At 32.5% G+C, this 72089-nt stretch overlaps 5 protein-coding genes and 1 pseudogene across 6 annotated transcripts; 5 read left to right on the top strand and 1 right to left on the bottom strand.

Moving 5' to 3' along the window:
* Positions 1-165: 165 nt before the first annotated feature.
* On the top strand, positions 166-3112 carry LOC101258194 (WRKY transcription factor 22). The gene is made up of 3 exons (XM_004248015.5): positions 166-1420; positions 1772-1882; positions 2393-3112. Exons 1-3 carry the CDS (start codon positions 1053-1055, stop codon positions 2847-2849), a joined length of 936 nt encoding a protein of 311 aa, XP_004248063.1. The 5' UTR covers positions 166-1052; the 3' UTR covers positions 2850-3112.
* Positions 3113-5194: 2082 nt separating this feature from the next.
* On the top strand, positions 5195-6922 carry LOC101258493 (desiccation protectant protein Lea14 homolog). Its single transcript, XM_004248016.5, has 2 exons — positions 5195-5508; positions 6352-6922. Exons 1-2 carry the CDS (start codon positions 5303-5305, stop codon positions 6701-6703), a joined length of 558 nt encoding a protein of 185 aa, XP_004248064.2. The 5' UTR covers positions 5195-5302; the 3' UTR covers positions 6704-6922.
* Positions 6923-41320: 34398 nt separating this feature from the next.
* On the top strand, positions 41321-42195 carry LOC101258788 (RING-H2 finger protein ATL67). The gene has a single exon (XM_004248017.5). It carries the CDS (start codon positions 41414-41416, stop codon positions 42029-42031), a length of 618 nt encoding a protein of 205 aa, XP_004248065.1. The 5' UTR covers positions 41321-41413; the 3' UTR covers positions 42032-42195.
* A 4093-nt stretch (positions 42196-46288) lies between these two features.
* On the top strand, positions 46289-48715 carry LOC101259083 (reticulon-like protein B1). The gene is made up of 5 exons (XM_004248018.5): positions 46289-46621; positions 47425-47605; positions 47692-47833; positions 48154-48223; positions 48309-48715. Exons 1-5 carry the CDS (start codon positions 46393-46395, stop codon positions 48476-48478), a joined length of 792 nt encoding a protein of 263 aa, XP_004248066.1. The 5' UTR covers positions 46289-46392; the 3' UTR covers positions 48479-48715.
* Positions 48716-52995: 4280 nt separating this feature from the next.
* Positions 52996-56591, top strand: LOC104649449 (uncharacterized). Of its 2 annotated transcripts, none has more exons than XM_026027892.2 (5): positions 52996-53276; positions 53358-53390; positions 53475-53585; positions 53984-54074; positions 56457-56591. In XM_026027892.2, exons 1-5 carry the CDS (start codon positions 53124-53126, stop codon positions 56459-56461), a joined length of 393 nt encoding a protein of 130 aa, XP_025883677.1. In that variant the 5' UTR covers positions 52996-53123; the 3' UTR covers positions 56462-56591. The 2 variants fall into 2 exon arrangements, with proteins under 2 accessions (XP_025883677.1, XP_025883676.1); XM_026027891.2 differs by lacking the exon at positions 56457-56591 and adding an exon at positions 54161-54574.
* LOC109121235 (phosphopantothenate--cysteine ligase 2-like) lies at positions 56462-58556 on the bottom strand (annotated as a pseudogene).
* Positions 58557-72089: the final 13533 nt, after the last annotated feature.

The raw sequence follows: 72089 nt of genomic DNA, 5'->3' as shown, positions 1-72089 counted from the left end.
AGAAACGGAATAGTAACCTCACGAGTGCCGATGTAAGCAGATGCCTCGTGGTAGCACCGTATGACACACACACCAACCCCACGCATTTGACAATTGTCTTTAGTCAAACCCTACCCCCACCCTCTTGTAAAAGCCAATGTTGTCTAATTGGAATTTAGTAGTTTAGTTGGATTCAACTTTTTAAAATTTGTAAAAAGTGATAAAGGTGGGAAATGACAATTTGTATTTGTTAAGCCATTTGATTTTTTTTAAAAAAAATTATTATTATGAGTTTTAACTTTTCCATACAAATAATATTAGAGGAGACAACAAGTATTGACAAGGATAGAGGAGATGTACATATGTCTTAGTGAGAAAGTAGAAGATGTTGGCTATGACAAGTATGAGAAGATATAGAGTAGGCGGAAGACATATTAGAGAAAAGGGTATAATACTTTTATAGCTTTTTGAGGACACGGTGTTGTTGGAATCAAAATAAGCAGGTGTAATGTGGAAGCTAGCAAAACAAATTTCGAAAGATTATGAGTAAAAAGATAAAAGAGAAACACACCAACGGACACAAAGATTTAGCGAGGTTTGGTCAATCGACATACGTCCACAAAGGAGATGAACAATTCACTATAAATATGAAAGTACCAAAAGAAACAATCTCAATCAATTCACTCAGAATACATGGAAGGTTCACACAAGCGATAATGTATCAAGCTTGTGACCCGCAAATTCTCCCCCAAACCAAAACTCTCAAAGCCTATAAGACTACATTGTGAATGCTGATTAAGTTAGAAGAAACATGTCTCTATTTATATAGTCCTAAATTATTTTTTAGGATATTTTATTTTTAACATTCTTTAAAAATTAGTCATCAAAAACCAGCTAAAAATACACGCATACAACACTCTCTTTCTCTCTCTCTATATGATCCCATCCCACCCATTTTACATCCCCTCACTCTTTACCTCAAAAAAGTCAGCGCCTTCTTTTGTCTTCTTCTTCTCTCTAAAAAAAGAAAAGAAAAAGTCAAGGATAAAGCAGAGCAAAAACAGAGAGAGACTATGGAAGAAGATTGGGATCTAAACGCCGTCGTCAGAAGCTGCACCGCCACCACAACCGCCGGCGACATCAGTTTTACCAACTTCCAACCAAGAACAACAGATGATGATAATAACAGTAACAATAACTCTGTATTTTGCTTTGAAGATCTGGTTCTCAAACAGAGCCTAGTATTGAATAGAAATAAAATTAGTGATGATTTCGAAGAATTGCATCAACTTTGCAAGCCATTTATTAATCAACCATCCGAAAAATTAACGGTCATTTCATCACAATCACCGTCGCAACAGCTTACTGATACGAAATCAATTCAACCCAACAGAACTTTATCATGTAATTTACATGCTCAAAGTCAAACAATCAAAAGAAGGTAAATTATAATCACTATTACTTTTTACACAACAGATCTACAATTTATGGATATTCATTTGAATTAATATCGTAAAAACAATATTATTTATGTGTTTATATTTACTACTGTAAACATATAAATTTATGATCTGTACATAAACCTTATGAAATCAAGCTACGTTCACTTTTTATTATATGGTGAAAATTCTTATATAGTGAGAAAATTTGATGTTTTTTTTTTGTTGGATGATTTTAATTTGTTTGGGTTGAGGATAAAAGATGCAACAATTTTTTTAAAATTTTCAATTTTTACACCTCAATGTTATTTTTTTTTAATTTACTTGATGGATTTTATTTTTATTATTTACAGGAAGAACCATTTAAAGAAAGTATGTCAAGTAGCTGCTGATGGTTTATCTTCTGATATGTGGTCTTGGAGAAAATATGGACAAAAACCTATTAAAGGTTCCCCATACCCAAGGTATTATTATTGGTTTCTTTTACAACTATTTCCCTCTAATTTTAACTGACATATTTTTAATTTTTTAAAGTCAAATTATAAAAAAATTAACTAATATTTTATTATATATATTTTTATTTTATTTAAAGTATCAAATTAATATAAATTTTCAAAAGTAATTAAATTAACTTTTGAAAACTAACTAATAAAGTGAAGGAAATTAAATGAGTACATATTTGGTTGTTTCCAACAAATTTTTTCATTGTTTAAAAAAAAAAAAGAACAAGAATAAACTCAACTCAATATATTGAAAATTTTCTTGTTCACTAGAAAAATTTGACTCTTACTATATATAATTCGGAGGATATAATCGAAATAAAAGAATCTATTATACATTATCTTAATTGTATTTTGTGAAATTTCGATGGATATTTATGAAATCAAAATAAAAGAATCTATTATACACTATCTTAGTTGTATTTTGTGAAATTTCGATGGATATTTATGGACATTTATTTTGATTATAAACAGGGGATATTACAAATGTAGCACTTCAAAAGGTTGTTTGGCCCGAAAACAAGTGGAGCGGAATAGATCCGACCCGAATATGTTTATTGTCACTTATACAGCTGAGCACAACCATCCAATGCCTACTCACAGAAATTCCTTAGCCGGAATCAGCCGCCAAAAAACGGTGAAACCCACCGGATCGTCGCCGGTATCTTCGCCGGTGACAAATTCACCGGCACCGGAAAATCAAGAAAGCAGCAGAGACGAAAAAGAAGATACTTTTGAAGATGACGATGATGAATTTGGTGTTTCCGATGTTGGGTTGGATAAAATGGAACCGGAAGATGATTTCTTCGACGGTTTGGATGAATTGGAAATCCCGGCCACCGGAGATATCTCGCCGGAGAATTTTCCGGCGAATTTTCAGTTCCCTTGGCTGGCGAATAACGCAGCAACTACGGCGGCAGGCGGTCGTTGATTGCTCTACTACTGATAAAGGACACGTGGCAGATTTTTTTTTTTTTTAAAATGATGCTTTTTTTTATTCTTTTTAGTTTTGTAGTATTTTTCATTATTTTTTTTGTACGTTAGAGATTGGAAGATAGAAAAGAAAAAAGAGAATGTTGAAGTGAGAAACTTTATTGAATTTGTAGATGTAAAGTATAATTCCATTCCCTTATATTATTATAGAGAAAGAGATCATAGGCATATAGAGAAAAGGTAACAAAGTGTTTTGATTGATTCATTCTTTCTTTTTTTAAAGTTTTCTTTTTAGAATTATATGGATATATAAATTCTAGAGAATATTGAAAAACAATCTGAAATTTGACGTGAATTATTGATAACTGAATTAAAAATACATGTTAGATCTATCATATGACATAATAAGTAGTTTTAAACTTTTGTAATAGCGTCAAACTCTTAATAAAAAGCCAGAAAGAGAAGTGTTGATATTTAGCGGTCGGTGTATTTCATTCATATGACAAGATCAGGGATGTATTTTAGTTTAGTTAGACAAGTAGAGAGATATCTTTAAGTTTGTTAATAGTTTGAAGATGAAACTAATAATTCGCGTAAAATTTAAAAGTGTTTTCAATATATTTCTCTGTTTCATTAATTTTTAGATAAAATTTAACTTGAATGTGGTTTAATATGATTGATTGACTGACGGGAACTATGTGCTACTTATATTACATTCTCCTTTTAAGCTGATTTTTAAAATGTGACTCAGATCGAAGAAATAATTTGGTATGATATTTAAGTTATACCTCATTTAATATAAATTTTTAACTTTTTATGTCTCACATAATTACAAGGTAGAAATACTTCATGTATGTGTACGCACTAGATTAAGAAATGTTTAAATTTGTAATTGAAATGAATCCCACAAAGCAAAATTTTTTGGGGAGATTTCTAGTTAGCCAAAAGGAATATTGCAAAATTTACTTTAACAAATTACTTGAAGCGTCAATTTTATTCTTCCAAGTGAATGAGATACCATGTAACAATAACAATTTATAGCAAATTTTATAATTTTAGAAATGTCTCTTCAATTTAGAAATGGATTTAAGATATTAATTTGATAAATTTCATATTTATAATTTTAATCACTAACTTAGCATTTATTTCTCATTTTTTGTATTTATACTTTGCATAAAAAAATGAGTATCAAATATAATTGAATTAATTTGAACCACATTTAACCTGCCTCCATATAAGGTAAAACCAAGTGAGTGGCATATATCTATTCTTAAAAAAGAATGATTCCAAGAGAGAATATCTTGAGCACAACAAATATTTCAAACTTTTAAAACTGTCTAACCATGGAAGAATAAACATATTCATGATCAACAAATGAGCAGTAGAATACTGTTGTAATACAATAAAGTGATAAATATTTTTTTAAAAGATATAAAATGAGTTTGATATTTTTCATACTTCAATTTATATAACACATTTTTTTAATCAATTCAAACAAACACATTTCTTAATACTTGTCATCTTACTAAAAATAGATGATGCATAATACTCCATCCGTCCCATAAACCAAACATCATAACAATTTTCAATTCTATTGTATACAACACGTTAAATTCATTGGATTATTTGTTTTATTGATTAAGCCAAGGGATATTATCCTTTTTTTTTTTTCATTTAATCATTGATAATTGAAATATTTCGTAAAGCATATTCAATCGGAAATTAAATTAAAATATGCGTTTTGCTCCTTTTACCTAAGGGCAAAGGACAGAAATCACACACTTTTAAGACAAAATTACAATTTGTCCTTTATAAGTATATAATTACAAAAATCCCTCAAATGATGCAATAATATAACTTTTGATACATTAATCTGACGTGCGAGATACATTAATCGTTAAGTACGATACATTACATTTTATATCTAATACACTAATCTGATGTACATTTTATACAAAATACATTAATCTGATGCGTGATATACATTAATTGATGCGCGATATATATTAATTTAATGCGCGAGATACATTAATTTGATGTGCTGATACGTTAATTTGATGTGTGAAAATGATGGATTTTGGAAATTTATAAAACTAATATGGGATAATAGTAATAAGAGAACTTAAATGTGAGATTTCTGTCATTTATCGATATAATATATCTCTATAATTTTTTTTAGAAATATATATATTTATCATCCAACATATAACGTAATAATACAAATTAATACAACGCATGAGTAATTAAAGCATAAATGGATAGCCGGCCGTGGATTTAGTTAATCCATCTTGTCATAACAAGAAATCCAATCTAATTTTTTTCACATCATATAACTAGCTGAATATATCGATTGACAGAAATTCAAGTCTATCTTATCTTATATATCGACAATCTCATTGTTTCCTTCAAAAGTAAATCGAAACTCAAATCTAAAATATTTATTTGAGAAGGATGGATTACGTAGACAAGGCAAAGAATTACGTATCAGAGAAGGTGGCGGAGATGGAGAAGCCAGAAGCAACGGTTATGGAGGTGGATGTGAAGAATATTAACTTTGATAGCATTTCATATCATGCTAAAGTTTCTGTTACAAATCCTTACAATGTTCCAATTCCTATCATGGAGATTGCTTATGTTGTCAAATGTGGGGGCAGCAGGTACAAAAACTAAAATTACTATATGGTATAATACGATACGTTAAATGATAGGTCCATTATGAACATCGATCTTTAGGTCTTGTGCTATTAATTGTAAGGGATGTTTATGATTCGATTTGAGTTCGTAAGGGAAACTAAAATCATCTAAATTTATTTTGAAACAAATTACTTGAGTTGTTCTTTTTGAGTTATATATGTGCAATTATGATTTAAATTAGGTATTTACATAGTTAAGTTGGTTCGATTTTTTCAATATTATTTTTGTTTGATATCATATCTAAGCTAAATTTTGTTCGATTTTTCAAATTCAAAATAAAAACAAACTAAACAATAAAAAAATATGTGGTCTTGATCGATTTTTCGGTTTTTGGTGAATAGGGCCCTTATTTAGTGAGTCTACGCCCAAACTTAAGGAACTATTTTAGGTTTTTTCTCTCACAAATTGATGGCTTCAAAGAAATTATTAAGACGTTAAAATCTCGTGGAAGCCTTCTAATAACAATAATAACAATACATAATTATAACTATTACGATATACCTAGTGTAAAAGTAGAACATATAAAAATCATAATTGAACTTTTGTGGGGGATAAAAAGTCAAATCTGGCTCAACTACATATTTCTAAGTAACATAATAGAAAAACAATATAGAAAAGATAGGTTTGTAAAGTTCATTTGGCTTTTAGGGTAAATTTCACTACTATCAACCAATAACTTTGATTCTGCCGCACAAAATTCACTTTTCTATATTAACTTATTTTACATAAAAGTCACCCAAATTATAAAGTTCATCACACAAAATTCATTTTTCTTATTGACTGCTCTACTTTAAATTGAATTCCAGGATAGTAGCTACAGGTACAATTCCAGACCCTGGCTCATTGAAGGCGAAAACCACAACCCTAGTAGACGTGCCAGCAAAGGTTCCACACAGCGCGATCTTGAGCTTAGTGAGGGATATTGCAACAGATTGGGACATAGATTATACACTTGAATTGAGTTTTATTATTGATCTTCCTGTATTTGGTAATTTCACCATTCCCCTTACTTATAGTGGCGAATACAAACTTCCTACATTGTCTGATTTTTGGCGAGGTGACGGGGAAGAAGAGAAAGAAGAGAAAGAAAAGAAAGAAGAAAAAGAAGAAAAAGAAGAGAAAGAAAAGAAAGAGAAGAAAGAAGAGAAAGAAAAGTAACAAACTTATTGTATTGTGACTTTGAACATTATTTTAAGAAAAATTAGCTATGAAATTCGTCGGTTAAAATGTTTGTAACTAGTATAAGTTTTTGATAATTCGTTGCTAAATAGGAATAGTGATGAATTTTTCTATGTAGCTATAAAAAACTTATTATCGCTAATTCCTGTTTTTTTTTTAGTAATGATAAGTCTTGAAAGACAATTAATTAGATTTGTATATTTGATATTTTCCTTCTACTTTATATTTGGCAAGAATATTATCTTGAAAATTCTTACGAAAAATACTTCAATATAAACATTTGTATTGAAGTCACCAAAACATGTATTTTACCACTAACTCTTGTAAAAAATTCTCATAGTTTGAGGCGTGTCGAAAGACATTGTCCTTTAGGATATTTCACCTGATATAGATGTATCTCCCATGATTCAACAAACAAGCACTTCTAGTATAAAATTGGGAGCCAGAGACTAACAAAGATTCAATAAAAAAAAAACTCAATATAAGAATATATGAAAAGAAAAATTGTTATCTTGTCTTCACTCTTACTCACCATCAGTAAGAAATAGATTTATATAGGAAATTAGTAACCTCTCTAATATGTTAATGGTTGAAATAGTTTAAGGTGATAAAAGACATTAAACACAATTAATGAATTGAAGGCAATTTGTTTCATCAAAGAGACGTTTTGTAACAACCATATTTTGACAGAAAATAATGACTTATTAAAGGATAATAATAATGATAACATAATATTATTTATGGAGAGAAAATACTTAGGACATAAAATAATACTTACTCCGTTTCATAAAGAATGAGTTGATTTGACTTGGCACGGAGTTTAAGAGTATAAAAAAGACTTTTATATCTCGTCCTAAATTAAAGTTAGGTTAAGAGTCTGTTTGGCTCAGCTTAAAAGCTGGTTTTTGACTTATTTAGCTGTTTTGCAATACTCAAAGTAACTTATTTTAAGTTTAAAAAAACTTATTTTAAGCCAAAAGTTAAAAGCTGGGGTAGGGGTGCTTTTTTTCCCCAACTTATAAGTTGTTTTAAGTTGACCACATTTTTATCTTTTTACCCTTAATATTTTTATACAATCTCCAAATTACCCACATAACCTAACATCTCTTTCTTCTATTTTCCCCTTTTCACGTGTGGATGATAGACAATTACTATTACTAATGAATGAAAATAAAATAAATCTTAAATCTTTCAAGTGATCTATTCAAATTATATATTATTAAAATGTAAAATAAGTTGCACATATAACTTAAATAAAAATTTATATTCCTCTTATAAATGATTTGTGATAATAAAGAAATATGTGAATGATAGACAATTATTATTACCTATGGATGAAACTAAAATAAAATCTTAAATCGTTCTTTAATCTATTCAAATTATATATCTTAAAATCTATAATAAGTTTATATTCCTCTTATAAATAATTTGTGATGAGAAAGAAATATGTGAATGATAGCAAAATATAATTATTTATGGCTGTAAAATATAAATTAATTAATTTTTATTATGTTAACAACTTTTAAGGGTATTTCAGACATTTTAATTTAAAAAGCTGTTTATCAGCACTTATTTGCCAAACACATCAACAGCTTTTTTTTTAACTTCAGCACTTTTATCGAAACGCATAATTGCTTATTTTAAAAACAAGTTTCAGCACTTTCAAAATTACTTCTTAAAAGCTGCTTTTATTAAGCCCATCCAAACGGACCCTAAATGTACAAAATTACTCTTTGATCTTGTGGCCTTAAATATGTCAGGTCAAAAGCTAATTTTAAAATGTTTCCATAAAAAAGAAGTCATTCTTTTTCAAATATGATAGAAAATAAAATAATTCCTTTTCAAATACTAGAATTTTCCAACATGTTAGTATAGCACAAGTAGAGAGGGATTGATCTTTCTTCTTTATCATGAGAACATCAAATTATATTATAATATTTGAAGGATCATATAATATTAGCTAGGTTCTTGAAATTTCTCTAACATGTTTGGAGGGAAAATGTATTTCACAAGTTTCAATTTTGTACTTTGTTATTTTCATCATTTGGGATCCATAGGATGATCCACGAGAAAGGTAAAAAAATTTGAATTTATGACTGATCTTCTCCTGATTTAATTTAAAGTAGGTTGAGTGGTCGGGATAGCACCCATTGTCATGTCTCATGTATTTGAAATAAATATGCAGGAGCGTCTATAGTAAATTGGTGGTCTAAAGCTGAATTCAAATGAAGTCCTTAAATTTGAATATATATATATATTTTATAAAGTTTATTATAGTCAATAATTTAATTTTTCTTGAGACATAGTATTCATAATTTGTCAAACTTCTATTACTTCTTCAATATTTTATAAAAAGAATTTTCTACAATATTTTTTTTTAAAAGACTTATAGCGTATTTTCTTTTCTTTTTTTTTAAAAAATGAGGCCCCTCGAATTTGGAGGGTTAAGGCGATAACTTTTTTTGCAAAGTTGTAGAGCCACCCCTGTAAATATGTTGCATTACCAATGCCTACCATTTGAAAAAAATCATGAAAATCTCTATTTTTTCTATTCTCGAATACATAACTTTATACGATATATCACGACGTACTCGATGTATCAAGATGTTAAGTGATATATTCGAATCAGGATGTTGTAACAACCTGTTTAGTTATTTTGAGCAGTAGAGTTTATTTTCTGGTAATAACTGTCTGAGTCAACGGATTTCACGACGGACCGTCATGGGCACGACGGACCGTCGAGGATGTCTCGTTCCAAAACACTTAGATTCAGAAAAATTGGGTACTGAGAACAACTCTCTGAACTTTGCGACGACATGGCAGGACGGACCATCGTGGGCACGACGGACCGTCACAGACCATTAGTGAAATTTAGTCTCTGAACTTTGTGACGAAAGCAGCAGGACGGACCGTCGCAAGTACGACGGGCCGTCACAGGCATGACAGGCCGTCACAGGCTGCGTAACCCTGACTGGGTCGGATTTCTGTTAAATGTTTTAAGGGGCGTTTTGGACTATTCCTGCTTATAATTATAAAGTTAGTGGTTGAATGTTAATAATTCAATTACTTGGGGGTTAAAGGAGATAACCTTGAATTAATTAGTGGGTTACTTTTGTCATCTTTTATACTTAATTATATGGTAATTAGGGTAAAAGAAAAAGAGTTTGAATAAGAAAAAAGAAGGAAAGAGACAGAAAGAGAGGGAGAACGATTGAGAGAAGAGAGAAACGAAGAGGAAAGCAAAGGTTTTGGGGGGATAGCTTGCTTGATCGCGAATTCTTCGGTGGAGGTAGGTTATAATTTATGCTATTCCGTAGTAAACTCTTAATAGCGATTGATATGTATTGGTAATTTCGTAAAGTCTTCTATATGCTTAATTGTGTGTTTGCATGATGTGATTATATAATTGTAATAAAATAAGCATGATGAGGATGTTGAATCTTAAACCTTGAAACCTCTTTGTTAATGATGATGCCTTGGTATAAAAGAGGGCTTGATGAACTAAAAGAATGAGGTTAGTGGATCGGGTGTCACGTTCCGGCACCAGGATAGTAATAGTGGATCGGGTGTCACGTTCCGGCACCAGGATAGTATTAATGGATCGGGTGTCACGTTCCGGCACCAGGATAGTAATAGTGGATCGGGTGCACGTTCCGGCACAAGGATAGTATTAATGGATCGGGTGTCACGTTCCGGCACCAGGATAGTATTAATGGATCGGGTGTCACGTTCCAACACCAGGATAGTATTGATGGATCGGGTGTCACGTTCCGACACCAGGATAGTATTAATGGATCGGGTGTCACGTTCCGGCACCAGGATAGTAGTAGTGGATCGGGTGTCACGTTCCGACACCAGGATAGTATGAGGAGGATCGGAGTGTCATGTTCCGACACCAGGATAGTAAAAAGAATGAATCTTGAATTATGTTAATATACTCAATTTAATGAATCTATTTCCCAAATGAGTATGGTATGGAGGCTTGAGTCCTCATGGGTGTACTTGGCGTTATTTATCAATGATTCTTGTACTTGTTGTTGCTACCTGTTGAGTATTGTAGTTGATTTTATGATATTATATGATATATATTGCTTTCTATTTTGAGTTGGCTGATGATATCTACTTAGTACTTGTGTTTTGTACTGACCCATACTTGTATGTTTTCTCTTTGTTATTTGTGGAGTGCAGCAAACGTACCGTCGTCTTCAACTCAACCGCAACTCTAGCCAGTCTTCATCACGTCAGATTTCAGGGTGAGCTATTGTTTCTAGCTTGGACTGGATCTTCTTCTTCACGTCTTGATGCCTTGAAGTTCTGGCATGGACTAGCTGTTTAGTTATTTTAGCTTCTTAGATACTCTTAGACTTAGTAATTTGAGGATAGATGTTCTTGTGATGACGACTTCAAGATTTTAGGGATAGTAATTGATAAATTTTAGAAGTTATTTATTGGTTATATTAATGAGTTTTAAGTCTTCCGCATTATTTTCTGTTTATTATGGTTGGAATGTTGGGGTTCAGATTGGTTGGTTCGCTCACATAGTAGGATAAGTGTGGGTGCCACCCACGGCTCGTTTTGGGTCGTGACAAACTTGGTATCAGAGCATTAGGTTCGTTAGTCTCATCACACAAGAACGAGTCTAGTAGAGTCTTGAGGAACGGTAGGGGGACGCCTTTACTTTTCCTTGAGAGGCTATAAGACTTTAGGAAAATTCCTTTCTTTCTTTCTTTCGTGCTATTACTTGGATCCAATTGGTATCTAGGTGATACAAATTGGTATCTGGCCATCTTCACTCTATTTCGCAGATGGTTAGAACTAGAGCAACAACTGCGCCAACACCAACACCGACAAGACAAGATGCGTCTGAGCCAGCCACTGGGGCTGTAGCTCGAAGAGGAGCAGTGGCAAGAGGCCGTGGTAGAGGTCGCAGGAGGACGTCCTCTAAAGAAAGAGGACAAGCACCTGGCCCATCTAGTATTAGGGCGGTGACTCCTCCATCAACTGAGGAGGTAGTAAGAGAGGGTGAGGGAGGGGAGAATGAGCAGGTGGAGAATGAGGAATTACCACCCCAACCTACCCCAGAGATGATTAATCAGGTTCTTGCTTATCTTAGCGGGTTATCTGATCAGGGCCAGACACCTCCAGTGTTTTCTGCACCAGCACCTCAGGTTCCGGGAATACAGCATGCAGCTGCTGTGGCTCCCCGCATGGATGCCTCATTGGAAATAGGCACGTTTCCTCAGTTGACTACAGGGCATATAATGACAAATGATCAACATGAACTTTTCAGTAAGTTCTTGAAATTGAAACCTCCAGTCTTCAAGGGTGCTGAATCTGAGGATGCCTATGACTTTCTAGTTGATTGTCATGAGCTACTACACAAGATGGGTATAGTAGAACGATTTGGCGTCGAGTTTGTGACCTATCAATTTCAAGGGAACGCCAAAATGTGGTGGCGATCGTATGTTGAGTGTCAACCAGCGCAAGCACCACCTATGACTTGGGCATCATTCTCTAGCTTGTTTATGGAGAAGTATATACACCAGACTTTGAGGGATAGGAGGAGAGATAAGTTCCTGAGCCTAGAGCAAGGCAGGATGTCGGTTACTGCATATGAGGCTAAGTTTCGTGCATTATCTAGGTATGCCACCCAGCTTTGCTTCAGTCCACAAGAGCGGATTCGCCGTTTTGTGAAGGGATTGAGGTCAGATTTGCAGATTCCAGCCTTACAGGTATCTACTGCGGCAAAATCCTTTCAAGAAGTGGTAGACTTTGTGATAGAGGTGGAGGGAGTGAAGCCAGATGACTTCACCATGGCATCAACAACTAAGAAGTTTCGTAAGGGAGGTAAGTTTAATGGTTCTTACTCCAGAGGACAGGGTGCAGGAGGTTACCCAGCCCGACCTATTCAGTCTTCACTGCAGGCTGTAGCTGGGGGTCCACCGCAGACCGGTCAACATTTCTCTGAGTTTGGAGGTTATTCTCAGACTCCGTCGTTCTCACAGAGACCTATGCTTGACTCCAGAGAGTGTTATGGATGTGGGGAGACTGGACATATTAAGAGGTATTGTCCAAAACAGAGTTACAGACCCCGAATAGTCAGAGGTAGAGGTGGTCATGGAAGAGGCCACTATTCTGGAGGACGTGGTGGCCGAGGTAATGATGGTCACCAAAAACGGCCGGGGTGACGGGCAAACTGGAACTAATGCAGCGCAACATGGTAGGGGCAACGGGCAGACAGGTGATAGGGCCCATTGTTATGCTTTCCCTGGGAGATCTGAAGCGGAGACGTCTGATGCTGTCATCACAGGTAATCTTTTGGTTTGTGATTGCATGGCTTCTGTATTGTTTGATCCTGGATCCACATTTTCTTATGTATCTTCCTCATTTGCTACTGGTTTTGATTTACATTGTGAATTGCTTGACATGCCTATTCGTGTTTCTACTCCGGTGGGTGAGTCGGTGATAGTTGAAAAGGTGTATAGGTCTTGTCTTGTAACTTTTGTGGGGAGCAATACTCATGTTGACTTGGTTATCTTAGAAATGGTAGATTTCGATGTAATTCTGGGTATGACTTGGTTTTCTCCAAACTTTGCAATCTTAGATTGTAATGCCAAAACTGTGACATTGGCCAAGCCTGGGACAGATCCGTTAGTGTGGGAGGGTGACTACACTTCCACTCCAGTTCGTATTATCTCCTTTCTTCGTGCTAAGAGAATGATTAGTAAGGGTTGTTTAGCTTTGTTGGCACACCTCAGGGATGATACTACCCAAGTACCTTCAATTGAGTCGGTTTCGATAGTCCGTGAGTTTCTAGATGTGTTTCCTGCAGACCTTCCTGGTATGCCACCAGATAGAGATATTGATTTCTGTATTGATCTGGAGCCGGGTACTCGCCCCATTTCCATACCCCCTTATAGAATGGCTCCCGCTGAGTTAAGGGAGTTAAAGGCCCAACTTCAAGAGTTGTTAGGGAAAAACTTTATTAGACCAAGTGCATCCCCTTGGGGTGCTCCAGTTTTGTTTGTGAAGAAGAAGGATGGAAGTTTTCGGATGTGCATTGACAACAGACAACTGAATAAGGTAACTGTTAAGAACAAGTACCCTCTTCCTCGCATCGATGATTTATTCGATCAGTTACAAGGTGTTTGTACCTTCTCAAAAATCGATTTGAGATCTGGTTATCACCAATTTAAAATACGGGCAACGGATGTGCCCAAGACTGCTTTTCGGACCAGGTATGGGCATTATGAGTTGTTAGTAATGTCTTTTGGGCTTACGAATGCCCCTGCTGCTTTCATGAGCTTGATGAATGAGATTTTTAAGCCATACTTGGATCTCTTTGTCATTGTATTCATTGATGATATACTGGTATACTCAAAGAGCAAGAAAGAACACGATGAGCCCTTGAGAATGGTATTGGAAATATTGAGGGAGAAAAAGCTTTATGCCAAATTCTCTAAGTGTGTGTTTTGGCTAGATTCAGTGACCTTCTTGGGGCACGTGGTTTCTAAGGATGGAGTGATGGTGGATCCTTCTAAGATCGAAGCAGTGAAGAATTGGGTAAGACCTACTAATGTTACAGAGGTAAGGTGCTTCGTTGGTTTAGCTAGCTACTACCGTCGATTTGTCAAGGGATTTTCTTCCATTGCTTCCCAATTGATAAACTTTACTAAGCAGAGTGTTCCATTTGTATTGTCGGACGAGTGTGAAGAAAGCTTTCAGAAGCTCAAGACCTTGTTGGCTACTGCACCAATTCTTACCTTGCCAGTGGAAGGTAAGAATTTCATTGTTTACTGTGATGCATCCTATTCTGGTTTGTGTGCAGTGCTAATGCAAGAGAAGAATGTAATTGCTTATGCCTCGAGGCAATTAAAAGTGCATGAACGCAATTATCCGACCCACGATTTGGAGCTAGCAGTAGTAGTGATTGCATTAAAGGAATGGAGGCACTATCTATATGGGGTTAAGTGTGAAGTCTATACAGATCATCGCAGTTTACAGTATGTCTTTACTTAGAAAGATTTGAATTTAAGAAAGATGAGGTGGATGGAACTACTGAAGGACTATGATATCACTATCTTGTATCATCCAGGAAAAGCTAATGTTGTGGCAGATGCTTTAAGTAGAAAGCCAGGAAGCATGGGAAGCCTAGCCCACTTGCAGGTTTCTAGACGCCCATTGGCTAGAGAGGTTCAGACTCTGTCTAATGACCTCATGAGGCTAGAAGTAAATGAGAAAGGAGGATTTTTGGCCTGTGTGGAGGCAAGATCTTCCTTTCTTGACAAGATTAAGGGAAAGCAGTTTACTGATGAGAAACTGATCCGGATTCGAGATAAGGTATTGCGAGGAGAGGCTAAAGAAGCAAAAATCGATGAGGAAGGTGTTTTGAGAATTAAGAGGAGGGTATGTGTACCCCGCGTCAATGACTTGATTCACACTATTCTTACAGAGGCTCATAGTTCAAAGTATTCTATACATCCTGGTGCAATGAAGATATACCGTGACCTAAAGCAACATTTTTTGTGGAGTAGGATGAAGCGTGACATTGTTGATTTTGTTGCCCCATGCCCGAATTGTCAGCAGGTAAAGTATGAACACCAGAGGCCTGGAGGGACACTTCAGAGAATGCACATTCCTGAATAGAAGTGGGAGAGAATTGCAATGGACTTCGTGGTTGGTCTTCCAAAGACAATGGGTAAGTATGACTCAATTTGGGTAATTGTTGATAGGTTAACTAAGTCTGCTCACTTTATTCCGGTTAAGGTGAATTACAATGCAGAGAAGTTAGACAAACTTTATATCTCAGAGATTGTTCGATTGCATGGGGTCCCACTTTCCATCATATCAGATAGAGGTACGCAATTTACTTCTAAGTTTTGGAAAACATTGCATGCTGAATTAGGTACTAGGTTGGATCTTAGTACCGCATTTCACCCTCAGACCGATGGTCAGTCTGAGCGAACGATTCAGGTTTTGGATGATATGCTTCGTGCATGTGTGATAGAATTTGGTGGTCATTGGGATAACTTCTTACCCTTAGTAGAGTTCTCATACAACAATAGCTATCATTCAAGTATTGATATGGCCCCATTTGAGGCACTGTATGGGAGAAGATGTAGGTCTCCCATTGGATGGTTTGATGCATTTGAGGTTAGACCTTGGGGTACTGACCTTCTGAGGGAGTCGTTAGATAAAGTGAAATGCATTCAAGAAAAGCTTTTAGCGGCTCAAAGTAGACATAAAGAATATGCAGATCGAAAGGTTAGAGACTTGGAGTTTATGGAGGGTGAACAAGTCTTGCTGAAGGTTTCACCCATGAAAGGGGTTATGCGGTTCAGTAAGCGAGGTAAGCTTAGTCCGAGGTATATTGGTCCATTTGAAGTTCTGAAGCGCGTGGGGGAGGTAGCTTATGAATTAGCCTTGCCCCCAGGACTCTCAGGAGTGCACCCGGTATTTCATGTGTCTATGCTGAAAAGATACCATGGTGATGGAAACTACATCATTCGTTGGGATTCAGTCCTTCTTGATGAGAATTTGTCTTATGAGGAGGAGCCTGTTGCCATTTTGGATAGAGAAGTCCGCAAGTTGAGATCAAGGGAGATTGCATCCATCAAAGTTTAATGGAAGAATCGACCCGTTGAAGAGTCCACTTGGGAGAAGGAGGTCGATATGCAAGAAAGATATCCACACCGGTACTCCTTTTCGTCCTTGTTTTTCTTCTTGTGATCGTTCGAGGACGAACGATGGGTAAATTGGTATCTATTGTAACGACCTGTTTAGTCGTTTTGAGCAGTAGAGTTTATTTTCTGGTAATAACTGTCTGAGTCGACGGATTCCACGACGGACCGTCATGGGCACGACGGACCGTCGAGGATGTCTCGTTCCAAAACACTTAAATTCTGAAAAATTGGGTACTGAGAACAAATCTCTGAACTTCGCGACGACATGGCAGGACGGACCGTCGTGGGCACGACGGACCGTCACAGACCCTTAGTGAAATTTAGTCTCTGAACTTTGTGACGGAAGCAGCAGGACGGATCGTCGCAGGCACGACGAGCCGTCACAGGCTGCGTAACCCTGACTGGGTCGGATTTCTGTTAAATGTTTTAAGGGGCGTATTGGACTATTCCTGCTTATAATTATAAAGTTAGTGGTTGAATGTTAATAATTCAATTACTTGGGGGTTAAAGGAGATAACCTTGAATTAATTAGTGGGTTACTTTTGTCATCTTTTATACTTAATTATATGGTAATTAGGGTAAAAGAAAAAGAGTTTGAATAAGGAAAAAGAAGGAAAGAGACAGAAAGAGAGGGAGAACGATCGAGAGAAGAGAGAAACGAAGAGGAAAGCAAAGGTTTTGGGGGATAGCTTGCTTGATCGCGAATTATTCGGTGGAGGTAGGTTATGGTTTATGCTATTCCGTAGTAAACTCTTAATAGCGATTGATATGTATTGGTAATTTCGTAAAGTCTTCTATATGCTTAATTGTGTGTTTGCATGATGTGATTATATAATTGTAATAAAATAAGCATGATGAGGCTGTTGAATCTTAAACCTTGAAACCTCTTTGTTAATGATGATGCCTTGGTATAAAAGAGGGCTTGATGAACTAAAAGAATGAGGTTAGTGGATCGGGTGTCACGTTCCGGCACCAGAATAGTAAAGTGGATCGGGTGTCACGTTCCGGCACCAGGATAGTATTAATGGATAGGGTGTCACGTTCCGGCACAAGGATAGTAATAGTGGATCGGGTGTCACGTTCCGGCACCAGGATAGTATTAATGGATCGGGTGTCACGTTCCGGCACCAGGATTGTATTAATGGATCGGGTGTCACGTTCCAACACCAGGATAGTATTAATGGATCGGGTGTCACGTTCCGACACCAGGATAGTATTAATGGATCGGGTGTCACGTTTCGGCACCAGGATAGTAGTAGTGGATCGGGTGTCACGTTCCGACACCAGGATAGTATGAGGAGGATCGGAGTGTCACGTTCCGACACCAGGATAGTAAAAAGAATGAATCTTGAATTATGTTAATATACTCAATTTAATGAACCTATTTCCCAAATGAGTATGGTATGGAGGCTTGAGTCCTCATGGGTGTACTTGGCGTTATTTATCAATGATTCTTGTACTTGTTGTTGCTACCTGTTGAGTATTGTAGTTGATTTTATGATATTATATGATATATATTGCTTTCTATTTTGAGTTGGCCGATGATATCTACTCAGTACTTGTGTTTTGTACTGACTCCTACTTGTATGTTTTCTCTTTGTTATTTGTGGAGTGCAGCAAATGTACCGTCGTCTTCAACTCAACCGCAACTCTAGCCAGTCTTCATCACGTCAGATTTCAGGGTGAGCTATTGTTTCTAGCTTGGACTGGATCTTCTTCTTCACGTCTTGATGCCTTGAAGTTCTGGCATGGACTAGCTGTTTAGTTATTTTAGCTTCTTAGATACTCTTAGACTTAGTAATTTGAGGATAGATGTTCTTGTGATGATGACTTCCAGATTTTGGGGATAGTAATTGATAAATTTTAGAAGTTATTTATTGGTTATATTAATGAGTTTTAAGTGTTCCGCATTATTTTCTGTATATTATGGTTGGAATGTTGGGGTTCAGATTGATTGGTTCGCTCACATAGTAGGATAAGTGTGGGTGCCACTCATGGCTCGTTTTGGGTCGTGACAGATGTGATGATCGAGACATTGAACAATATATTTAAAAGGATAAATTACCTATATACACATCTTTATTTTTCATAATTTCTATTATTCCCTATCATTTAAAATAATTTCTAAAATCCCTCTTTTTTCTTTCAAACTCATTGTTCCACATACATAAAGTTATACACGTTTTTCTTTCTATGTTTACTCCTTATTTCACTCCCTCAACATCTTCCTATTTTTACTCACTCTATCTCTTCCTATTTTCACTCCCTCAATCTTTACTTCCTTCATTTCTTAATTTTCAGGTTTAATTCTCTCTATTTATAGTAATATCTCTCCATAATTTTTTCAAAACAACTCAAGTTTTCGATTTACAATTTTTTCCAAAGAATTATCGGGTTCTCCTCCCAAATTTTCACCGTCACAATATGCATAAGGGAAAGGTAAAAGATATGATGTATTCATATTGTTTCTTGCAAAAAAATTAGTTTTTGAAGATCCTCTTTTACTGGTGAAACTACATTATAAATGAAAAGAAGTAGTCTCTACCAAATGTATCATTTTATCATGTATCAAGTGTTGCTATGTATCTTCTATGGTTATTCAAATTTAGAAGAATATGTTTCCGTACACAATATCAAACTATATTCGTGATACATTTGTGAGCGAAGAAATCGAGTAAGGACACATGCTCGAGCTTTAAATCTATTGTCTTACAAATTTTCAAAATCCCTCATTTTTGCGCATTAAATTAATGTATCAGTGCATCAGATTAATGTATCTCACGCATCAGATTAATGTATCATGTATAAAATGTAATGTATCTTACTTAACGATTAATGTATCAGCGCTTATTTTAGTTATGATACGTAAATTCAAATTTATACTAAATGTATTTGATACATAACAATTACCAAACAATAATGTACGATCTCTAGGGGTGTGCATCGGTCGGTTCGGTTCGGTTTTACATATAATCGGTTCGGTTTATCGGTTTTCGATTGTAAAATATGCTAACCCAATAAGAAACTTTTTATCGGTTTATCGGTTTATCGATTTTTGATGTTATCGTTCGGTTTCGGTTAACCCAATAAGAAAATATCGATCAAATAATATATAATAGTACGTAAGTTATAATTACATGTTACCAACTTACCTCCAAAACATAATAGAAAACTTTGAATGTTGATCAAATTACTAACATTCACAAACTTGCAAAAGCTATCGCCTACAATTACGAACTAGAATTAAAACTAAAATAAAATATTTGAATGAGACAATCTTGAACAGTTGCTTGATCCACCAGATAATCAACTAGATTCTCACCAATTTCCTAACAAAAAAATCACATAGCCTGAAAAGCTAATATTGAATCTATTTATGTATTAAATTATGTATATTTAATATTGAGGAAGGGTAAAGTAGTAAACAACTATCGTCTAATTGGGTTATCGGTTTACCCAATAACCCAATAGGAAAAATCAAAACCGACCCAATAACCCAATAATTATTTTTCTAAACCCATTAAAAATCCAATAACCTAATAACCCAATAACATTTTATCGGTTCGGTTTATTGGTCGGTTCGATTTTTGCATACCCCTAACGATCTCAAACAATTACTATAATGTATTTTAAAAAAATTTTAAAGTGTTGTATTTCTCAAATAAAATAACAGACATAAATAATAAGGTATCAAACACAATTTTTTTAGTTATGATACGTAAATTCAAATTTATACTAGATGTATCTTATACATAACAATTACCAAACAATAATTTATCGACCTCAAAGTTAAAATCTTATGGGCAACACTTACTTATTTAATGTATCTAGTAAAAATATAATATCTATCAATTCAATCGAAAGGATCTTTATGATCTCAAACAAAAGAACATACATAAATAATAATATATCATGCACTATTTTTTTAGTTTTGATACGTAAATTTGGATTTATACTAAATGTATCTGTAACATAACAATTGCCAAATAATAATGTATTGATCTCAAATCTAAAATTTTATGGGCAACACTTTCTTATTTAGTGTACCAAGTAGAAATACAACACTTATCAATTTAAATTGAAAGCATCTTCATGATGTATCTTCTCGAAAATTTTGATAATTTTTAATCAAAATTGAAAGAATCTTCAATGAACTAGGAGAATAATTTTGAAATTCAAAATTTTCGTCAATTTTGAACCAAAATGGAAAGGATCTTTAATGACTGGAGAAAAATTTAGAATCTCAAAATTTTCGATAATCTTGAATCAAAATCGAAAAGATATTCGATGAACTTGAAGATTTATAAAAGAAATTGTTTGTCCAACAACAATTCCATACAATCCTTCATAACTCATCCCGCATTTCAAAATTTCGACAAATTTTTTTATGAAACAGAGAGAACGATGAACAAGAAGAAGAAATTTAATTTTTTGATTTTTTTGGATTGTTACACTATATGATTTTGAATTCTTGATAATAATTTTGAATGGAAAAACGTAATTTGTGGAATCCTAATTTAATTTTCACGTTTCCCCTTAATTAGTGGAACAAATGGACACTATGAAATTTTAAATTGATTTTGCAGCTTTTTTCCCTCAACAAGTGCAACAGATTGATACGTAATGTATCAACAATAACGTATCTGAATCCTTAATTATGATTCTGAAATGTCTAAAAATATGGAATTTATGTAATTATAAAAATAATAGGGATGGAAGGTAATTTAAATTTTACACTAAGATATTTATGTAAGTTATTCTATTTAAAATCGTGACATAATGTATCGAGACATTTTGGGACATTTAAATTTCATCAAATTTAAGGATTTTTTTATAATGTGAAAAAAATATGGAAAAGGACCTAAAATACCCTCAAAGTATTGGAAATGGTACAAAATTACCCTCCATCCATCTATTGGCTCCAAAATACCCTTCTCACCCACCTATTGGGTCCAAAATACCCTTGTCATCCACTTTTTGGTTCAAAATTGACCACTTATTTAATGGTTTTATATTTAAACTATTGAAATAATTTTAAAAATACGTGACGCTCAACTTTTTGTTATAATTTAACTTATTAGTATAATTTATAAATCAATCCACTACCAACCCCATTACTAATCAAATCCCTCTAAATTAATGAACCCGTCACATTATTAATGCAAACTACTGCCAATTGAGTGTTTTTAAAAATTATAGAAGTAAATTATCATACATTCAAGTGGCTAAATAAAAATCACCGATAAACTTAAAAGTCTGACTATGTTCATTTTAATTATTCTTACGTTTCAATTATGTGATGTTACTTCATAGGTAACTTTTTTCAAAATAATATATTAAAGGTTTTAAAACAAATCATAAATATTTATAATATTTTATTTTAAAAAAAGTGCATGAATTAATTTGGGATGTATTACTTCTTTACCTTTAATCATAAATTTCTAATTCAATTTTGAAAGAAAGTGTCCTCCTAAATAAGCGGCTCAACCTAAATTTAATTGGGGCTTCGATTCGGACTCGAATATTTTTGAATGTCATTTTAAGGAATCTATAATTTTATCGTGTTTTAGTAGTGTTTATGACGATTTTGATATTATAATTGGATTATTAATTGGGTGAGTTTAATTAGTAATGAGTGAGTAGTGGGTTGGTTATAAATTATATTAATAAATTATAATTATAATCAATAGTTGAACGCCAAGTATTTTAAAAAATATTTAAAGAGTTTAATTTTAAAACAATTTAAAAAGTGGTCAATTTTGAACCCAAAGATGGATGACAAGGATATTTTGGAGCCAATAGGTGGATGAAAAGGGCATTTTGGAGCCAATAGGTGGATGAAGGATAATTTTGTACCATTTTCAATACTTTAAGGGTATTTTAGGCCCTTATCCGAAAAAAATATAACTAACTTTTAACAATATGTGATTTGTGAAAATTCCTATAAAGGTCATATAACCGTGTATTTTTATAATATGAGAAAAAATGTAACTAAATTTTAACTAGGGGCGGGCATTCGGTATTTCGGTTCCATTTCGTTTTTTCATTCAATTTTTTCGATTTTCGGTTTTTGTAAACTGTGTACCGAATATCGAATCAAAATATTTCGATTCAGTTCAGTTTTTATTATTTCGGTTCAATTTTATTATTTCGGTTCTTTTAATGGGCCTGCTTAGTTGGGCTTTTAAAAATTTACAAATTTTTTTGTTTGATTTTCAGCTTAATGGGCTAAAAATAGTTATATCAAAGTCTTTTACTTTTTACTTTTTTATTTTAAATTATAATATTTATTATTTAATATTAATAATTAATATAATATAAATATATATTATAATATAATATATTTCGGTAAATCAAAATACCGAATTACACAAAATTACATACCGAAAACCAAATCAAAATATCGAAAAATACAAAAATATATACCGAATATCGAATCAAAAACCAATATCGAAATATCAAAAAAATTTGATTCGATACGGTGTTTCGGTTTTTCAGTGTTTATGCTCAGCCCTAATTTTAACACTATGTAATTTGTGTAAATTCCTATAAAGGTCATATAATTGTGTTATTAATGAAAAAGGCAATTTTAAGTTTGTAGAAACTATTTCAGGGTTGAAAATGACGTTAAAGGACAAATGTGATTTGATAGATAGAATGAGAACATTTTTTAAATCTATCTCTTATATGTTGAAGCATATTTCTAATAAATAGAGCAAAATAACTAATCTAATAAATTAAATGAGGATATCTTTAAATCAATTCTAATAAGTTTTAGAACATTTATCTAAAACACATAATAGGATCTATATTTACGTGATTTATTAGAAATTTTTCTGTGTCCATTAAAAATCATTTCTAATAATTTTAAATTGTTCTGTAAAACACATACTTGATTTGGTGCTCTATAGTCTATATGAATTCTATTTATCTATTTTTTTTTAAATTTTTGCGTTTTTTCCTATTTTTTCATGTAAATGAATATTAATTAAGGCTACAATAATAATTATGTTATAAAATCAAGCTCATAAGAATATAATCATAAAGAGAAGAAGACAAGAGAAGTAGATAGTAGAAGAGGAATTTTCTTTCTTATTCAAGTGTATGTAAGTCTCATCTGTATCTATTACAATAGTGAATGAACAACCCTATTTATAGAGTGAGAAATCACTCCAAAGGTCACCATATTAAGTATCATAATAAATATATACATTCTTATCCAAAAAGGTTCATGTAACCTAGTGAATATGAATGGTTGTTCATGTACCAACCTTATGGACTATCCACTTAATTCAATGTATTTATAACACTCCTCCTTGGATGTCCATAGATAATGTGCCTCGTTAAAAACCTTACTAGGAAAAACCCCATGGAAAAAAATTCTAGTAAAAGAAAAAGAGTACACATATCTTTTGATACGCACTATTTGTTGCCTCATTAAAAACCTTGCCAGGAAAAACCCAGTGGGAAAAAAACCTCGGTCAAGGGAAAAAGAGTGCAACGCGTATTATACTCCCCCTGATTAAAACATCACTTAATTTCTTGTGATGATGTCTCCAATCTTCGTACATTGTGGTTGGTATATTCTTTTTCAAAGAAAAATCACACATTTCTTGAATATGGTGTGTCACTTATCTCAACCAGACGCACTTTCGACTTGCTTCATGGAGGACTTTTATTTCTGCATAGCAACAGTTGCTTCATTGATCGCCAGGATATTATTGTGCCTCCACATGCAAACACATAGCGTTCTTGAGATAGATCTTTATGCGGATCAGATAAATATTCTGCATCTGCGTAACCAATCAATTTTGTCTTGGATTCCTCGGGATAGAATAAACCCATAACTATGGTCCTTCGAGGATATTCAATCATGTGCTCAACACCATTTCAATGTCCTTTTATCGGGGAGAAACTGAATCTTGCCAGTAAATTTACTGCAAAACAAATATCTGGTCAAATATTGTTAGTAAGATGCACTAGTGCCCTGATTGCACCAAGATAGAGTTTCATCACCAAGAAACTCTTCATCCTTCTTTTGAGATCAAACTGAATCATCATTTATGCCAAGTGATCTCATAATCATTGGGGTACTCAATGAATGCAATTTATCCATATAAAATTGCATCAAAACTTTTCAGTGTATGTGCACTGTTAGACAAATATTTCATTTGTCAAATTATCAATCTGTAGGTCAAGACAAAATTTTGTCTTACCAAGACCTTTTCATAAAAATACAAGGACTATTAGGGTCATTCTTTTGTACCCTTTTTCTTCCTTGACTATTTCAATCCATATAAGGATTCTTGAAGCTTTATTGGATAAGTTTCTTTCAAACCTTTATATGCTTCATACACCTGGATTGTTTCAAGGATTTTCATATATCCTTCATTGTCTAGCTAGACATTACAATTATTCATTTACATGCATTCAAGTTTTCATATGTTGCCAGATCAAAACAAACCTCATTTCATCCACCAAAGGAGAAAACATCTCCACTAATGTCAGGATTTTTGCGATAAACCTTTATGCCCCAAGGCACAAACCGTATTTGATATCTTACGGTTATACTATCGCATAATAATTTATTTGTACCCCACTGACATTATATCTTGATTTATGGACTACCAGTCCAAAATGTCACTTTTCTAAGTGAAACAAAATATACTTGAATTGTGCATTTTACTTGGCCAACCATTTATCTGTCCACACTATATGATAGATTTGAATTCAAGATCCTCATCACAATTTATATCATTGAGCGCGACCTCATGTCAAAGATACCGTCGACGGTTATTTGATATCGATTCCAACAAGACATAACTTATCGAGATCTCTTCATTTTTTATTATTTCAGATACCTGAACCTTTTTCAAGATTTTATGAAGTGTTATGTCAATGTGCTCTTTTATAGCACTTGCCTCATTATCATGACCATATTGATCATTTGCTCCTTCCTTCTTTAAGGAATTTTATATTTGGAATCAATTGGTCTATTACGCTTTCGGCGTATCATAGACTCTGTCCTTCAAGGACTTCACATTGAAGCATTCGCAGCTGAATTATATCATAGGGTCAGTGCATTCCTCTGGCAACTGATTTGCAACATTATGCAACTGAATTATCCCTTGAACTTTAAGTTCACATATTTATTTAAATTGCCTTCACATTTTGAAGGACTATTTGAAGAACTTATAGTGCTCTTCCTTTTATCATTACCACAATGATGACTATTATAATTATGTCCCTCCACGCCCTTATTCATATCATTAATCATTTGTCATCTTTCAGACTAACATTTACTGCTACCACATTCATATGATTGAATGGAGCAAGTTAACAGGCAGATTTCAGAGTTATTACATGTTGCTACCACATTCTTTTCAAGGAATGAAGCAAATTCAATAGAACGAATTTCAAGACTTTTCATCAAAGCCTAGTCATCATTATATCATCATTATGGTGCATTGACTCAAACTCAATGTCTTATCCATATAAGGCGTTTTACGCCATAATTCTATGGGACTTGAACCCAATCACGGTGCATCAAAACTTAAATTGATGTCTTACCCTTTTGGTGCGATAGAATTTGAATCTATCGTCTTATCCCCAAATATTTTTATTATGATGCATCCGGACTTTAACCTGATGTCTTACCCTTTTGGTGCGATGAAACTTGAATCCATCGTCTTACCCTTAACCAACGGTATAATAAATCGAAGTACAACATGACTCATCCTTTGAGTCTTTCAAAACAATCAAAATAACATTCAAATTCATGCTATTAAAATTTTATACCTTTTTCTATTTAAGAAATTTTGTATAGCATGTCATATTCAACCAATAGTAGTATATGTCTTCGGTTCCTGATTTTATGCATATAATACTTTGATCTTCATAACGAGATCAACGAAAATATGAGCTTAAGAAAAACAAGAACTCACTCTCAATTAGATAGAGACTCGTGCTGATAACGTGTTATAAAATCAAGCTCATAAGAATATAATCATAAAGAGAAGAAGACAAGAGAAGTAGATAGTAGAAGAGGAATTTTCTTCTTATTCAAGTGTATGTAAGTCTCATCTGTATCTATTACAATAGTGAATGAACAACCCTATTTATAGAGTGAGAAATCACTCCAAAGGTCACCATATTAAGTATCATAATAAATAGATACATTCTTATCCAAAAAGGTTCATGTAACCTAGTGAATATGAATGGTTGTTCATGTACCAACCTTATGGACTATCCACTTAATTCAATGTATTTATAACAAATTAATAGATTTTAATTAATTATTAATTGACATCTAAATGGATTGTAATTAAGGCTACAATAATTAATGGGATAATTACATGGCATGGCAAACATCCCTATGTAATTAGTTAATAAGGGTATAGTTTAATTTATTTACGGTCAGTAAATACAGTTTCATTTTTTTGCCATAATTAATGGGACCCACTATCTATTTGTGTACAGAATAAAAATAGTCATCCAAAGATCTTTATATAATTTTATTCAAAATCAAATTTATCTCTCATATTCTCATTCCATATCTTTTCCGAAAATTACTCTTCCCTTCTGATTTGAATTTCCATTGGAAAAATTTTGACCTTCTCCCTCCGATGTTCTTCCACTTTTCGTAGGTAACTACCAAATTCATGGCTTTCAATATTTTTTTCTTGGTTCCTTCTACAATAATTGTATATGTAGTATGATTGTTAGTTTTTTCATATTTTTTTTAAAAATCTTTATTACTTATTAATTTACAAATCTTTCAAAATCAGAATAGATGATTTCTATCCATGTATGAGGGTTACGAGAGGTATGTCATTGTATGTCAATGTTGTTGATAATCCACCTTCGTTTCAATTGGGTTAACTCATGATTCTGGGTTAATGTAGGGTCTATGGCAAAACATAAACAAGTTTAAGTTGAACAATCTATTGAAGAATTGAGATCCATGAAAAAAAAAATGACCCAATGGCAATTCATAAAGTCATTCAATTGAATCTGCCTAATCAGAACTGTACAAATCTGAAGAATATCGAGAATATCAGGTAGTGTAATTTATATACAAATTACAAAGTTACGTATATAGTGATTTGTATATTAAGTTAATATATACAAAGTATTATTAAACAGTTCTTAATTGTATATTCTATTAGTTGTATATCAATTACTAAAGTTAGGTATATAGTGGGTGAATATTAAGGTAACATATAAAAAGTCTTATGAGGCAATAGCTATTTGTATACAATTATTTAATTTTGTAGAAAGAAATTTGTAAATCACTCTTTAATATTATAATACATTATACAAATTCGTCGATATATACAAAAAATTATGAACATAATAAAATATTGTATATATAAACGTTACACCCTCAAATATAGAAACATATTTCAAACTTACTATAAATACAATTAACAAATGAATATAATATACAATCAGTTTAATCATTAATACTTTTAAAAAAAAAAAACATGAAATCACATATGCACATATATAACTATAATATATATACCAAGATTATTGTACATTATACAAATTTTCAGAATTATACAAAAAGAAAAAATAGGAACATAATAAATATTGTATACAAAAAGATTACCCAAAAAAATTAAAAGAATATATGATGGTCATATACAGTTTAAAACACAAAATCAATTTCACACAAATATTATATAAAAATTATATACAATTTCGCAAATATATACAATATAATCAATTTATATATAAATATATTTGTGTGTGTCTGTTTCATAGATTTATCTACAAAAAATTAGAAAAATATTTAATTTTGAACTGATATTGTCTTTCTATAGCTTTAGAATTCTTTTTTGGGGAAATATTTGATTTTAAATGTTTTGCTTAAATCATGGGATTATGTAAATTTATTGTTAGCATCTTTTGTGCTACTGTTACCATTTATTGAAAAATAATTTTTTTTGTATAAATTTAATTTAAAAAAAACGTTTTATACACATTTAGAGTCACTTAAAACTAAACTATACTCATAGAATATAATTATGTAAACTATACCCATGAAATGTAATTTCATAACATCCGTTTGCCATATAAGAAATTTTTCCATAACTAATAGATTCTAATTAATTACTTCCTTCGTTCCATTTTATATGATACTTTTCACATTTTGAGATTCAAACAAATCTATTTTTGACCGTAAGTGTTTCATAGATCTTTTTAACATTTTTAATTATCAATTATTATAACTTATAGTACTCTTTACGTAGTTTACAAATATATAAATTTCATTTTAAAAAATTTGAAAATTTCATACGCAAATGTCCGACAAAGTTAAATTGTTTGACTCTCGAAAAATGGAAAGTGTCACATAAAATAGGACATAGAAAATATTAATTAACGTGTAGTAAAGTAACGCCATGTAGCTGTTTTTCTCTTTCGGGCCACTATCACAAATCACAAATTGACATTTATTTGCTAAAAAAAATTCAACCCTCAATATTTACATAAACATTCATATTCCTAAGTGAAAATTAGGTATATAGCATTTCTTATAGTAATATTCTCAAGTTATAGCATATTAATAAAAATTAAAGGATGAATTTAAATAATGTAAAAAAAATTAAAAAAAGAATTTAATTAAAAACGGATCAATTCTTAAATGAAAAATATAACCTTTTATTATTTAAATTAATTACATTTAATAAAGATAATAACTGATTAGCACTTATTAAGGAAGTTTTAAAAAATCAGATTTGTTAGTTATCCTAAAAATCTCAATTTAGTTAAAATCAAATTAATTGTGATTTGATTCCTTAAAACGCTCTAATACAAATAAATCACCGTATAATCTGTTTTTTCCAGTTATCGTGTTATCCTTTCTTTTTTTGCATATCACATTTCATTTTTTTAGTGATTGAATATATTTTGCTTTTGTAAAAAGGTGATTTGCTGTGATGGACAATATTGTATCTATATTAATTAAACATGGTGGAAGGTGAAATTCGCCGGGTTGGTATTTATTATAGTTTGTTGGTTTGTTTTTAGAAATTTTATTCAATTTATAGATTATTGATTGTTTTATTTCACACACCATTTCTGTATATACCATAGTAGAACCAACACGACAAAATATAGAAGTATAGATTTTTAATATAATTGAAGATTCAAGTAATATGTATTGTATGAAAAAATAAAATTTATTGTACAGTTTTTTTAGTAAATATGCAAGAAAAAATTATTTATAATGTTGTTGGTCGTTGATGTTTGAAATTTGTACTAAACGTGTATGAAATTTACAATAATTTGTTTGTATGAATTTTGTTTTGATAAACATTGCATTGTTTGTTTTGGATGATGGAAGTATGATTTTTTCAAAATATGAATTATGTTTTGAATAGCATTTTAAGTATGTTACATGATGGAAAATTAATTATTTTTTATGTAACCATTCATTTATATATTGGATGTTTTAAGAAAATACAAATTTTGAATAGTTGTTTCTGTTTCGGTACAAGAAGGCAATGTTTTGACTTAATTGTGTATGAAGTGAGTATTCATGTCGTAGTTAGTATGTTGTGAATAGCAATGTCGATATGGCATGTGATGGTGAAACTTATACTAATTATATATGAAATGGGTATTAATTTTTTTTTATGTGTATGAACTATCTTTTCAAGGGTAATTTCGTTATGGTACAAGTTGTTGAAAGGTATATTAAGTATGTATAAATTATTTTGCAATTAATATGTATTATGTTATACTAATTATTATTTTTATGTTATGAAACAATGAAATATGTCGATTTTCAGATGGAGGGCATTATATATGATTCGTCTAATCTATATAGTGGTCTAGTTAGTGTGATATTATCACAACTTAATATAGATGTTGATATAAGCGCTATTGAAATAAAATATATTGTTAGTAATATGTGTTCACCTGTTAGTATTCACAATGATGTTGGGGTAAGAGTTTTTCTAGATCAAAAGAAAGTAAATTTAGATTTCTTTACAAAATATCCCTTGTGCATCTCTTTGAAAGATTTTGAGATGTATAATCAAGATTTTGAAGTGTAACGACCTGTTTAGTCATTTTGAGCAGCAGATTTTATTCTGGAAAAACAGGCTGAGGCGACGGACCCAACGACGGACCGTCATGGGTACGACGGACCGTCGCAGGGTCTCGTTTCAAAACACTTAGAAAATCTGAAATTGGGTACTGAAAATCGACTCTCTGAACTTCGTAACGAAGTGGCAGGACGGATCGTCACAGGCCTGCTATAATTATATATCTCGTGGGTTTATATTAATAACTCAAATTCTTGGGGGTTAAAAGAGGTAACCTTAAGTTAATTCGTGGGGTATTATTGCCATCTTTTATTCTTAATTATATACTAATTAGATAAAAGAAAGAGAGTTTGAATAAGAAAACAGAAAGAACAAGAAGGGAATCGATAGAGAGAGAGACGATCGAGAAGGGGAAACACAAAGCTTTGGAGAAAATTTGCTTGCTCGATCACTAATCTTCGGTGGAGGTAGGTTATGGTTTCTCTTACGATATTCGTAGTAAACTCTTAATAGAGAATGATATGTATTGATAATATTGTAAACCCTGCTATGTGCTTAATTGTATGCTTGCATGAATGTAATTATATAATTGTGATTATATAAGCATGATGAAGTTATTGAATCCCAAATCTTGCAAAATCCTAATCTCTTTGTTTATAATGAGGCCTTGGTATAAAAGAAGGCGTGATGAACTAAATAATGGGATTGATGATGCCTTGGTAAGAAAGAAGGCTTGATGAATTGATGGAAGGAGATTAGCGGATCGGGTGTCACGAACCGACACGTAGAATTAGGGGATCGGGTGTCACGAACCGACACGTAGTATTAGGGGATTGGGTGTCACGACCTGACACGTAGAATTAGGGGATCGGGTGTCACGAACCGACACGTAGTATTAGGGGATCGGGTGTCACAAACCGACACGTAGTATTAGGGAATCGGGTGTCACGAACCGACACGTAGTATTAGGGGATCGGGTGTCACGAACCGACACGTAGATTTAGGGGATCGGGTGTCACGAACCGACACATAGATTTAGGGGATCGGGTGTCACAAACCGACACATAGATTTAGGGGATCGGAGTGTCACGTACCGACACAAGAGGATTAATGAATATTGCGGGAGCGGAGTGTCACGTACCGACACAAGAGAAATAAAGATAATGAATCTTGAAAGATGTTAATATACTCAATCTAATGAACATGATTCCCAAATGAGTATGGTATTGAGGCTTGAGTCCTCATGTGTGAACTTGACGGTAATTGTTAATGATATAGTATTTGTTGTTGCTACATGTTGAGTATCATAGTTGATTTTATGATATTATTTGGTATATATATTGATTCCTATTTTGAGTTGGCCGATGATATCTACTCAGTACCCGTGTTTTGTACTGACCCCTACTTTTATGTTTTCTTCTTGTTTATTTGTGGAGTGCAGCAAACGTGCCATCGTCGTCAACTCAACAGTAATTCAAGTCAGTCTTACTACATCGGAAATTCAGGGTGAGCTAATGCTTCTAGCTTGGACTGGATCTTCTTCTTCAAGTCTTGATGCCTTGAACTTCCGGCATGGACTAGCTTCTTATATATTTTTAGCTTTTAGAATACTCTTAGTAATTTGAGGATAGATGTTCTTGTGATGATGACTTCCAGATTTTGGGGATATTAATTGATAAATTTTAGAAGTTTTTAATTGATTTCGTTAATGAGTTTTAAGTCTTCCGCATTATTTTCTGTTTATTATTGGTAAATGATTGGGGTTTAGATTGGTTGGTTCGCTCACATAGAAGGATAAATGTGGGTGCCACTCACGGCTCGTTTTGAGTCGTGACATGAAGTTGTTACTGATAGAATACATTAAAGTTATTTTAACAAAATCTAATGTTGATTTATACTCCAACAATGACATTCGTTTGATCAGAGTGAATTTAGACGGAGATGTCGATGAGAATAGTGAAGGAGATAATAATGTAATAAGTGACAATGCATGGTGTTTCTCTAACATACATACAGGCATGGAGAGCTAAGAAAAAAACGATAAAATTGATGCGTGAAGATTCGGCTGAATCATATGCCAAACTACCAAGTAATTTAGGTGTAATTATGAATTCAAAATTTTTTTAATTGTAAAAATGAAAAAAAACTACTGTACAGTTTTTTTTAATGAATTGAATTTTTTTGTTTAGTTTCCTTTATGAATCACTTTTGTATCCTTTATGTATATAATTATAGTTAAATATGTAATACATTATGTATCAATTAAGTGCTCTTTATGTATCCATTCAGTTATATATGGTTATGTTTTATAATATTAGACTGTGTTATTATATAATTGTAAAAATTTCAAGTTATCAATACATATTGGAGCAAATGTCCTGAATCGATTATCAAAATAGAGAGAAAAGAATGTGATAAATTTTTATACGCATTTGTTGCATTAGAAGCTTCTATTAGAGGCTGAAAGTATTGTAGGCCAATTATAACTGTTGATGGGGCAGGGTTAAAATGTTCATATGGTGGTACAATGTTGACTGCCAGCATCATGGATTCGGGAGGTAGCTTTTGATCCCATATATTTTTATTCTTATATATTATAATAAAATATGATGTGAATTATGTTTCCAAATTGTGTGATATTTTTTTTTCCAAAAAATGAATCAGGTCATATACTTCCGTTGGCGTATGCAATAGTGGATTCTGAAAATGACGCTTCATGGACTTGGTTCTTTGAATAGTTTAAGGAAGCGTATGGAGTTAGACAAAATATGTGTTTTATGTCAGATCGAAATGAGAGCATATGAAAAGGGACTGTTATTGTATATCCTGAATCTGAACATTATGCCTGCATATGACACCTATTGTGTAATGTTTTGAAGAATTTCAATAGGAATACTGAAGATTTGAAGATTTTATTTTGTATAATGTCAAAGGCTTATATGAAACAACATTCAGTATTCCTATTGAAATTCTTGAAAAAGTTAAATGATAGGTGTCATATGCAGGCATAATGTTCAGATTCAGGATATACAGTAGCACTCCCTTTTCATGTGCTCTCATTTCGATTTGACATAAAACACATGTTTTATTTAACTCCATACGCTTCCTTAAACTGTTCAAAGAACCAGGTCCATGAAGCGTCATTTTCAAAATACATTATTGCATACGCCAACTGAAATATATGACCTGATCCATTTTTTGAAAATAAAAATATCACACAATTTGGAAACATAATTTACATCACATTTTATTATAATGTATAAGCGTAAAAATATATGGAATCAAAAACTACCTCCCATATCCATGGTGCGGACAGTCAATATTGTACCACTATATGAACATTTTAAACCTATCCCATCAACAACTACAATTGGCCTACAATACTCCAGCCTTTAATACAAGCTTCTAATGCAACAAATGCGTATAAGAATTTATCATATTTTTTCTTTTCTATTTTCAAAATCTATTCAGAATATATTTGCTCCAATATGTATAGATTTCCTGAAATTTTTACAATTATATAATAATACAGTCTAATATCATAAAACATCACCATATATAATTGAATGGATACATAAAGAACACTTAATTGATACAAAAAAGATACATAATGTATTACATATTTAACTATAATTATATATAAAGGATATAAAAGTGATTCATAAAGAATACTAAACAAAAAATTCAATTCATTAAAAAAACAAACTGTATAGCAGTTTTTTCATTTTTACAATTAAAAAAAATTAAATTCATAATTTACACCTAAATTACCTGATAGTTTGGCATATGATTCGGCCGCATCTCCACACATTAATTTTATCATTTTTTCCAGCTCTCCTCGCCTGTATGTATATTAGCGAAACGCCATGAAATTTCAAAATATCCTCAGCTATATCCTTTGAAGTGTATACGGTAAATGGATCAACATACTTATCCATTTATTAAGACATGCTACAACGTCAGTTATTCCCTGACGTCTTGCATACACTCTATCTCTAACAGAACAAGTGTGTTCAACATTGTACTTCCTGACTTTGAATAATTTGATCTATTTAAATTAGATGAACTCATCATCCAAGAACAAGTATCAGAAAGACAAGTCAGGTGATAACTGTTTCAAGAAAATAAAATATATATTCAAATTTCATAAAGCTAAATCAATTAAATAAAATACATAATTTAAAAAGATGATGTGTACTAACTTAGATGCATTACAACGCGATACACGAAAATTAATTTTTCGACAAGTCCAACATGTCTCCTAACCTCTTAAGTGTTTTCCTATTATTGTAAATATGATTTTCAACTACAAATAAGTTAGAATTGTCACTTATTACATCATTATCTCCTCACTATTATCATCGACATCTCCATCTAAATTCACTCCGATCAAACAGATGGAATTGTTAAATCAACATTAGATTGTGTTAAACTAACTTCAGAATATATTCTATCAATAACAACTCCAAAATCTTGATTATACATCTCAAAATCTTTCAAAAAGATGCACAAGGGATATTTTGTAAAGAAATCTAAATTTACTTTCTTTTGATCTAAAAAAACTCTTACCCCAACATCATTGTGAATACTAACAGGTAGACACATATCATTAACAATATATTTTATTTGAATAGCGCTTATATCAACATCTATATTAAGTTGTGATAATATCTCACTAACTAGACCACTATACAGAGTAGACGCATCATATATGATGCCCTCTATCTGAAAATCGACATATTTCCCTGTTTTATAACATAAAAATAACAATTAGTATAACATAATACATTAATAGCAAAATAATTTACTCACACTTAATATACATTTCAACAACTTCTACCATACCGAAATTACCCTTGAAAAGATAGTTCATACACAAAAAATTTAATACTTATTTCATACATAATTAGTATAACTTTCACCATTACATGACATATCGACATTGCTATTCACAACATACTAACTATGACAAGAATACACATTTCATACTCACTTCATACACAATTAAATCAAAACATTACTATACCAAAACAGAAACAACTATTCAAAATTTGTTTTCTCTTAAAACATCCAACATATAACTGAATAGATACATAAAGAACACTTAATTTTCCATCATGTAACATACATAAAATGCTATTCAAAACATAATTCATATTTAAAATAAATCATACTTCCATCGTCCAAAAACAAACAATATAATGCTTATCAAAACAAAATTCATACAAATATATTAAATAAATTATTATAAATTTCATACACGTTTAGTACAAATTATATACGTCAACGATCAACAACATTATAAATAATTTTTTCTAGCATATTTACTAAATACATTGTACAATCAATTTCATTTTTTCATATAACACGTATTACTCGAATGTTCAATTTTATTAAAAATTTATACTTCTATATTTTGTCGTGTTGATTCTAGTATGGTATACACAAAAATGGTGCGTGAAACAAAACAATCAATAATCTGTAAATTGAATAAAATTTCTAAAAATAAACCAACAAACTATAATAAATACCAATCTGATAAATTTCACCTTCCACCATGTTTAATTAATATAGATACAATGTTGTTCATCACAACAAATTTTACGGTGATTTATTTGTATTAGAGCGTTTTAAGAAATCAAATCACAACTAAATTTGATTTTAACTAAATTGAGATTTTTAAGATAACTAATTAATCTGATTTTTTTAAAACTTCCTTAATAAGTGCTAATCAGTTATTATCTTTATCAAAGATAATTAATTTAAATAATAAAAGGTGATACTTTACATTTAAAAAATGATCCCTTTTTTTAAAAAAAAAAATCTTTTTAGAAAAACAAAAAATTGATATATAAAATATTGTTTTTTTGAATGGTCAACTTTAATGTTATTACTTGAGAATATTAATATAAATGCAGCATTAACAACAAAAGAAACATTAATCTTATAAATAATACTGAATTAGCTATAGATTTCAAACACATCATAAAAATAATAATTTTTTCTTGTTTAATGCATCATGAGATTTTTCCTATTTAATGCACATTTTATATTATTTATAATAAAGTAACTTAAATCTAAACTCTATGTTACAATTTCGTTTCCTTGTGAGCTTCTTTTTAATTTATCAATACTTCTTTCAGTTTTTCCCTTTACTCTTAATTTTTAATTAAAGGATAAAAAACAGCAAAGTATTCTCTGTTATTTTCAATCTTTGGACTTTTACTCATTTTTATTAGTATTTTCTTCTTTTTTGTTATTTCTTTTGTTGTTTACTAAATTAGAAAGTCATTTTATTTTTTTTATAATTTAAAAGTCATTCAATTATTGATATTTCATTTGAAAAATCACTCAACTATTGATATTTCATTTAGAAAGTCATTCTATTTATCGAATCACAGAATAAAAGTATACTTTGTATGATTATCTTAAATTTGTTTAACATATGAAATTAGAATAACAAACTATTCGTAAATGTAACGACCTGTTTAGTCGTTTTGAGCAACAGAGTTCAATTCTGGAAAAACTGGCAGAAGCGACGGACCCCACGACGGAACGTCATGGGCACGACGGACCGTCGCAGGGTCTCGTTTCAAAACACTTGGAAATTCTGAATTTGGGTACTGAAAATCGACTCTCTGAACTTCGTGACGGAATGGCAGGACGGACCGTCACAGGCGTGACGGACCGTCATAGATTGTTCAGTGGAAACTGAGTCTCTGACCCTTGCGACGGCCTGCAGGACGGACCGTCGCAGGCGCGACGGCCCGTCACAGGTTGCGCAAATCCCAGGCAGAATCGGATTTCCTTACATGTTTTAAGGGACGTTTTTGACTATTCTTGCCTTAATTATAAAGTTCGTGGGTTTATATTAATAACTTAAATTCTTGGGGGTTAAAAGAGGTAACCCTAAGTTAATTAGTGGGGTATTATTGCCATCTTTTATTCTTAATTATATACTAATTAGGGTAAAAGAAAGAGGGTTTGAATAAAGAAAATAGAAAGAACAAGAGAAAGAGAGAGAAAGAGAGAGAAAGTTGAGAGAGAGAGAGAAACGATCGAGAAGAAGAGGAAAACACCAAGCTTTGAGGATTAACTTGCTTGATTTCAATTCTTCGGTGGAGGTAGGTTATGATTTTCATGCTTTCATAGTAAACTCTTAATAGAGAATGATATGTATTGGTAGTATTGTAAACCCTACTATATGCTTAATGGTATGTTTGCATGAATATGATTATGTGATTGTGATAAGATAAACATGATGAAAATATTGAATCCCAAATCTTGAAAAGAAACTCTAATATACATTATTAATGATGATGCCTTGGTATAGAAGAAGGCTTGATGAATTAAAGTAATGGGATTGATGATGCCTTGGAATAGGGAAGGCTTGATGATTTACAGAATGATATTAGAGGATCGGAGTGTCACGTTCCGACACATAGTATTAGTGGATCGGAGTGTCACGTTCCGACACATAGTATTAGTGGATCGGAGTGTCACGTTCCGACACATGTAGGGGATCGGAGTGTCACGTTTCGACACATGTAGGGGATCGGAGTGTCACGTACCGACACATGTAGGGGATCGGAGTGTCACGTTCCGACACATGTAGGGGATCGGAGTGTCACGTACCGACACATGTAGGGGATCGGAGTGTCACGTTCCGACACATGTAGGGGATCGAAGTGTCACGTACCGACACATAGTAGTAGGGGATCGGAGTGTCACGTACCGACACAAGAGGAAGAAAGATAATGAATCTTGAAAGATGACAATATACTCAATCTAATAAAACTTAATTCTCAAATGAGTATGGTGTTGAGGCTTGAGCCCTCATGGATGAACTTGATGGTACTTATTGATGATTATAGTACTTGTTGTTACTACATGTTGAGTTTTATAGTTGATTTACGATAATATTTGATATATACTGTTCCCTATTTTGAGTTGGCCGATGATATCTACTCAGTACCCGTGGTTTGTACTGACCCCTACTTTTATGTTTTTCTTCTTGTTATTTGTGGAGTGCAGCAAACGTGCCGTCATCTTCGACTCAACAGTAACTCAAGCCAGTCTTCATCACACCGGATCTTCAGGGTGAGCTAACGCTTCTAGCTTGGACTGGATCTTCTCCTTCATGTCTTGATGCCTTGACTTCCGGCATGTACTAGCTTCTTATGTATTTTTAGCTTTTAGAATACTCTTAGTTTAGTCATTTGATCGTAGATGTTCTTGTGATGATGACTTCCAGATCTTGGGGAATAATAGATGTTGAATTTTAGAAGTTAATGAATTGGTCTTTATTTAATGAGTTTAAGTCTTCCGCATTACTTTCTGTTGATATTATATTGAAATGTTAAGGTTAGATTGGTTGGTTCGCTCACATAGGAGGGAAAGTGTGGGTGCCAGTCGCAACCCGGTTGGGTCGTGACAGTAAATATGTAAGTTATTTTTTATTTTTATTTAATTCAAATATTTATAACATAGAAATTCTCTTTTTTATTTATTCTCTTGCTTTAAAATTATTCTTCATTGTATTTGGTTAGATGGTTAGATGTAGTTTTATTTGGGTAGAATTTTCATTATAGAATTTTTTTTGATTTTTTTAGCATCATAAATAATGAGAGCAATTGTAGTATAGGTGACCTATTTAAAGTGGGATGGACGAAATATATAAGAAAATAACAATTAACTTTGGCACTGTTTTAATTGGAGAAGATAAAAAAGATAGACAAAATTGATAAAAGAGCTCATATAATATAGTTAAGCAGACAATAGAGTGAATATAAAATCGATGAAAGTAAATTAATTACTTAATAATTGCGCAAAGCGCAGTTAAATTTCCTAGTTTTAATTATAAATAGGATCAATAATTTAATTAAAAAATCATAATTATATTAGGGCATTTCAAGGAAAATTTATGAATACTGATTTTTTTATTATAGAATTTAAAGAATAAAATAAATGACACATTAATAAGTACAAATATTTATGGGGATATTGATTGCACACCAAAATTAAAAGGCACTTGTGAGAATGTGTCTTACTAAACTAAATATGTACAAAAATAGAATTTAAAAAAAGAATCATATACTAGTATTTGTTATAAATAGACTTTCTATCATAGTCATTCATACATCTCTCTATCAAAATCTCTTCTTCGTCTACTCATTCTCAAAGAAAAATCATTAAACATTTCACCAATGACAAAAAATATTTTGAACCTAATCTTGATTGTTCTTAGTAAGCATATGTCACCCTTTAATTTAGTATGAGTATTATTAAATTTAGTTATTGTGGTTTAATGTCAAAGGCAGGTCTAATGTTTAAAGTTTATGGGTTCTTATATTGATAGATCTCATTTTAAATATTGTTTTATATATTAGTATTAATTAAAATAGTAGTTACACTTTCCTTTATGTATGTATAAGGAGTTTCTTTTTCGATTGATTTATTATTTTGATGGTGAGATTTTAGAGTTTATATCCGAAGAAAGTACGGAAAAAAATACTATATGTTATGTTTGTGGGTATGATTGCGAAGGAGAGGGAGCTTACATAATCACGATTTTATAGGTGCATTACTATCATCTTTCAATGAGAGATCGTGATTTTCTTCTCCTAGAGGGTTTTCCATGTAAAATTATGTGATTTTTCTTTTGGTTATTTACTATTTCAATCTTTCGTTGTCTCATAAAAAAATTATGCGATTTTTCATGTTCATATAGTGAAATGAATTGTTGAGGCTTCATAAATTTGGTTGCTTGCTTGGGATAGAACTATTACTTGGTAAACGATTAAACTCTTGAAGTTTTTTGTGATGGTAACAGATGAGCATTTGTGATTGAAGAAAAAATTATGCAGTCTTGTACTTGTGCATCATAGGAAGTATGTCTAGCATAAACAATTACTCTTATGTCAAACATATACTACAATTTTTTAACTATATGATTATGCTTTAAAAGAAGGAAAAAAGGATTACATAGCCACTTGTAATGTTGACAAATAAAAGTTCTATTCATATTATATCATGTTGTTGAGAAGAAATATGTTAAAAAGATCAAAATGGACACCTTTGTTAGGATCATTTCAATGAAATACAAATATCTAGGGGAGAAAGGAGAGAGAGGAAAGAGGAAAGCGAGATAGGAAGGAGGCGAGAGTGAGATAAGAAGGAAGCAAATGAGAGAGGAGGGAGACAAGCGAGAGAAAGTCAAATGTATCTTGGATCCACGTGAATCATATTATGTACATGCATTTAAGATACCAAATATAGTCTGAAATATACATACATAGGGAGAGAGGAAAGCAAGAGTCAATGTATCCCAAACAAATGTGAAGTCAGTGTATCGATCATAAATAAATGTAAATTCACTAGGATACACCGATACAGTGTATCTACAACAAATTACACTTAATTTCGACTATATGTATTCAAAACACGTATATCTAAACGTGTTAATATGCCTGTATCTAAAAAATCAAAATCTAACACGAATAAAGATCTCAAAAACTTATAAACTAGTGAGATTTGTGTTGTTTGTGATTATTAAAAAGTGATCCTTTTAACTTTCTACTCCAAATAAGAATGAGAAACCATCCATCCCACTACACTCTTGAATGTGAACCACAACTTGCATGGCTTTGGATTAACCATTTTAGACTCTTGAATGTGAACCAACTTTCTTGGCTTTGGATTGAGTTGACCATTTTAGACTAAAGACCAAAACCCAAGTTGAAATTAAAAGGAATGTCATGTCAAAAATATCAAATTTAGAGCAAAGCCATCTATTCTTCCTAGCTGGCTATTTAATGACTTTTTTTTCCTATTCAAACCATACACTATTTAATGCAAAACATCTATACCACCCACCCATGCACCCACCCACCTATCTAAACCATATTTTTTCCCTTTAATCTAATGGAGCTTCTCTTAGTATTCTCCCAATGTCCACCATTCCCTCCGCCGCCTACGGCGGTCCACCACCACCTCTAACCACCACCAATACGCTCATCGAGAGCCTCAACAAAATAGGCCTCGGCTACGCAATTGCAATTGCCCTTGCCTTCCTCTTCCTCCTATCAACTCTCATCCTTTCATCTTACCTATGCTGCCGCTCCGCTGCCTATCGCCGCCGTCAAGCCCAATCCCAGTCTCGAAACCCGAACACCGGAATTTACATTCCGAGTGTAATTTTCGTTGCTGAGGAAGACGAAAACGACGACGTTTCATCTCAGAACACTTTCGCGGGCCTCAATCAAGCAGTAATCAACTCTTACCCTAAATTAATTTACTCAAGCAGAAACGGAAATTGGGGAAACGGAAACGGAAGCAGAAACGACGTCGTGTGTGCGATTTGTTTGTGCGATTACAAGGAAGCGGAGATGTTACGGATGTTACCTGAGTGTAAGCATTATTTTCATGTGATGTGCGTAGATGCGTGGCTGAAATTGAATGCTTCATGTCCAGTCTGCCGGAACTCGCCGTTGCCGACGCCGATGTCCACGCCGTTGTCGGAGGTGGTCCCACTTTCACAATATTCCGATGGTCGGAGAAGACATTGATGACTGAAAATAGATGAGGAAGCGCTTGGAATTTTCTTTTGTGTAATTTGAAATTGGAATTTCTGTTGAGTATTAGTCATTCTCTGATTTTAGATTTCAAAGAAAGAATATATTTCTAGATCTAATAATATTTTATTTTATCTTGAAATAAATTTTTTTAAATATCTATGACTTCTATTTTAAATCAAGAATTTTAAAAATATTTACCTTCTTAAATTACATCACATAAATTAATACGAAAAAAAGTATGTTGGTCATTTTTCTCTAATTTAAAATCGTAATAAATGATGATCACTTCTATTTTTGGTACCTGAGAAAGGGGTAAGGCGGAAGAAATTCTCACAGGTAAATCAAATTAAATCTATTTTCAAATTAAAGAAAATTGTAACAATAAGTTAACCAAAAAAAATTATCATATCAATATGAATTGTGATATTTTGATGAAATTATTTTACCTTTAATTAAAGATTTTAAATTTAAAATTTACATTAAAAAAACTTTACTTAAATTTATTAGAAACTTTTATATACACTCTAAATAAATAATGAAAATCATAATACAAAAAAGTAACGGCAAGTCATTGGATTTATCAAGTACCTCAAAAGAAATGGCTACTTCTTAAGAATATGGTAATACAAAAATATAAAACTATTTCAAGTACGTCAAAAAATAAAATTTATTTTAAAGTGAAACTATTTTGAAAGAACTTCTTTTTTTTATAGATAAATTGTTACGACATATTTGAAGGAATATATCATGATGTATGTTAATTTTTAAATGATATAATATTAATTGATGAGATTTGTGAAAGAGTTAAGGCTAAGCTGGAGGTTTAAAATTAAGTATAAGTTATATAAATATCATAGTGTAAAATTTTAATTACCTTTTATTCTTATTATTTTTATACTTACATAAATCTCATATTTTTTAGGCATTTTAAATACATAATTAAGAATCCGGATATATTATTATTGATAGATTATGTATCAATCTGTTGCATTTATTAAGAAAATAAAAAATCTGTTAAATCAATTTAAAATTTCATAATATCCATTTGTTGCAATAATTAAGGGGAAAAAGCTGAAAATTAAATTAACATCATATTCCATTCAAATTATTGTCAAAAATTTAAAATCCTTTAGTGTAACAAACCAAAAAAATCAAAAACTTAAATTTCTTTCTTCTTGTTCATCGTTCTCTCTGTTTCATAAAAAAATTTGTTGAAATTTTGAAAAGAGATGTGAGTTATGAAGGATTGTATGGAATCGTTGCTGGACAAACAATTTCTTTTGTGAATCTTCAAGTTCATCGAATATCCTTTCGATTTTGATTCAGAATTATTGAATTTCCTAGTTTAGATAAGAGATTGATACATAAGAGTGTGGTAGTTGCTATGTAATTGATACATTTAGTATAAATTCGAATTTATGTATCATATCTAGGAAAATAGTGCATGATACATTACTATTTATGTATCTCATTTAAATTGATTAATATTATATTGTTTGTCTTGAAAGATATGGATGCTAACATAATGTATCATTTTGTAGTTGATGATAATGTATCTGATACAATAAGGTTGTTAAAGAAGAATGTACCTAATCTGAAATAATATGTATCTATAAATGTATCACAATAAATAAGAATTAAGTTATCAATTACATACATGAACAAACACAATTCATGAAAATAATTTTTTTAATGAAAAACACCAGAATAAAGAGAAAAATATTAAACCGTATGAAATTTTGGTGAAATTAAAACTAATATTATTATGAGACAATTAGAAGATTAGTAGTAATACAAGAATCCTAATCAATTTTAATGAATGATTAGTTGTTAGATCCATAACCAACTCAAATTATGAAAAATTTACAAGTATTATATATATTTTTTAATCAAACACATTATGTGAGTTTTATTAATAAAAATACAGAAATCAAATACGAATATCAAACCCAACAATGATTTGGAAATAATAGAAAAATAAAATAACTATTAAAACAAAAGAAGAAAAAAGAAGGAAAAATTGAAATTAAAAAAAGAACTACAACAGAAAAGGCGAACTTCTACAAATATTATATTAATTATTATTAAAGAATTACTAATAGCTACTGAAAATCAAAATAAATTCAAAATTTGTAAATGCTAAAGAAGTGGAGAGAATTTATGGGATAAAATGAAGGAATATAATGGAGAGTGAGAAACATAGATATATGCTGAAAATAGGATTGACATATTTATGTATGTGAAAGATTTTATGTATTGAAGGAATTAAGGAATTTTTGAAATTTTTTAAAAAGATAGAAATAAATGGATATTAAGGTAAGTTAATATGTATATAAGTAATTTTTTTTTTTAAAAAAAAAGAAACCTTGGGATTAAAATAAATTCATTCACCAACCTCACGAAGTTGAGATTTGATTAAAAAAAATAATTAATTGAACTGACCTCTACATTTTGGTATAAAAAAAATAGAATTTAATAATATCGACCTCTTGGGATTGATTGATTTTGGGCGTATTAGTATGTCCGCTTATCATATTTTATATATGTTTAACGTTATTTTGAGAATGATAATGATTTATAATCATATGTTTAACGTTATTTTGAGAATGATAATGATTTATAATCATATGTTTAAATGCATATTCTTGATAATAAGCTAAAATAGGCCGTTAAATATATTTCAAATAAAAATAATAAGAAAAAAAATCATTTAAGAGGAATCAAAGATGAAATGTTAGAACTAAGAACGAAATTAGAAAGATTCTGAACAAAGCGAAAATTGGAATATTGACGGATGCACCTAAAACCCTTGTTCTAGGGTTACGATCATAACATAATTGTTTAATAAATAATTAATTTGACAAAGTTTGTTTATCATATTAGTTGTTTTCATAATCTTGTGATTATTACTTTAATATAGTTGGAATAAATATATTCTCTCTTTATGAATTCAAAAGAAGAATCAATAGAATGAAGCTTATGAACAGTAAGACGAATTAATATCCGTCTTAGATTGGAATATACCTAGAATGCTATATTTAATTATAAAATGGAAAGATATATCAACGTGTTTATGTTGATTTATCATATTTTCGTTCAACGATATATTGGTAAGACCAATTTAAATAGATTTCTACAGGTCTAGATGATCATGATCATGTCATTTATTCCGTAAAATCAATAACTATATGAATGAATAGAATCAATAAAATCAGATACTTTACATAATTGTATAATAATAACTAGTCATACCATCAAAATTTCTCTCAAACTGTGATAATGACCAATTTGCATTCACTCTTTAAATTTAGGTAGATATAGACATTAACCAAAATCTTCTATTGATTAGTTCTCAACTCGTTTAATTTGCAATATTAAAATAAACTAGATTATTGTTAAGTCTTTAAATTCTTTGAAATGATATCTAAATTTCCTTAGTTTATATTATTTGTAAAATCAAGTACATTTATTTTATTGAGAGTCTATACCATGAATATTGATATTCTTAAAACAATTATATTTTTAAATTAAACCACCCTTAGGAGGTTAATTTTTTAATTAAAGTATTTTTTCCCAAATATATTAGAATTACGGATGCATTTTGAGCATCACAATTATTACATCGTTAATTTTTTACTTAAAGTTTTTTTTTCTTCTAAATATATCAGGGATGCATTTTGTGTTGGATTATATTAGTTGAATTGTAATGTATGGTTATAATTTAAATTTAATTAAATTCTATGCTTATAAAAAAATTGATTTAAAATCGTAATTTAAATTTATTAAATTTATAATTTATAAAACGTCTTTATTTTTGAGAAATTTAAATGTATATTTAAGAACATAAGGATCTCTTACCTTCATTAAACTTACTATTGGTGAATATTTTTCAATATTCAAATCTACTCCAATAATACAAAAGTAAATTAAGTTTTAAATTTAGTTTTTCTTAAGTTACGAATTTTAACTTTTAAAGAAAAATAAATATATTCAAAATACAGATTCAACTTTTTAATTTTATCACACAACATCAATTTTGAATTTTCTTTTTCAAATATAACTAAATTTTTGTCTACTAATTAAATCTCATTAATTGGCAACACTTACCCGCGGTGAATATTTTCAAAATTTAAATCTACCTTACCCATAAAGTAAATTAATTTTTCAGATCAGAAAAAAGAAAAATATTCCCTCACACGTGTGGAACTTTTATTTCAGGCTCGGTATAGTACCCATACCTAGCGGTTCGGATGTTCGGTCCCTCCTCTTTTTCCCCACATATATAGTCTCACTTTCTTCTTCACTGCTTCAATTGTTCAGTAATCGAATCGGAGCTCCGATCCACACTGAAAATGGCTGAGCAAGTTGAGCAACACTCAGAGCACAAAGAAGAATCGTTCATGGAGAAAATAGCAGATAAGATTCACTTCGACCGTTCCTCTTCCTCCTCCTCGTCGGATTCCGATTCCGAGGTGAAACCTGCTGCCGCACCGGAAGCGTCGCCGTCGTCGGTAAAGGCTAAGATTTGGCGGCTGTTCGGAAGAGAGAAGCCGGTTCACCATGTTTTTGGTGGAGGCAAACGTATACTACTTAAACTTTAGTTTGTTACTAGCTGCTTCAATTTTGTATATTTATTTGTTTAATGATTTCAAACTTTAGGTTAAGTGATTGCTTGTTGAGTGATGGATTAGGGTTTAGGATTTTGAAGTATCTTAGCTCCTGTTTGGATATAGATTTTGAAGTTGAAACTTGATGAGCCAATTTCTGTTCACTTGAATATATTTGAAAATTAGATTTTCAAAATCAGATCAAATTTCATGGCAAACATATATAACTTTTCAAACTTTATGGCTAAACGTTAGCTTAAAGCATCTGCTTGCCAGGACTTAGGTCGGGTAGAGCAATACAAATGTGTTATTTGTGATAAGCTGGTACTGTTGAGTTGTAGTAAATCAACTCTAGTATTTAAGTTGAGAAGGTTAGAGGGATCGGTCTATTATCTATCGCGTTGGTTGGAAGCTGAAAATAGTATTTTGTGAGTTACTAAAAAATATCTTAAGGAATGTTGAGATCAAATATGTTATTAGTTATATATATATGTTATGCTTGTGTTGAGGTTCTTTAGTGGAATAAGCATATCCTTGTAAGAGGGAAGTGATGAGTAATGGGATTTTAGGCTATTGCCATCTGATTTTCGGTTGACAAGAGGGGGTTGCTGTGATAGTAAGAGAGTTGCCAAAAGGCGGAAGCTCTCAGGGAGGGGTTTAAAAATAAAGATTTTTAGTCGCTTTATGGGGATGGTGCGTAGAGTTATATGAAGGAGTGCTATGAGTTGGATTTTTGAAAAGAGAAATATCAGTTTGATTATGTCTGGTTTTATGCAGCTGCTGATGTATTCTTGTGGAGGAACAAGAAGATATCTGCTAGTGTACTTGGTGGAGCAACTGCAATATGGGTTCTTTTTGAATTGCTCGAGTACTTCCTGGTTGGTCTAGTCTGTCACTTGTTGATCTTCACCCTTGCTGTCTTATTCTTGTGGTCCAATGCGACAACCTTTATTAACAAGTGAGCTTCTAATTTATTTTGCATTAATTGATTCTGCAATTTGCTTAGCCACTTGTCGGAAACAGTTTGATGCATTCTTTTGACAGGAAACGTCCACACATCCCAGAAGTTCAGCTTCCGGAGGAGCCAATACTAGAGATTGCTTCTGCTCTGAGTATTGAAATTAACCGTGCTCTTAGTATGTTGCGAGAAATCGCAACTGGGAAAGATCCGAAAAAGTTCCTTGCTGTAAGTTGCTTAGTTACTATCTTTCCTTGTATAAAGTTTACTTAAAACTCTGTTATTCCTCCTTTGCCATCAGCCATGCTGAAAAAAGAAAATGGTAATGATTGTCTTGCTCATCCTCTTTAGATTTCACGTCACACGTGAACTTAAACTCCTAACTCTTTTTCCGATTATTAGGTCCTTGAGATCACTAAGCATTTCTAGTTTTCTTAAATAGGTCCAGTTGAGCTTGTGACATGTCATTCAGTAATGTCACTATGGTATTCTATATCTGTTAATTCATCGGAATCATCTTTGTTTACATAAATTACTCACTTTATCAGGTCGTTACTGGTTTATGGATCCTCTCAGTTGTCGGCAATTGCTGCAACTTTCTGACATTGTTCTACATATGTAAGTGCAAATTTTATAGGGGTCGTTTTGTATTTGTTATCTTTTCTAAACTGATACTGATTATATCTTCCTCTCAATGCAACAGTATTCGTACTCCTCCATACAGTTCCTGTTCTTTACGAGAAGTACGAAGATAAAGTAGATCCTTTAGCTGAGAAAGCAGTGCAGGAGATCAAGAAACAGTACGCTATCTTTGATGCCAAAGTTTTGAGTAAAATTCCCATAGGGCCATTAAAAGATAAGAAAAACGCATAGTTTTGCTGTGAGCTACTTGTCGGGCAGGAATATTCTAGCTACTGTGAGTTTTCAGAATTTTACTATTTCTTGTGTTTACATAGGCCTTCAGGCATCTTACATATCTGCTTTTGGTACTTTATTGCCTTTCGGGATCTCTACTTGCCAACATATTGAAAATCCAGCAGGATTAGTTTATGAACCTTGTATCAACATATTAAGTCAGTAAATTTGTTGAGTTATTGATCTGTTATATAATGACTGTGGTGTTACTTAGTCATATATTTGAAACACTCTTTATTATAAAACAGTTTATAAATATAGTATAGTAACTTTGGTACTACATAGTAAACTATTGACACACTTGATTTACGGGTCAATTTGAGCTACATAAGGCAAAGTGATTATATTCTTTGATTCAATGAATAGTTGAAGAAATTTTTAAAGAATCATTATATTAAAGAGGAGATTCATTTGAAACTTCTAATCGAAGTCTTAGTAACTATTTTATGAGTTAATATGAATAGAGACTGGAATCATTGAAAGTATATTAACGAGGCTATATTCAAATTTTGAGAAAGATTAGATGATTTAGAATGATATGGGGTCCAAAGTCAAAGCTGAGATTAGGTTGACAAATTTTTTAGCTACACATGTATATCACACTGTATGTGTTATGCTTGTATCATTTTGATATGTATCGATATATACATGAAGCATGTATTGATATACACAGATGTAACCCAAACAAAATCTCTAGTTAAATAGTGATTATTGGAGAAACCAACTCTATCTTCATTACCAAATGTGTCATAAGGGAATGAAAAGTGCCTTGGAGGATTCTACATATCATCAATAAAGTGTAAATTATGTATATAACATTTTATGTAGTCATATTTTCAAGTTATGGCATAAGAGTTTGATTTTCATTGTATAACATTTAATATATCAAGTTATAGCATTTTTTATTAAGAAAATAATGTTAATTTTAAATTATTAAAAATAGATAGTAAAAAAAACAAAAACGGATAAATTAATATTAGATAGTGTGACGCGTGAAATTAGTTATTATTAATTACTGATAACTAATGTGCACATTTTAAGGGATTTGAAATTTTTTTAATTTTAGATAAATACCATAAATGTCTCAATTAGTTTTAAATGATAATAAGTTATGATTTTAATCCTTAAAAAACTCTAATATGTTATTTTCTTTCCTTAAACGTGCATTGTTTGTTTTTTTTAGAAATTGAGAATTATTTTGATATTTGAATATTGTTATATTTTTTCATTTTTTTTGAAAATTCTTAAAATTTGACGTTAAAAACGATTAGATTTGATTTGATGGAGAACATTGTGTCAATATTAATTAAATATGGTGGCAAGTGGAATTCATCAGGTTAGTTTTTAATTATGATTTGTTATGTTTTAAGTATAAATTATTGGTTGTAATTATATATATATATATATATATATATATATATATATATATATTTTTTTTTGGTCATGGAATGTGTGGTTTTTTTTTTCCGGTTGACTCATTATGTGAAAAAATTTCTTTTCTCCGATTTTGACAACGCCAAAGTCCATTTGAGGATGAAATGTATTTTTAACCTTGGAATATGCTGCTTTCCTGTATATATTTAAATAAGCATTACATTAATTTTTAAATTGTGAAATTGAATAAAATAATTTTGTTCATCTTAGTTTATACCTGTCACGCCTGCTTGACACATCTTTAAAAATTCATTTATTGAACTCCTCAATCAGGTCATCTGGAACATCAAACCCATTGTGATTTTGGAATAGATGTTTGATTTGAAAGAATATAGGTACTCTATTTGAACTGCTTTCCCCTTCCGACATTCTGATTTAAGGAGAAGAATCGTATTTTTCGTAGATTCTTATGTCTTGTTTGCACAATTGGAGTCGTGGTAGCATTAAGAATTGGATCAAGTGCGATTAGTTGTGTCATAGTAAAATCAGAATAATCGTCCAATGTTGGTGGTTTTGATGTTGACGTTGTAGGTGCGTCAACGTTGAAACAACCATCAGTTGACTTTTGACCTTCATGTACATAAAAAATAATAAATAGTCATATAAAAATAATTTCTTAAATTAACATATATGTGATGAAAATGAATATATCGTACCAGCTGTGTTTGACATTGGGACGTGTTGCCCAATTGAAACTGTAGGCATATCTGTTGGATCAGATTGTGCAGCATGTTAATTGGCGTTGTCCTGAAAATAATTTTCAGATAATATGAAATTTTTGCAGATATTAATGTATTCTAAATTATTTGTAAGAAATAAATTAATAGATTGCAAATTAAAAAAAAACTTGCATATATGTTTAATACATCATTTTTTCATTAATCATACGTAATTTCAAAATACAAATTTCATACATGATTAATACAAAGTATTTATATATAAATGATGAATATATACACATTTCATACATATTAGATACAATATATATACATAATTCACATATATATATATGTATGATGTGATGTTATATTTGTTCATTTAATAGTGAAAAAGAGTGATAATAATATAAACAAACAACTAGTATAAAAACATCAATTTATATAGTTATCAAACAATATTAATACACAAAATATACATATATATATACCTCTGGTTGTTCTTCTGGTATTTGTTCTCCTCTTGACAATCGAATCTCTTTAATTATCAGTTTGGTCGAGTTATCAACATAACTCTTGATATCAGCCATGTGCTTGTCAATCTTATCGTTGTACAAAAAAAAATTAAAAAATAAATAAATTATAAGGTAATTATATTAATTCTTTAAAAATATGTTGGAACCTACAATGAGTTTGAGTTCTTTCAACTCTGTCTTAACCTGTTAATTAAAAAAATAAGTATTTGATATGTATAATGTAGTTTTAAAAAAATTATTTTAATTTGAAATTTGTACCTGTACCTCTGCAATATCAGCTTTCAATTCTTCAACTTTATGTTCACTATCAACAGCACGATTTTTTGATGATCTGTGATTTTCTGAATCATGGTGGCTGCTGGATTGATTTAAAATGGTTTCGTCCATTAGATTTAACTCTTCTTCAGAAAAAATCATATTTCTGAATTTATGCTGCAGCAAATAAAAAAATTAGAATGTATATTGAATTATAATAAATCTAATAACATTCTATGAAAAATACCTGATTGCCATGTGTTCTGAAAATTGTTTTCTTCAAATTGTCAAAAAAATGACGTCATTAAGTGTCTTCCAGTTCAGGATTCTCAGTGTGCGATTTGATACACGTATAGCAATTGTGTTGTCAAATGGATGACAACACTCATAAAACCATATCTGCAATGCTATGTGGAACTGACTAAATTTGAATAACGATGGATTATTTTTAAATTTTTGACTTTATGCTTTGAGTGTTAAATTAAAACACTCATTTGCCCAAGGAAATGTGGCATACTGTCCAGACTCGATCAAATCAAAATACAATTTTGGAATTATTGTTTTGAAGGGTCCGATGCAGTCAGAAAAGAAGAAATAAAGTACAAGATTTCGATTTTTAAACGGTCATCTTCTTCCCAAAAATTTTTCGATTTAAACTTGTGATAAAAATCTGACTTGGATACATTATTAAAATCCCCGAGATTTTCAGCAATGAGTCTGTTTGAAACATATGGGTCAGATACAAAATCAGAAACATGTCCACATTTCAGACCAATTATAGCAACAAACTCTTTTACATTTATGACAAACATGTCATCCCTAACATTTTCATTCCCAAGTAGAAATATGTGTCTCAACAATTGACATTGATTTTAATGTTATGCAAATTATGAAAAAATTCAAAAGGTGTTTCTTCTAGGAATTGTTGAAATTTATGTTGACCTAGAAAGGTTAACAGATCCGCATAATTTGTATAACATTAAAATCCAATGTCAATTATCGATACACATATTTCTACTTGGGAATGAAAATGTTAGGGATGACATGTTTGTCATAAATGTAAATGGTTAAGAGTTACATTTTGGGTTAAAAGAGTTTGTTGCTATAACCGGTCTGAAATGTGCACCTGTGTCTGATTTTGTATCTGACCCATATGTTTCAAAGAGACTCATTGCTGAAAATTTTAGGGATTTTAATAAAGTATCCAAGTCAGATTTTTATCACAAGTTTAAATTGGAAAATTTTTGGGAAGAAGATGACCGTTTAAAAATCGGAATCTTGTACTTTGTTTCTTCTTTTCTGATTGCATCGGACCCTTCAAAAACAACAATTCCAAAATTGTATTTTGATTTGATCGAGTCTGGACAGTATGACACATTTCCTTGGGCAAATGCGTGTTTTAATTTAACACTCAAAGCATGCAGTCAAAAATTTAAAAACAATCCATCGTCATTCAAATTTAGCCAGTTCCACATAGCATTGCAGATATGGTTTTATGAGTGTTGTCATCCATTTGACAACACAATTGCTATACGTGTTTCAAATCGCACATCGAGAACCCTGAACTGGAAGACACCTAATGACGTCACTTTTTTGACGATTTGAAGAAAACAATTTTCAGAACACATGGCAATCAGGTATTTTTCATAGAATGTTATTAGATTCATTATAAATCAATATACATTCTAATTTTTTTATTTGCTGCAAAATAAATTCAGAAATATGATTTTTTCTGAAGAAGAGTTAAATTTCATGGACGAAACCATTTTAATTCAGTCCAGTAGCCACCATGATTCAGAAAATCACAGATCATCAGAAAATCGTGCTGTTGATAGTGAACATAAAGTTGAAGAATTGAAAGCTGATATTGCAAAGGTACAAGTACAAATTTCAAATTAAAATAATTTTTTTAAAATTACAATATACATATCAAATACTTATTTTTTTAATTAACAGGTTAAGACAGAGTTGAAAGAACTCAAACTCATTGTAAGTTCCAACATATTTTTAAAGAATTAATATAATTACCTTATAATTTGTTTATTTTTTAATTTTTTTTTGTACAACGATAAGGTTGACAAGCACATGGCTAATATCAAGAGTTATGTTGATAACTCGACCAAACTGATAATTAAAGAAATTCGATTGTCAAGAGGAGAACAAATACCAGAAGAACAACCAGAGGTATATATATATATATATGTATATTTTGTGTATTAATATTGTTTGATAACTATATAAATTGATGTTTTTATACTAGTTGTTTATTCATATTATTATTGTCACTCTTTTTCACTATTAAATGAACAAATATAACAACACATCGTATATATATATATATATGAATTATGTATATATATTGTATGAAATGTGTATATATTCATCATTTATATATAAATGCTTTGTATTAATCATGTATGAAATTTGTATTTTGAAATTACGTATGATTAATGAAAAAATGATGTATTAAACATATATGCAAGTTTTTTTTTAATTTGCAATCTATTAATTTATTTCTTACAAATAATTCAGAATACATTAATATCTGCAAAAATTTCATATTATCTAAAAATTATTTTCAGGACAACGCCAATCAACATGCTGCACAATCTGATCCAACAGCTATGCCTACAGTTTCAATTGGACAACACGTCCCAATGTCAAACACAGCTGGTACGATATATTCATTTTCATTACATATATGTAAATTTAAGAAATTATTTTTATATGACTATTTATTATTTTTTATGTACATAAAGCTCAAAAGTCAACTGATGGTTGTTTCAACGTTGACGCACCTACAACGTCAACATCAAAACCACCAATATTGGACGATTATCTTGATTTTACTATGACACAAATAATCGCACTTGATCCAATTCTTAAAGCTACCACGACTCCAAATGTGCAAACAAGACATAAGAATCTACGAAAATACGATTCTTCTCCTTAAATCAGAATGTCGGAAGGGGAAAGCAGTTCAAATAGAGTACCTATATTTTTTCAAATCAAACATCCATTACAAAATCACAATGGGTTTGATGTTCCAGATGACCTGATTGAGGAGTTCAATAAATGGATTTTTAAAGATGTGTCAAGCAGGTATAAACTAAGATGAACAAAATTATTTTATTTAATTTCACAATTTAAAAATCAATATAATACTTATTTAAATATATACAGGAAAGCAACATATTCCAAGGTTAAAAATATATTTCATCCTCAAATGGACTTTGGCGTTGTCAAAATCCGGGAATTTTTTTTTTTTCAGATAATGAGTCAACTGGGCTAAAAAAAAACGACACATTCCATACATGACAATATATATATATATATATATATATATATATATATATATATATATATATATATAATTACAACCAATAATTTATACTTAAAACATAACAAATAATAATTAAAAACTAATTATATATATATATAATTACAACCAATAATTTATACTTAAAACATAACAAATCATAATTAAGAACTAACCTGATGAATTCCACTTGCCACCATGTTTAATTAATATTGACACAATGTTCTCCATCAAATCAAATCTATTCATTTTCAACGTCAAATTTTAAGAATTTTTTTTTAAAAAAATGAAAAAATATAACAATATTCAAATATCAAAATAATCCTCAATTTCTGAAAAAAAACAAGCAATGCACGTTTAAGTAAAAAAATAACAGATTAGAGTTTTTTAAGGATTAAAATCATAACTTATTATCATTTAAAACTAATTGAGACAATTATGGTATCTATCTAATAATAAAAAAATTTCAAATCCCTTACAATGTGCACATTATTTATCAGTAATTAATAATAACTAATTTCACGCATCACACTATCTAATATTAATTTATCCATTTTTTTTACTATCTATTTTTAATAATTTAAAATTAACATTATTTTCTTTTTAAAAAATACTATAACTTGATATATTAAATGTTATACAATGAAAATCAAACTCTTATGTCATAACTTGAGAGTATGACTACATAAAATGCTTTATACCTAATTTACACTTAAAAATAAGTTAAACTAAAACAAACATTATGATTTTGGATACTCATGTCAACAATATTGAAAAACGGTTAACTATAATATAACTTTGTTGTATACAAAATTTCTACATAGAGTTTGATTAATGGTGTATGGAGAATTGTAGAGCTAAATAAAATGATAATATTCTTTTAGGGATAAATTAAAAATAAAAAGTATCAGACAAAATGAAACGGAGAGAGTGCAACAATTTAATTACAAATCAATTCAAACATCAAATTAACTCAATTTTTACTTGATTTTGATTTTGGATTTAATTTTTTAAAATTATTCTATCCCTCAACAGATATATTTCATTATCTCAGATATTTCACCAGAATAATTTTCTTAAGGAATTCAGTTTAAGCTGCTAACATATACTTCTAATGTCGAATCAGACAGAAATAAAGCATTGGGTAGACATTCAACTAAAAAGGGAAAAACAAACACAAATTGCCAATAAATAATGAAACAAGCTGAAGAAACACTCTCAGTTTTTACTACTTTTGCTTACTGAAATGTAAGGTTGTACCTTCATATTTCAGTGATCCGCCCATATTTGTTATGCATCAAACTTCTTGATATATGTTGAGTGTCTATCAACAATAAGCTCAACCAACAGAGACTCGACTTCAGCCCTTGCCCGAGTGCTGTCCCTACGAACTGTGACTTTTTCCTGCTCAGTGACAACTATTACTTTCTCTTTACGGGTTGATAGTTCGTTAGCTATCACCATATGCATCTTGTATTTTTTGAGGGCCATAGTAGCCTTTGCCAAAAGGATATATGTGTCTGTTTCTAGCTGTCAAATAATAGATATTGGAAATCAGTAACGAAACTATACCCCCGACCTCACTAGTGAGATTATTTTTCTGGGTACTTTTGTTGTTTATACTTCCTAGGAAATGAAGCTTTGACATAGAAATTCAAGTCACCACTTCTTTACAAGTAGAGAACTTTTTTCTCGAAGACAGAGTATAAGTTTCGTAGCTTTACTAAACAATGCAGGATGATTCACCAACCTTAAACGATATGTGGAAGGCCATTGGCGCCCATTCATTCCTAAGCACGAAAAGCATCTTTGGTACTTGGGCGAGTCGTATATCCAGAGGACCAGATGCCGACTGGATTTTATGTAAAGCCTGTGAAGAAGAGGTAACATAAAACAAATCGACCAGATTTAGAGGAAATGGTAGTTACAACTCTCTTTTGCAAGTTGATTAAGATGACATGTTATATAACTATCAGTTGCAACATAATGATCGAGGGCACTCGAAGACAGAAAAGAAGGAAAAGTATAATTCACGAAGCAATAAGAAAAAAGAGAGATAAATTGAAGAACATAAACAATTACCATACTTTCCCACGGAACATAAAAATCAGAAATTGCAGCTGCCAGAAAAAAATAGCACTAAGCCCGAAGTCCCTCAAAGACACGAAAATTAGATGTAGAATCTGTCAGTGATCAAAATAACGTTAATGGAAGTGCTACCATCCTCCACAAAGCGTACTAAAATGCTCATACAACATTGATTTAACAGTAAAATAGATTTCACTGATCTATTTAAATTAAACCTGCAAATACTCGAAAATTGTTGTAAATGGAAGTTTCAACAGGATGCCCTCAGCAACTGCCTGCAAATAGTAAATTCTTCCTGTTAAAGACTAATAAGGATAACTGTAAGAACACACAAAAATAAGACGAAAATTAAAAATCAGTAATAACCATACAGTGCGACTTTCAGTAATGGCTCTCTTCACTATTTCGGCATGCAATGCATCCACTAAAAAATAGTGCAACAGAAAAATGTTCAACAAATCCATTGTGATACAAAATACTCAGAACAACAAAGATCTTTCCCAAGTTAGTAATATGTAAAGTTACCAAATATCAGAAGATGGATAAGCATTTAAAGAGTATAAAACTAAGATAGAAACTAAAAATGCGGCCTGAAAAAAACCCAAGGTCAAGCTTTGACAATATGTGCTTACCCGTTCCCATTCGGTTGATTTACACTGGGATTTCGAATTGATCACAATCTTGCTTACCCTACGTATGACTGAGCTACTAATAATAGATAATCTCGCGGTACATGCTATTTGTCGATAATATGGTAATAATCAATGAAACTACTGAGGGATTTGAAGTTCAAAGATCTTGGTGGTATTGGTGTCACTGACATTGGTGTCATTTTGGTGAATACACGTCATTGGTGTTAATTGAAGGATAAGTGTAACATAGGCGTTTAAAGTTTAAGATCTTCACAAGATCAATATCGTAGAAATGTAGATGTTAAGATGAACATCATTAGAAATTACCATAACTAATAGAGTGTACAAGTAGCACTTACTAAGGTCGTCTAGAATGACTTGGTTAATAGAAACGTAGTACATGCATCAATATTGAGTGTAAAAAAATAAGAATTATAGACCTTCAATACTTGAATCATCAGCAACACTAAAACACTCTAGCGGTGGATCATCAGGCAGAGTACTACAAAATGGTTGGCATGACCCTCTGCATATTTCATGGTGTTACTAGTCTAAAATCAAAATCACAATAATTGAATAAATTAACTAGGCACTTGAAGAACAAACCTTCGGTAGAGAAAGACTACAGAATAATCGGCCGTCAGAAAGTATCTGCATTTACATTTTCATTTTGAACATCAAATGTATGTGAATTCAAGTGTGTGAAAAACATCTAAGCATAGTATTCGGGATATACTCTGTGGATGCAGCCCCTCTATGACCATAGCTAAAGTTGTCGATATAACGAACACATTGTTTTTCCAAAGGAACAGTTGTACCACCTGAAGTAATACACACTACCCTGTTTGTTTTTTCATTCACTTAACACGGAGACAAGAAATACAGTCAAGTGGCATCTATATTCGAAGAACAAAGAATTAAGAGCTTAAAATCTATGAGATGTTGATAACTAAAGAAATAACAATTGCCTGATGATGAAGTATTGTGATCAACAAATTCCTTCAAGCTTTTATCAATTTCAGCAGCATCCTCTAGTAATGGAGCTGACTCGAAGAAGGACATAACTTCATTTTTTAGTGTTTCTTGTAACTGATTAGCATCATCAACTACATTCATTCCGAAACTTGACAAAAATAATTCATTTAGTCATTCAATTAGATAAGATAAAAACTTGAGAACTTGTCATATAATCAATCAGCAGTTACCAAACATATCCTATAACAGGTAATTTTCCAATATAATTTAACCCTAGAGTTACATAACAATATTCTAATTAAATGGTAAAGAAAGAGATACTATTTCATTGACAAATGCAATTATGATTGATCGGCTTATATGACTGAACAATGAAACAAACATGCTACACATCGAACATCAAGTACACCAACACTAAGGGCGGAACCAGGTAGGACCAAGGGTTCATCTGAATCCCCCTTTAGCGAAAACTTACTTTATTTCTACATGGTTAAACTCGAGAACCTACCATATAACCAATCATGTGTTTACTTCTCCATATTACGTAACCCCCATTGAAAATTCTAACTCACTCACAGACTTGAGGCTTAGATCATAGAATTGAGATTTAACAACACTTTCATATGTTTCTTCAAAATTAATGCTACACAAATTTTCCGTTTTACAAAAAAATTCAAATGCTAAATGAAAAGGGCAAAATTTTATCACTAACCAAACATAACTAAACTCATCCTAAAATTAATCTTTAATTAGCTGCACTTTATCCCTCCTAACAAAAAAGCCCTAAATTCATAAAAATTGAATACCCAAAATCTTAATATTCCCAAATCGTTAGCAAAAAAAAAAAAAAAATTCAGTACAAAAATTGTTACCTGCTCGAAAGGTAGTTGAGAAGAATTTCTGTATATGGAGAATTTGGTGGCATAAATATATATTAGTACTAAAAATATTCATTTTTTATATCTAACTTTAATTTGAATACTTCATAATTAACAAACGCCAGTTTCCGGCAGCCGTTTGGTCAACTTTCGTCGCCGGCAATATGCTCTTTGTTACTGTGTAAGTAGGTAGCAGACAAATAACTTTAATGAAAACGATAAAAAAAAAATAATTAAGTAAAATCAAATAATAATTAAAAATTACAAAAACAAATGATAGATTAATTTAAAATTAAGTAAAAAAAAACATTTATTATTTACTTAACAATAATTAATTTTGGCTGATCACTCTTATTAATTAATTCAAATGTTTTTTTTAAAAAAAAGAAAAAGGAAAACCTTTTTAAGATTGAATAATTAAAGGGCTGTTTGGAATAAGGGAAAAAATATAACCATAGTTTAAAGTTGTCAAATTGAATGTAAGTGAGATTATTTTATTTTAAATTTAATTATAGATATTGAATAATTTTGAGATTATTTTATTACAAAGTGAAATAGCTTATTTGTTTTGCGGTGAATTTATTTGGGGTATTGCTCGTTACACTGGGAGTTGGCCATGTCCGAAGTCGTTATTTTAATCGTATAGTGAGAGATATTGAAGACAGGCTAGTGACTGGAGTGATATCGCAACAAGGTACTCGTACTAGAAAATGCGACTGGATCTTTAGGGAAAGCTAATTATGCTCCAGAACCATACAAAACGAAACTCAACAGTAGTATTCTATCTTATGAAAGTAAATGAAGTAAAAAAAAAACTTGGAAGAAATCAAACTAAGAACATTCTAAATTACTTCACTTAACAACTAAGCCTACAAAACTCTTACAATTCCTCCTATTTACAATAACACTACCAAAATCTTGAAGGAAATCAAATGAGGCACAATAATCCAAATGCAACATTGCATAAGACTAGCTAGCTAGTACTCCATAATTAATAAACATACATATCATGACTAGTGGTTGAAATTAAATAAAACTGAATTTTGAGTAGCGACTCTGATTTGATCGTACGAGATAAGATCAATTTTAAGGGACATGGTAATATTTGCCTCTACACATACACCTGTAGACAATGGGACAAGATTCAGCAATGGAGCATGCAAAGCTCACCATTACTCTCTTACAAGGGAAACAAGGTCCACAAGCATGAGAACAATCTGGTAAACTTGATCCTGTTGGACACATCTCCATTCCTAACACATCATGATCTCCTTTTTTTTTTCTTCCTGCAATTCAATTTTTTATTTTACCAATTGTTAATAGGGGAAAAGATATACATATTGTGCAAAATTTTGTCAAAATTTTTTCATAAATGACTGACAAATTAAAAACATCACTTATTTTGAAACTAACGGGAAGGGGAAGTAATAAATTACCTTAAGGTGGACATGGTTTGATTGTCCTTGTATGTTCCTTTGCCATGATAGGAAACTGAAATTTATATAAAGATGCTGAAGTTGATAAGAGATAAGATTATGAAGGAGTAGTTACAGTTAGTTAGCTTTCCGTTTAAGTGTTAGTTATTTTTCCTTCAATCTTCAATTGTATAAGTATGACTACTACATGTAGTTCATCACACTTTTTCTCCTCTCTTTCAATTTGAGAAATGGTTCTCTCTATCCTCAGCTTTACATTCAGTTGCAGCCACCATTAATGGTGGTTTATCACAACTTTGAGCTTCAACATGGTATCAAAGCACTCGTTCGATCACTTCCGCTTGTTTTCGTCTCTGTTCAAGCTGTGAAGATCTCAAATCTCTCTGTTTGTCTTCCATCTCTGTTCTTCTTGTGAAGATTGAATCTATTGAGTTTACTTGTGTTCATTCTGTTTTTCTGCTGTTTTCTGTTGCATTCTTACACATTTTCATCCCTTCTTTTGATTGATTTTGTTGCACTACAATGGTAGAAGTAACTAAGGGAATTGAGATAGGAAGTGTGTTGTATCTACATCCATCAGACAATCTAGGTGCACCTCTTGTACCAGTTGTTTTTGATGGAATTGGTTATCGAACCTGGAAGAGAGGCATGATCAGGTCTTTATCAGTTAAAAATAAATTGGGGTTCATTAATGGAGATTCTAAGAAACCACTTCCTAAAGATCCAAACTACAAACAATGGGAGAGGTGTGATAATATGGTTACGTCTTGGATTTTAAACTCATTAAGTCGAGATATCGCTGATAGTGTAGCATATGTTGATAGTGCTTTGGAATTATGGACTGATTTGGAGGATCGTTATGATCAAACCAATGGTGCCAAGTTATATCAAATTCAAAAGAAAATCAATGATCTCATTCAAGGAGTTATGGATGTCACAACTTACTACACCAAGATGAAGAAACTTTGGGAAGAACTGAGTGGTTTATGCATCAAAACTCACTGCAATTGTACATGTAGCTGTGGAGCAAAGGATATGATGCACAAGGTTGAACAGGATAGACGATTAATTCAGTTTCTTATGGGTCTTAATGAGGTCTATACAACGATTAGAGGGAACATTTTGATGATGAATCCAATGCCATCTATGGCACAAGATTTTGCCCTGTTGATACAAGAGGAGAAACAACGAGAGTTTAAGACAAACAATCAATCCTTTGCTGAGACTAGTTCTCTTGTGGTAACTTCTTCAAGTACTTTAGGCACTTATGGTAATCCATAAGGCCAGAATTTCCAGACGAATTACTCATCTACTTCTTCAAATCATAGAGGGAGACCATATTGTGAACACTGCAGAAGACCAGGACATTTTAAAGCAAAATGTTATCAGTTGCATGGATATCCACAGAATAATAACAGACCTCAAAGATCTCAATCTAATGGACAGCAAGGCTATAATCAATTTCAGAGACAACAACAATATGAAAATCTTAGTTCTAATTAGCCATATAGAAACAATAACAAAGGGAAAGGTGTAGCAGCTAATTCTGCAATGTCATGTGACTCTAATGTGGAACAAGGTTGTAACTCTGGGAGTCAAGCCACCAGCCAAGATATTGGCATCTCAAAGGAACAGTATGGACAACTTGCCTACCTGCTTCAACAATTTCAGGCAGAAAATTCAAGTAACATGCAAGCAACAAATCCTGCTGTGAATTTTGCAGGTATCATTGCATGCACTTCATCTATAGCTTTTGACAAAATGTCATGTGAATGTTATAAGGCTAAAACTGACTTGTGGATCTTAGACTCAGGTGCATCACACCATATGACCTTTAACAAACAACATCTCACCAACATTCTACCCTTACCTGAACCTATTTTAGTCAGATTACCAAATGGCTATAAAGTCAAGGTCACAGAAGTTGGAAATGTGCAAATAACTTCACAGATCACATTGTACAATGTCTTGTTCATTCCTTCTTTCAAATACAACTTAATATCAATTAATTCTTTAACTCTACATCTTAAATGTGTTGTTTCTTTCTCTAACACATCTTGTCTGTTGCAGGCCCCTTCACTGAAGAGGCCTCTGGAAATTGGTAAAGCTCATGATGGCTTGTATCTTCTTTGTTCAGATTGTTTACAAAAGAGCAAGAATTCCATTTCATCTACCACATGTCTATCACTTCATAGAACTGATAGATTACATAGTCAGTGTATTTCTCATTCATGTTTGCCTCATCAAAATGTTTTTGTATTGAACAGTTCATCTAATGATAAGAAAACTGTTTCTGTTGATAGAAATGTTGTCATCCCTGGTGATAGTGCAGACTTGTTGTGGCATTATAGACTTGGTCATGTTCCTTTTGTTAAAATGAAGAGTATATCCTCCATACCTATGAATTTTTCACACAAACAACCTTTCATTTGTCCAATCTGCCCAATGGCAAGGCAAACAAGACTACCTTTTCCACAGAACACTAGTAGAAGCACTGCCATTTTTGACTTAGTCCATGTTGATTTATGGGGGCCATATCAAACACCCACACATGACAATTTTAGATTTTTCCTTACTTTGGTAGATGATTTCAGTAGGTCTACTTGGACACATTTGTTGAGTCATAAAAGTAATGCCTTACATGTTATTAAAACATTCACTAATATAGTTGAAAATCAGTTCAAAACTACCATTAAGGTGATTAGATCCGATAATGGACTTGAGTTTACCAATGCTGAGTCTATCCAATTCTTTCAATCTAAAGGCATTGTTCACCAAAAATCCTGTCAATACACACCTGAACAAAATGATGTGGTAGAAAGAAAACATAAGTATATTCTTGAAACAGCCAGGGCACTTCTTTTCCAGTCCAAACTTCCTACAAAGTATTGGGGAGAATGCATTTTAACAGCTACCTATATCATTAATAGACTTCCATCTGCACCATTAAACAACAAATGTCCATATGAAGTTTTGCATGGTTTAAAACCTTTTTACTCACATTTAAGAAGTTTTGGTTGCTTGTGTTATCCAACCTTCCCTAAAGTACAAAGATCAAAGTTTGATCCTAGAACTTCTCCACATATATTTGTGGGATATCCATCTGATATAAAAGGATACAAGGTCATGAGTCTAGCCACTAAAAGATTGTATGTCTCCAGGGATGTCATTTTTCATGAGAACATTTTCCCTTTTGCAATGAATAAAGATCCTACTTTCTTTCCTTTTTTTTCTCTTACTCATTGTTCTACTGATCAATATGATTATACTACTACTAATCCATCCTTTGACTCTAATGTACAGTGTGATTATGAGATGTCAAATGACACAAATCCTCCTTCATCTCCTGATTTTTCTAGTCCACAATCTGTTCCCTCAACTTCAACAACACCTTGTCAACCTGATATAGCAACCAGAAAGTCTCATAGAACTCACAAATTGCCCACATACCTGTCAGATTATGTTCACTCTATACCCATTTCACAATCTACAGAAAACCACACATTAACTCCTACCTCATTGACTGCATGTTTTTCTTCTAAACACCATATATCTTCTACAGAATTGGATCCAAAAAGTCAAGTTTTTGCTTTAAATATTACTCATGACTATGAGCCATCTAGCTATGCAGAAGCTGCTCTTGATCCTGCATGGCAAACAACCATGACTCAGGAATTTGCTGCCTTACATGATAATAATACTTTGTCCCTTACTCCTTTACCTAATGGCAAGAAAGCTATTGGTTGTCGATGGGTGTATAAAATCAAACACAAGGCTGATGGAAGTGTGGAAAGATACAAGGCAAGACTAGTGGTTAAAGGGTACACTCAACATCTTGGCATAGACTATACAGAAACCTTTTCCCCAGTTGTTAAGATGACAAGTGTCAGATCCTTGATTTCCATAGCCACAAAGAAACAATGGAATATTTACCAACTTTATGTCAATAATGCTTTCCTCCATAGAGATTTGAATGAAGAAGTCTATATGGATGTACCTCCTGGTCTTGCTGTATCACAAACAGGGCTAGTATGTAAACTAAACAAGTCCTTATATGGTCTAAAACAAGCGAGCAGACAATGGTATGAGAAACTAATTGCAGCTTTGAGTTCAAGGGGCTATACTCATTCCTTATATGATTATTCATTGTTCTATAGGAAAAGGGATTCTTCTACTGTGTTTTTGGGTGTTTATGTAGATGATATAATCCTCACAGGAACAGACTCTGAAGAAATTGTTAGTCTCAAAAATTTTCTTCATGATCAGTTCAAAATCAAGGATCTTGGTAGACTGCATTATTTCTTGGGACTAGAAATTTTACATAAAGATGATGGAGTTATCATATCCCAGAGGAAATTTGTTCATGATCTTCTCAAGGAATTCCATTGTGATAATCTGACTTCCATGACTTCATCATTGTATCCTAATGCCAAACTTAAAGCTCATGAGGGCAAGTTATTAAGTGATCCTACTTTGTATAGGAAGCTGGTAGGGAAGCTGAATTTTCTCACTCACACCAGACTTGATATTGCCTATGGAGTTCAACATTTAAGTCAGTATATGCAAGATCCCAGAGAACCTCATCTTCAAGCTGCGTTTCACATGTTGAGATACCTAAAAAATGATCCTACTCTTGGCATCTTTATGTCATCTTCTGCTGATTTTGAGGTTCAGGCTTTTTGTGACTCAGATTGGGCATCATGCCCTAACTCTAGAAAATCTGTTAGTGGTTACATTGTCCTGGTGGGAAATAGTCCAATTAGCTGGAAATCTAAGAAGCAGGAGACCATTTCATTATCCTCTGCAGAAGCTGAGTACAGATCATTGCGAAAAGTGGTTGGAGAACTAGTTTGGTTGCATAGATTGTTCACTGAATTGACTGTTCCTCCTACTGGTCCTTTTCCAATATATTGTGATAGTCAGGCTGCACTGCATATAGCCAAGAATCCAGTTTTTCACGAGCGAACCAAACACATAGAAGTTGATTGTCATTTTGTGAGGTCCAAACTTCATGAAGGTCTAATTTCATTACATCACATTGGCACAGTCGATCAATTGGCAGATATACTCACAAAGGCTCTCACAGGAATCAAACATTCTGCTACGATGGACAAGTTGGCTGTGTTTACTACACCTCCAACTTGAGGGGGGGTGTTGAAGTTGATAAGAGATAAGATTATGAAGGAGTTAGTTATAGCTAGTTAGCTTTCCGTTATAGTTAACAGCCTTGTTTAGTTAGTTAATTTTCTGTTAAGTGTTGTTATTTTTCCTTCAATCTTCAATTGTATAAGTATGACTACTACATGTAGTTCATCACACTTTTTCTCCTCTCTTTCAATCTGAGAAATGGTTCTCTCTATCCTCAGCTTTACATTCAGTTGCAGCCACCATTAATGGTGGTTTATCACAACTTTGAGCTTCAACAAAAGAGACAACATTAATTTACGCACATAGCAAAAGGCATCAATTGCAACATTAATGTTTTTGTGTAAGTACTAGCAATTGTCTCTATGCTAATTTTTTTTTAAAAATAAAAATGAAAAATTTAGATATACACTTTTATTATATAGTTTATTTTACAAAAAATGGATGATTGGATATATGCTTATCGGGGAAACTTAATAGTTTAGTTGATTGACTATCGAGAAATTTTTACTTTGTTGATAAGATTTGATTCTTAGATCGCTAATTCAATCCTACAAAGAACATATGGTACCTGAACAATTTAAACGAGGGCCCAATACCAAGTATTAATAACATATAAAGAAAAAAAATGAATTTAACTTAACCTCTAATGTTAGCTTATGAAGATAGAATTGTTCAAGTCATATTAAAGAGACCACTCATCCCTTAAATTAATCATCGATGTGAAACTCTTCACAAGAAAGCTCATACCTAGTATTATTTTCGGCTCAAACTAATATACTTATATATATATATATATATATATATATATATATATATATATATTATACACACACATATATTTTTTTTCCTCCTATCTCTCCTTGTTTTTTATTATATTTGAAAATAAGATAGGATAAAGCATAGGTTGGCACTTACAATGATAGGCTTTGGCTAGAGTCAACCAACAACATTAAAACAAGAGTTACTAATGAAACACTCAAAATTCCAAATGTATTCACCATATTCTTTTAAGAATCTTTAAAATTTGGTGCAAACAATATTTTTTTATTTTAAAAAATATTAACTAATAAATAGTTGGAAGATGGATGTGTGAAGGAAAATATTGGACCAAACTTGTGGACTATACATATAAGGGAAAATATAATGAAATTCGAAATGAAAGTGGGGTGGTTTTAATTAATGTAGTATATTGTACACCTGATGAACTTCACATGATACACGCTTATTTTATTTTCAAAAATTCACAGGTTTAATCCTAATAACAGATAGTATTAAATAAATAGTATAAAATAATATTAGTATTTACTGTGTACTAATCCTAGTCCTATTAGGATTAGTACTCCTTAATCCTAGTCCTATTAGGATTAGTACTCCTTCCTATATCTCCTATATATATATCTCCCATGTATTCTCTTAACACTTCAATACAATCAATATTCCTTCATGGTATCAAGAGACAGAAAACCTAAATCTTCTTTTCTCTAGTTTTTTTTCTCTCTTTAGGGCACCGATCGTTCCCTCTCTTCTCTTGGGCGGCGGCAGCCATGAAAACCGAGGTGGATCCTCTCAATTCACTTCCTTCTGGCGTTAAACTCCTTCTCAGGCATCTTCATGCCCTGATTCCCAAAAAATTATCAGACATAAATCACCCTACATGGAAAATCACCATTCTTACAGCCATTGAGGCCAATTACCTTCTCAAATACGTCGATGGAAGCACAGAACCGCCGCCGGCAGTCATCACCGCCACGAACAAATCAGAAAAAACCAATCCGGCCCATGCTGCCTGGAAAGCCGTGGATGGACAGATCCGATCATGTTTGATTGCGGTCATCTCTCCCACGGTTCAGAAACACGTCCGATCCTATACAACTGCTTCAGCCCTATGGACGGCCCTCGCAACGCGCTATGCATCAATTTCCCACTCTCATATTTTTCAATTGCGTGACCGTCTCCACACAATTACCAAAGGCACGACTATGGCAGTATTTAGACGAGGTCTCCACCATCATCACAACCCTCGACACCGTGAATGAAATCATTCCGGAAAAAGATCTCATCATGTGCGTCGTTCGAGGGCTCCCATCAGCTTACTCCTCCATTAAATAGGCGGTTCGCATCAGTCCAACGCCCGTTGACCTGGCTACTCTCTCCTCGTGGCTAAAAAGTGAAGAAATCAACGTGGATCTAGAGAGCAAACTTCTTCTCCGAGAAGCCGCTGTTATGGAGCCGGCCACCGCCCTCACCGCAAGCCAGAACTATCGCGGGGGGCGTGGTGGCGGCTGGAAGGGGAGCCGCGGCGGTCGGCAGGGCAGTCGTCTACCGTACGACGGTCAGCAGCACGGCAGCAACAACAGCCTGCACTCTTTCGGCAGCGACGGCCAGTCATCTTCCAGCGGCGGGCAGGGCACTTACGAGCGAGATCGTCCAACTTGTCAAATCTGTCAGAAAACAGGACACACCGTTGTTCGTTGCTTGTTCACCTCTAATGATTTTAAGATCCTAGACAATACTACCAAGAGGGTGATTTTTCAGGGCCCCTGTGAGCATGGTCTGTACGTTCTTCCTGGCACAAGTTCGTCTGCCCACCCAGTTTCAGAAAGCGTTCCTGTGGCTCCGGTGGCTCTTTCGGCTGATGGCCACAGTCTGTTGTGGCACAGTCGTCTGGGTCACCCGTCTACTCAAATAATAAATTCTTTAATGTCTCAATTAGGTTTTTCTTCCATACATGTAAATAATTGTGACTCCTGTTCAATTGCTAAATCTCATAAATTACCTTTTACTTTATCTGAGAAGCGTACAACTGCACCTTTTCAACTTGTTCATTCTGACCTATGGGGTCCTACTGCTGTTCCTTCATTTGCTGGTTTTCGCTATTATATTTGTTTTGTGGATGATTTTACAAAATACACTTGGTTGTACCCATTAAAACACAATTCACAGGCATACACCACCTTTGTCACTTTTGAAAAATGGTCAAAATACAATTCAATTCTCATGTTAAACTTTTTCGAAGTGACAATGGAAAGGAATATGTAAATATCTTTGGCCAGTTTCTGCAATCCCTGGGAATTATACATCAAACCTCTTGTCCATACACTCCCGAACAGAATGGGGTGGCTGAGCGTAAGCATCGCCATCTCATTGAAACGGTGGTTACTCTTCTACATCAATCTCATCTCCCTGTATCCTTTTGGGTAGAAGCTCTAGCCACCGCAAACTACCTCATTAATAGAATGCCCAGTCACACCCTCTCCAACAAATCACCCTATCAACTTCTTTACCAAGAACTTCCCAATTATACCAACCTCCGCGTCTTTGGGTGTCTTGCCTACCCTTGGCTACGCCGTCATATTACTCACAAATTACAACCCCGATCCCGTCCTTGTATTTTTTTGGGCTATCATCCTACCTCCAAGGGTTATCGCTGTCTTGACCCACAAACTCATAAAGTCTACATATCTCGTCATGTCAAATTTGTCGAAAATGAGTTTCCCTACGAGTCTATTTCCTCCTCCACAAATACATCATTCATTGGCGTCCTTCCCCTTTTTCCAACATACTCGCAGGGTCCCTCACCACCTTCCCCCACACCTCCACCCATTACCCAGCCACCCCTTATCACCCCTTCGACCGTCACCCACAATACACCCGCAACCACCACCCACACTCACAACCAACTCGAACCACCCCATACCCACAACATCTCCAGCCCGATCCGTTTTGGGTCCTTCCCGGCTACCCCCGAATCACCACCGCCCGTGCCACCCCCCAATACTCATCCCATGTTAACCCGTGGCAAAGCCGATATCTTTAAACCCAAAACCTTTCAGGCTACCATACTACCAAATACACCCCTTCCCGATAGTGAACCAACAACCTACTCTGTTGCCTCAAAAAATGCTTATTGGCGTCATGCTATGGATGACGAGTTTAAGGCTTTGACTGATCAGAAAACTTGGGTTCTTGTACCTAAGCCCCATGGGCGGCACCCAGTGGGTTGTAAATGGGTGTACAAAATTAAAAACAATGCAAATGGCAGTATTTCCAGGTACAAGGCTCGTTTGGTTGCTAAAGGCTACAATCAGAAGTATGGACTTGATTACTCCGAGACATTCAGTCCTGTTATTCGGCAGGAAACCATTCGCTTGGTACTGTCACTCGCCGTGCGCAACAATTGGCTTATCAATCAGTTGGATGTTTCCAATGCTTTTCTTCATGGCATGCTTGATGAAACTATCTACATGACGCAACCACCGACTATGTTGATCCCCGCTTCCCTCAACATGTTTGCAAACTCCAGAAGTCTCTGTATGGGCTCAAGCAAGCCCCCCGTGCTTGGTACACATGTCTGAAAATGTTCCTCCAAGGACTCGGCTTCACGTGTTGCGTACACGACACGAGTCTGTTTACTCGACATTCAGCACACGGTACAGTCATTCTTCTTGTCTATGTAGATGATATCATTATTACAGGCTCTACTGCAGCTCTCATTCAGGATGTCACTCGAGCTATGCATACTACCTTCAAAATGAAGGACCTTGGCCCGTTACATTATTTTCTGGGAATGGAGGTTTCTTGGACAGGCAGCAGCTTGTTTCTTCATCAGTCAATATATGCTCGAGATCTGTTGCAGAAAGCTGGACTGGAAAAATGCACCAATCAACCAACATCCATGGCAGTCTCTTCGTCTACGAATGGAGCCGACACCCCCTTTGCCGATACCACCCACTTCCGCAGCCTCATTGGGGCTCTACAGTATTTGGCCATTACCCGTCCTGACATCCAGTTTGCTGTCAACCGAGTTGCTCAGCGCATGCATCAACCAAGTGAACATGATTACCATTGTCTAAAACGCATTCTCAGGTACATTTTTGGCACTCTTGGTCGTGGTTTACTCATTCGACCCGGGTACTTGGAGCTTCGGGGTTTCTCAGATTCAGATTGGGCGAATGATAAAAATGACAGAAAATCTACATCGGGGTTTCTCATTTTTTTGGGGCCGAACCTGATCTCCTGGTGTACAAAAAAATAACCCAAGGTGTCTCGATCCTCGACTGAAGCTGAATACCGCGCCCTTGCTCTTCTTGCTGCTGAGACCATGTGGGTAACATATATTCTTCGCGAACTCCGCGCCACTCACACTGTTCCTGCTCTCTATTGTGACAATAAATCAACCATCTGTGTGGCCAAGAATTCCGTCCTACACACCAGAATGAAGCATGTTGATACCGATTGTCTCTTTGTTCGCGATGAAGTTCAGGCCGGCACCATGATTGTGCAGTATGTACCCACTGAAGAACAACCGGCTGATATTCTCACCAAGCCTCTCCCGAGCCGACAACATGATTACCTCAGTTCCAAGCTTCCATTCGCTTCCGCTCAGCTCAGCTTGAGGGGGGATAATAACAGATAGTATTAAATAAATAGTATAAAATAATATTAGTATTTACTGTGTACTAATCCTAGCCCTATTAGGATTAGTACTCCTTAATCCTAGTCCTATTAGGATTAGTACTCCTTCCTATATCTCCTATATATATCTCCCATGTATTCTCTTAACACTTCAATACAATCAATATTCCTTCAAATCCCACTAGGTATACAAATAAAATTTATTTTAAAAAAAGAAAAGAAAAAAAAGGACCTAAAGTATGAAAAAATTATGGTAGCAAGAAAAGGATAAAATGGATATCTAAAGAAGAATGAATTTTAAGCTATAAGTGCGGATCTGATTCTTTTTTACTGGCCAAATATGTAGAAATTTCTTTTGATATAGGTAACAGTGAGATGCAATTTCAGGACCTCTATTTGCTCCAATACCATGTTACTTAAAGTAATTGTCTCATCGAATTTAATCTAAAAGCTCAAGCTATTAGAGAAAACACATTTTTATTATCTAATTGTATTCTCAATGTGTAAATTAGGTATATAGCATTTTATGTAGTCATATTCTCAAGTTATGGCATAAGAGTTTGATTTTCATTCTATAACATTTATTATATCAAGTTATAGCATTTTTTTAAAAAAATAATGTTAATTTTAATTTTGAAAATTTAGATAGTAAAAAAAAATGGATTAATTAAAATTGGATAATTTGCGTGAATTCAGTTAATATTATTAACTGATAACTAATGTGCACATTTTAAGGGATTTGAAAATATTTTAATTATAGATATACACCATAAATGTCTCAATTCGTTTTAAATGCT

Source organism: Solanum lycopersicum, chromosome 10 (assembly GCF_036512215.1).
Source record: "Solanum lycopersicum chromosome 10, SLM_r2.1".
NCBI lineage: Eukaryota > Viridiplantae > Streptophyta > Magnoliopsida > Solanales > Solanaceae > Solanum > Solanum lycopersicum.
This window is presented reverse-complemented; position numbering and strand designations above follow the sequence as displayed.

Excerpts from the sequence above, each read along its gene's own strand:
- LOC101258194 (XM_004248015.5), top strand. The coding sequence starts at position 1,053 with ATGGAAGAAGATTGGGATCTAAACGCCGTCGTCAGAAGCTGCACCGCC. Across the intron at positions 1,421-1,771 it reads AGTCAAACAATCAAAAGAAG|GAAGAACCATTTAAAGAAAG; the intron begins GTAAATTATAAT and ends TATTATTTACAG. Across the intron at positions 1,883-2,392 it reads AAAGGTTCCCCATACCCAAG|GGGATATTACAAATGTAGCA; the intron begins GTATTATTATTG and ends GATTATAAACAG.
- LOC101258493 (XM_004248016.5), top strand. The coding sequence starts at position 5,303 with ATGGATTACGTAGACAAGGCAAAGAATTACGTATCAGAGAAGGTGGCG. Across the intron at positions 5,509-6,351 it reads GTCAAATGTGGGGGCAGCAG|GATAGTAGCTACAGGTACAA; the intron begins GTACAAAAACTA and ends ATTGAATTCCAG.
- LOC101258788 (XM_004248017.5), top strand. The coding sequence starts at position 41,414 with ATGTCCACCATTCCCTCCGCCGCCTACGGCGGTCCACCACCACCTCTA.
- LOC101259083 (XM_004248018.5), top strand. The coding sequence starts at position 46,393 with ATGGCTGAGCAAGTTGAGCAACACTCAGAGCACAAAGAAGAATCGTTC. Across the intron at positions 47,606-47,691 it reads GCGACAACCTTTATTAACAA|GAAACGTCCACACATCCCAG; the intron begins GTGAGCTTCTAA and ends TTCTTTTGACAG. Across the intron at positions 48,224-48,308 it reads TCTGACATTGTTCTACATAT|TATTCGTACTCCTCCATACA; the intron begins GTAAGTGCAAAT and ends TCAATGCAACAG.
- LOC104649449 (XM_026027891.2), top strand. The coding sequence starts at position 53,124 with ATGATTTTTTCTGAAGAAGAGTTAAATTTCATGGACGAAACCATTTTA. Across the intron at positions 53,391-53,474 it reads TGAAAGAACTCAAACTCATT|GTTGACAAGCACATGGCTAA; the intron begins GTAAGTTCCAAC and ends TACAACGATAAG. Across the intron at positions 53,586-53,983 it reads TACCAGAAGAACAACCAGAG|GACAACGCCAATCAACATGC; the intron begins GTATATATATAT and ends AATTATTTTCAG.